Source organism: Lactuca sativa, chromosome 1 (genome assembly GCF_002870075.4).
Source record: "Lactuca sativa cultivar Salinas chromosome 1, Lsat_Salinas_v11, whole genome shotgun sequence".
In the NCBI taxonomy this organism is placed as follows: Eukaryota; Viridiplantae; Streptophyta; class Magnoliopsida; order Asterales; family Asteraceae; genus Lactuca; species Lactuca sativa.
In genome coordinates this window covers 166930603-167002691 of record NC_056623.2, presented here as the reverse complement: position 1 = coordinate 167002691, position 72089 = coordinate 166930603, and the positions used below count along the sequence as shown (strand labels likewise).

At 33.6% G+C, this 72089-nt stretch overlaps 2 protein-coding genes across 2 annotated transcripts; one reads left to right on the top strand and one right to left on the bottom strand.

Moving 5' to 3' along the window:
- Window positions 1-32100: 32100 nt before the first annotated feature.
- LOC128128128 (leucine-rich repeat extensin-like protein 3) lies at window positions 32101-32475 on the bottom strand. Its single transcript, XM_052766957.1, has one exon. It carries the CDS (start codon window positions 32473-32475, stop codon window positions 32101-32103), a length of 375 nt encoding a protein of 124 aa, XP_052622917.1.
- Window positions 32476-34270: 1795 nt separating this feature from the next.
- On the top strand, window positions 34271-43121 carry LOC111890901 (protein DETOXIFICATION 42). Its single transcript, XM_023886969.2, has 14 exons — window positions 34271-34406; window positions 37618-37781; window positions 39417-39538; window positions 40156-40434; window positions 40534-40727; window positions 40818-40953; window positions 41042-41138; window positions 41225-41325; window positions 41414-41577; window positions 41674-41745; window positions 42041-42157; window positions 42393-42488; window positions 42585-42706; window positions 42943-43121. The coding sequence occupies exons 2-14, from the start codon at window positions 37705-37707 to the stop codon at window positions 42983-42985; spliced, it is 1620 nt and encodes a 539-aa protein (XP_023742737.1). The 5' UTR covers window positions 34271-34406; window positions 37618-37704; the 3' UTR covers window positions 42986-43121.
- Window positions 43122-72089: the final 28968 nt, after the last annotated feature.

Here is a 72089-nt window from a genome sequence, read left to right as displayed (position 1 = left end):
CATGAATATTTTAATTCCAAATTAAGCCCTTAAAATTTTAAAAGTTAAAATTCAACCCTTATACTTTATAGTATTATAAGTAAATAATATATATATATATATATATATATATATATATATGTATGTGTGTGTATGTGTGTATAAGAGCAAGTCAGTCTTACCGTTAGTAGGCCTCATTCATGAAGCCGGTCTATATGGGAGGTATAAGGTTAATGTCTATAAAATGGTAGTTTAATGGGTGTCAACTCTTACCCACCGCTTCCTTGACTGGTGGAGGTTCGTTAGCCGAACGGTTAGGAAAAGGACTATAATTCTCCCTTCATTAAAAGTATTAATGATAAATACTAAGTAACTAAACCTTTTATAAATTCCCAATCTTAGTTACTTAGGAAAATATGAATTTGGTGCTAATCCATGAAATTACACTTTGCACTTTGCTTAAGTCGGTTAGTGGAGCGTATGTGGTTAACCGATACATCGATTGAGGGGTAAACATTATGCGTACCAAGTATATTTGCATGGTTATTCACACCTTGTTTTGTGATCCTCGGCATCCCAGTCACAAAACCTGAGAGGGCACAATCGAGATTGTAACATGCCATTGAAAAGTTCAATGAATCTCAAAAGATCTAGGAGTTTCAAATCCAATTAAAACCTACTAAATTATTTCGTTTTCATGGTGGAAATTGGTGAATCGTCATTCGCCTACCTTCAAATATTCTATAGCTTGGATTATGGAATCCCTCTTCCAAGTGTTGGGTCTTAGCCTTAATATTTCAATGTGTTGGGTCTTAGCCTTAATATTTCATATTGGGTGTTATATTAAGGACTTTAAATCAACTATCTTGAATATCTCCCAATAGATGTCCAGTTCAGACAATTATGATCTTCCCAAATCTCTTGGAACAAGTTTTCGTAATGAAGATGATGTTACGTGGTTGGATACTGGAAATCATACTTCTCTTCCTCCACCTCCTCCAATTATTCTCCCTAACCCACAAGTTCTTGAATAGTTCAAAGTCACTCAATCCCTATTGGCAAGCAAGGTCTATGTATGCTCACATCTTGGAGATGAAGTCACATATTGACAACACAGGAGAGTTAGGTGTCAAAGTCTTGAGGAAGTTGGATGTTGACTAATCACTTCCTAAGACACGTAGTGATTTCTTTATGGACTACTATGTAAAATACTATGACATGAACCTTAATGATCTTATCTATTTGCTTAGTGCTGCTGAATCAATAATGATGTGGAGCACTGGTAGAGAAAATTTGATTAGAAGATCAACTTCCCAAACTTCCATGGACTTTGAAAATGGTAACATTGGATATCCAGAAAATATTTCTCTTCCCAATGGAAAGGGATTGGCCATAGTCAACTCGGTTGACCAAATGGTAAAGAGAAAGGCAAGTCTGAGATAGTCCAGTGCACCATTCCTAAAGGGTCCATATGTTTCTGTTGCCAACGGAAGGGGCATTGGTTGTGAAGCTGCCTTAACTACCCGAAAGATCTGAGAGAAGGTCTAGTAAAAAATCTTGACTCTGCTTCAGGTAAGTCCACTATCTAAAACTCTCTTAAGTTCTTATTTGAAAATTCTTAATACATTTTTAATGTATGGTAGTCAGGCAAAGGGAAGGGAACTTAGAAAAAGAGTATATTGAATCTGATCGCGAAGATGTATTTCAATCGCATGGTTCGGAGATCGGATTCTTGAGCTACTACTTAAAGAGTTATGATAGACTCCTAGGAAATATGTAATAGCATGGTTTCCATTTAAAGTTGCATTGTAAGGAAATTTTTTCCGCATTTGATAAATAAATAAAATTTTATTTTATTTTATATGTCCTTGCAATGGGACTTATGGAAAATTGATGTTTGTATATTTCTAGCAATAATGGAAATATGAATTTGATTCTTTCATTTGTGGTAGTGTCTAAATTTACCAAATAAGGAAAGATTCTCATCACCCAAGGTTTCAGTTGGTAGAAACTTGGAAATCATGCAGGTTGTATAGTATGATGAATGAAAATTTTCATCTTTCGAAAATTAAGATTAATTCCTTGTTCACATGTATATGTGAGTCAAGTGAAGGACTAAGGGATCGAGTACACATTTTGGTGCACTGATCAAGTCCACCATAAAAGATCGATAAGACGATTCATCATGATTTACTAAAGCCTAGTAAATATGGTTATACTTACCAGTTTAAGTATAATTTTGAAACACTGGAAAAGTTTCGATATATGGCAGAACGAATGAGAAGAATCAAATTAGACAGAAGGATAAAAGTTTCTCAAATCTGAAAAGATGGGAGAGTACTTTAGTATCATGTTTTGTGATCATCTTAATGATTCAGAAATCATGTCACAATTAGTCTTCTAAGGACATCGTAGTGCACTCTTATGACTAAGAAGAGGAATCTTGAATTGTTGGAATAGTTAAATCAAGAAGATGAGTCATACTTTGTTCCAAAACAACTCTTAGAGTCATACTCCAAGACTGTAAGTTAAGTGACATATCTTAAAGAAAGGTTTATAACACTTGTCAAATGTAAGAGTAAAAGTGAACTACTCTTGTACATTTGAAATTAGTAAGTTGTGATGTTTTGGACAAAACAAAGACCAACTAAGGCCAATTGCCTGAAGTGTTTGTCTTGATAAAGAATCCGCACTATCTCTTGAATATTTGGCAAGAGATTCTTATATGTCAAGGGGAAAGTGGGAGTCTAAAAGATCTTGAAAGAATTTCAAGATCTAATCAAGAATAAAACATATAGTTTCTCACTAGCTCACGACTTGAGGTTTATAACCTATCATGTTGACAGTTTTCCTATTTTTGTGCCTATTCCAGTTAAATTTGGCTTTGCATATGAGTTCTGAGAGTTCTCAATTGGTTTCATAACAACTTGGAAGCAATAGCAGGGCCTTGTGCTGTCAGGTGGCAAGAAGTTAAGACTGCACAAGTTCAATCCATATGAGTTTGGATTTGTCACTAACCTTGTCTTGTGATTATGGTTTTGACAAATTCACATGGATAGGAACACATACACCATAAAATCTATGTGTCATAAGGTTTCTCTCCGATTCATGAAAATGATGGTGAGGACACGATTTCACTAAGTAGATTTTAAGGAGATAGCAATTGTGATATTTGCATTCTCAACAGTCATTAGTGGAGCGTGTGTGGTTAACCGGAACACTAACATGGACCTGTGAGAAATGAAAAAGGTCTAACCAATGGAGACTATGATTACGGCATCCCTTTTCATACTTCTGAAATTGTTTAGACACACATGTGTGCTATCTAAGGAAAGGTGTATGATTTTGATATAGTTTTTTCAAAGTATTTCGTATCAGAAGTTTGAACTTTGGTAAGAAAGTCAATAAAGTATTGATTTCTAAAAGTCCAAATGATTTCTGAGTACATGTCAAAGCTAGTGGGAGCATAAATGTTATGTTAATAATCATCATGTTAGTGGTAGCATGATAATTATGATAAGTGTTGCATGTTAGCAATATTAATTATAGAAAAACAAAAGTTCAATTGGGAAAAGTTGTTTTTACTATAATTAAGGGAGAGGAAATAATACTTCATTTCAATTCTAAAAGCTTAGATTGAGGTTTTAATCATATTTAGTCAAGGATATATATATATATATATATATATATATATATATATATATATATATATATATATGAATTTTATGTTGGGATGGTTCAACATAAGGAAATTCTATATATAAGTCCATTATTTGTGTTCTAAAATTCGATTATGATTACGGCATCCCTTTTCATAATCTGAATTATGAGAACTTGGCAAATAGAAATAGAAATATTATAGCAAAAAGATTGGTCTAGTATCATGTCTTTATGTGAGACATCATGAATCGTGTCCCATATGCTTCGAATATAGGATCGATTGCATGTGCTATAATATTCATCTGTTCTAAATTTTTCCAAATGCCTAGAGCATTAAAATGGAAAGAGTACTAGAACTGGATATGACTAATTTGATTAAGCAATTGTCGAGGACTATCTAAGGTTTACCAAAGATTGGTTACCTGGGGACAGTTGGAAGTATAGTGTTAAATTTTGGAAGGACCATATTGACATATTCTGAAAAGAGGAAACTCTTGTTCAGGAGTGATAGTCAAAATGGGAATATGGAAATGTTCCTATAGGTGGAAGTTATTCATTAAATCTGTGTAAGATTAGGAAACTTAATGCAAGAAGGACGTTCAAAACAATGTACTTTGAATATGAGACTTCGTTTACATGGAGTGGATCTCCATTGGAATACTATGTAATGTCTGTTGACAAGTCTTAGTAACTCTGTGCATAATCGTTACAAGAGGATCAATGCATATAAGTTTAGAATCTAACAGATTTAGAAAAATGGCAGGAATTTAGAATTCTTGCATGCAGTAAGGATTTGGGATTGTGAAATGAGAATCATTGGAATTATGTTCAAATGATCAATTTCACAAAGTAAAGATCATAGACAAACTTAGTATGCATACTTGGTGTATGGCATAACTAATGTTTGGAAAAAAACATAATGTGCATACTTGGTGTATGGCATGACTAGTGTTTAGAAAACATAGTGTACATGCTCGGAGCATGGGACAACTATTGTTTTAATTCAAGTATAAAGTTGATAGTTTGAAACTGTATGCAATAAATGATGGGTAATCAATATGGTGATAAATAAATGGTGTTTTATTTAGGCCTGGAAATCGTGTCGTGTTCGGGTTGGCGTGTCGCGGGTTGGCGGGTCAAAATATACCAACCCAAACACAACCCATTTAAATATACAGGTCACGGGTTGGTGGGTCACGGGTTAGCACGTTTGGAACATAAACCCATATATGACCCGCCAACCCACTTATTTATACGGGTTTACAGGTTGGCAGGTTCGTGGGTCAGATTTGGGCTCGTGGGTCCAAATTTTCTACATTTAAGTCTTAAACATCCAAATGAAAATTAAAAACATTCATACAAACATGTTACAGACTTAGCCTTACAGGTCACAACTTACAACCTTAGACCATCCACCACGAGTCAAAATGTCAAAACAGTCGAATGGTCTATCAATCAATGGTATCTATTATATAATACTTATTAAATATTAATACTTGATACATAAATACATTTTAAAATAAATTAATTTTTTTTATTAAGAATATAAACGGGTTGGCGGGTCAACCCGTTTATTTTTTGAGAAACCCATATATGACCCGTTTAATAAACGGGTTGGCGGGTTAGCGGGTTGAAAAACTCAACCCAAACCCATTTATTTCGTGTCGTGTCGCGGGTCGTGTCGCGTGTCGTGTCGAGAATTGCCAGCCCTAGTTTTATTTATATTCATAAGTTCTGACACCATATTTGATTCGATTATTCTTATGTTTCACTTTGCATGTTTTACCATCCAGAACTAGGTCGTTCTTCCTGAATGACTAAGTTATTCAAACTATCCACATTCGCTCATATGTTGGAAGTAGATATGAATCAAGACTGTCATGAAGCTGGTTTGTAGATGTCCAAGGTAGTGGACATAGCAAGATTTACTGCAACATTTATGAGTGCTCATAAGTTCTAAGTATTGGATTAAACCGACGCTCATTTGAATCACTTCATGGATTTTATCACGAGTGATCATGAGACGATAATATCTTATATTCTTCAAACCTAGAGATATGACTTGTTACCTATGAGTTGGTTATGCATTGATTGTATGAAAACGCATTGGTACCTCGATGTTATAAAACGTGACTTCGTTTATGATTCAAAAAGTAGTAGAACAAGCATATGAGTCGAAGTTTATCCATTCCTTTTACCCTTGAAGGGATAAAAGCGATATATGTGGGCCCCTCGATGATTTAGTGATGATACCCCGAAGTGCTTGGCCAAGCCAGGACTAATGTGATTTGTTTAATTAGTCGGTCGTCATAAATCGGAAACCAGGAAACAACAAATGGATAGAGAGAATGATTATAATCCATGTCTCAGTCCATATGATATCTAGAATGGAGGAATATATGATCCCTTATCTAATGGATGCGTCATTGATTTGTTTAGAGTTCGACAGCAGCTTTTAAGAGCTACGATTGCTAGTCGGGTTTTGGAGTCATACGCAATAATAGTTTTAGACTTATCCAAGTGGGAGACTGTTGGATTACTGTCCAAGTCCATAACTATAATTGGTATGTACTTTACCCGATTGGCATGGTCCAGTTGGGTTGCATGGCATCGGAACAATTTGGATAGACTTTTGTGAGAAAAGGATAATTATGATTTGTTAATATATTATAAGTTCTAATATATTAATATGAAATCATATTATTCAATTAGTATTGCTCAAGAATTAATTTGGAATTAATTATGTGATCGAAAGGATACTAATTAAATATATGTGGATTGATTGTGTAAATCATTCATTCTTATATATATGGGCTTATGATCCATAGTTCTTCATTTTGGGCTAAACCCATGGAGTAACCCATGGAGTAACCCATGGATACTCCATGGAGGTTTTAACCCATGGAGCATGAAGAATATGGAAAGATACGAGTTACATGGTGTAACCCTAATAGCCACCATATATAAGGACCCCATGGCTCAAGAAATTGGCACTAGTATGTGTACACATGAGGGCTAGCCAATTTGAGCATAGGAACCTTTTCTCTCAAGTTATTCCAAGATGTTGGTAATGTTGTGTGAACCATTTGAGGTGTCACACTTGAGGCACTAGGCTCTTAAGCTCCATGTGTCACACCCTGAAACCCAGGGCGGAAACATTCCGGGGCGGTGGTGACTTCATGTTAAGTATCATAACCAATGTATATAGTAAGCAAAGTAAACAACCATTACATTACATATTAGAATTTACATTTGTTTGAAAGTAAAACGTTACAAGTGTTATACATATGTATATATCAACAAAAGTAAAGACGTGTCTTCTATAAACTCCATCTTCGCCAAAAGAGTTGTTGAGGGTACCTGTCTAATGCGGACCTAAGAATACAAGCAATTTGAAAATCAGCATAAAGCTGGTGAGTTCATAAGCAGTTTTGTTTTCTGAAAAATGAACAAGTTTCCTTTCGGTTTCTGAAAAGGTTACGAATCCAAGAAAAACCCATATTTTCTTATATGTAAAGTTTGGTTATCTGTTTTGTTACACAAATCTGGTTATGAACAACTGTTATCCCAGGAAAATCCCATATTTTCCTAAAAGTTAGTTACCGAGAACTGAAATGTAATGTAAAAGATGTATTCTGAAAACCTGGTTATCCATGTGAAGTGTATTAGTTTTAACATGCATATAAAACTAAGGGAAATCTGCAAAAAAGTCCCAATATTTTAGGCCGATTTACGATTTAGTCCCAAATTAAATTTTGTTTACAAAAAAGGACAGATTACCGGCTAAAACTACGGATTAACCCTTCGTGGCCGGTTTCACAGATTTAGCCAGTATCTCGTCTTTTTTCGTTAATTAATCCAAATTTTGGGGCTTTTTCATGAATTAATCAAAATTTTAGGGCTTTTTCATTATTTATTACCAATAAACCAAAATATTTGGACTTTTCTGAAGATTACCTTTAAACTAATATATATTATATGATCTAATTTAATATGTACTATTCCATATCTTCTTTCTTATGCTCTTCTAGGCTCATCGTGTGTTTTTATCGGTGTCGTCAAACCCAACAACAAAAATCTCACTCACAGCCTCGTTAACTCCATCAATTTTCCAAAATTATCCATTCACAACTCTATGATCATCTTTCAATCTCCAAATAAAGAACGGAGAAAATCCTTGTTGATTACGTGGATGTCCCTACTACCTAACCATGACTTAAACCGTGGTTCCAACACTTGGATGTTCCTATTACCTAACCATGACTTGAACCCATACACTAATGGCGTTGTCCATAGTGTTGTTAACAATAGAAGACGAATCTCACATGTTCAACCACTGATACATTGGCTCAAGTCTTACTTGACCCTTGTTTCCTTACAACACTATAGAAGCACCAACATAAGATGAATCCTACATGGTTCATCATTTCTTGGTTTTTTATGTCAAAAAGTAAAGCATTTTGGAAGCCCCAAATAGACTAAAACGTAATAATGACAATTATTGTAATATCACACCAATTGTCATTATGACATAAACGTAACATCACAACAATTGTCATTATTACATTTTAGTCTATTTGGGGCTTCCAGAATGCATTAGTTTTTGGCAAGACAAAAACCAATAAACGATGAAGCTTTTGATAAAGATCAGAACACAATCTTATTGATGGATACAAGAGCTCCTTCTCGTCCCAAGCCTTTTTCTCCTCAATCTTCTTCCAAAAAATGCACTACAATATGCAATATTAGCCCCTCTTTCTCTCCTACAAGCATATAACTCAATTAGGGTTTCTCTCAGAGTGTTAAGATGACAAGGGAGGCGGAAATGAAGGCTTAAGGTCCTTTAAGTAGGACACAAACCCTGAAAATTAGGGTTTTCACACTCAGCTCCTACTCGTCGAGTAGACTCTAGGAATTACGCGACCATTAACACTCTCTACTCGGCGAGTTAGGGCCTCTAACTCGTCAAGTTCATAAGACAAAAAGAATAAAAATTAATTAAATATTATACCTGGGAGTCGGGATGTTACACCTATTGTAAAGAAACAAGGGTCAAGTAAGACTTGAGCCAAGGTATCAGTGGTTAAACCATGTGGGATGCATATTTTGTTGCTATCAAAACTATGGACAATGCCATTAGTGTATGGGTTCGAAATACGGTTCGAGTCATGGTTAGGTAATAGGAACATCCGAGTGTTGAAACGTAGCTCGTAGGTATACCAAATTAATATTTTAATAGTTTATGATGGATAGCTTGTTGACATTTTTTTTACAATTAGAGTTAACATTCTTCATGGTTTCAGTACATAATATCGAGTTGGATTTTTTTACCTATGTTGAGTTTTTTAAGCTTAATGGTTCATTCTTCATGTTTTTTAAGCCATGTTGTAAGGAAACAAGGGTCATGTAAGACTTGAGCCAAGGTATTAGTGGTTAAACCATGTGGGATTCGTATTTTGTTGTGAACAACACTATGAACAATGCGAATAGTGTATGGGTTCGAAATAGGATTCAAGTCATGGTTAGGTAATAGGAACATCCAAGTGTTGGAACCACGGTTTAAGTCATGGTTAGGTAATAGGGACATCCACGTAATCAACAAGGATTTTCTCCGTTCTTTATTTGGAGATTGAAAGATGATCATAGAGTTGTGAATGGATAATTTTGAAAATTTGATGGAGTTAACGAGGCTGTGAGTGAGATTTTTGTTGTTGGGTTTGACGACACCGATAAAAACACACGGTGAGCCTAGAAAAGCATAAGAAAGAAGATATGGAATAGTACATATTAAATTAGATCATATAATATATATTAGTTTAAAGGTAATCTTTAGAAAAATTCCAAATATTTTGGTTTATTGGTAATAAATAATGAAAAAGCCCTAAAATTTTGATTAATTAATGAAAAAGCCCTAAAATTTTGATTAATTAATGAAAAAGCCCCAAAATTTGAATTAATTAACGAAAAAAGACGACATACCGGCTAAATCTATGAAACTGGCCACGAAGGGTTAATCCGAAGTTTTAGCCGGTAATCTGTCCTTTTTTGTAAACAAAATTTAATTTGGGACTAAATCGTAAACTAGCTTAAAATATTGGGACTTTTTCGTAGATTTCCCTAAAACTAATAAGTATAAAGTAAACTAGTTACTAACCCATTATTACTAACAAGTAAATCTCTGTTATCCAAATTGCGATTTCCAGAACCATACGATAGACTAGATATGGCAATAAGTAGTCCACATCACTTTATGACTTTCGTCACCCTTGAACCTTTCGGTTTGGCTGTAGCTAGCAGCCAGGTGTGGGGTAGTCAGCCCTGTATAGATCTATACACTCAAGTTACGCTCCCTATCTAAAAGATTCAGGTTACGGGGGTGGTCCTCCACTCGCGTATCTCTGTGGAGTGTTTCCGAGGACGTGTCTCCAATTTATAGGAATAACAAATTTACTAGTAATAATACAGAAAATCTGTTACAAACAGTGAATCCTCCACTCGCGTATCTCTGTGGAGTGTTACCGAGGACAAATCAAATGTACCAATATGTTGCTTTTAACAATAATGATATGGAACTAATCATTTGTGAAATATAAAACATAACAATTTATAAAGAGTTTCACAAATAGTTTGAAAACTGACTGTACAGGTTTAATGTTTGGTTAATATTGTTTTCCATTGTGAAAAGCATGTGAATATCAATCATTTTAAATGTAATAAATACTTTGAGTAGAATATATTCTTGTACTTTTGCTTGTATTCTCCCCCTGAAAACATTGAAAACCACTGAAAAAGGGTAGGGGTATGAACTCACCAGTCGGGAAACGAGTCGATTTGGATGCTAAGTGTCAGTTAGGGGCTTGATAACGCGCGAGGTTCCTATGTAATATGGAATCATACACAAATGTATCTAATTAGACTTGAAACCACTAATTAGATAAGAGTAAACACTTCTAGACGCGTAAACACTTCGATTCAAGTGTTTGGAGTGACCCGGGTAGCATCTATCGACGAGTATGGCTTGGATATAGAGTTATGGTCTAAATGACCCACTCCCCATGAGTTTACATCCGTAAACTCATGGTGGGGGTGTTCTTGGTTGCTAAATAGCCTTATAACTCATGAGGGGTGATGCTAGGCTTGGTTTCAATGCATTTGAATGAGATTTGAACATCCTAAGGACCATTTGAGGAGTTTATGGTAGTAAACTGTGAGTTTACGGCCGTAAATTCTTATGTACCATGTCTCAAGGTGTTTTGGTGGTCCTAGGTAATTTACAATGCCCATAGGAAGTTTCTAGGGTTGATTCCATGGCTTAGGAAGTGATTGGGACTTGAATTGACCTTGGAAAAGTAGTTTACAGTCTATGAAGATGTTCTTGGGAGTTTACTACCTTAAATACATGAGTTTATAACCGTAAAATCATGTTTGTCCATGATTCATGGGTTTTAGTGGTTGTAGGTTAAGCATACAAAGTTCTAGGTCCAATTCCAAGCCATACAAGGTGTTAAAGGCACTTTAACACCCATTGGAGGCGTTTATGGTCTAAGGACATGTGTTTACGGTCCAAGAATGTTCTTGGGCCATAAACTCAAGTTTGTCCCATTTTATTATGTTTTGGTGCATTTCTTGATGGATTATAAGGTTCTATGCACTCATGGAAGTTCATGGAGGCTCTTAGAAGTGTTTAAGGGCAATTTAACACCTTAAAAAGGTGTTTATGGTCCATGAATGAGGGTTTACGGTCCAAGCATGTTCTTGGGCCGTAAACTCATGTCCATACCTCAAATGGTGCGATTTTGGGGTCCTAAGTTCATGCATGCAAGTTTCTAAGCCATATCTAAGCACCAGAAGTGGTTTGGAGGGGTTTTGGGTCTTCAAAACCCTCTTTAGGGGTGTTCACAGTTTTGGGAGGGTCCCCAAACCGTAAACATGTACATGGGTGTTTTTGGGTGATTCAAACATAGATTTGCATGCCAATCAAGTTAAACAACAAGCTAGGATGGAGTGCTTACCAAATTGAGGCTTGAAATGGGGTTTTTGGATCAATTTCGAGTTCTAGAGAGAGAGTAGTGAGAGAAAGTGATTTTAGAGAGAGAAAAAGCTTCAAAATGATGTCACTCAATCCCTTATATAGGGGTTGAGTTTATGGCCCGGTGGAATTCTACCCGATACTGACGTTAGACGAGGCTTTTGGTCGCACCCGATTAAGTTACCGTAACCCGATATGGTTGAAACTAAAAATTTTCCAATTATTAAATTGGGGTGTTATCATGAGTTTCTAATGTGTTTGGACACCCATTAAGTCATAATAAACAACCCAAATTTAATGACATAATTTAATAACGAAACGGAAACAACTCGAAAACGACGAATTTATTAACGGAACAGGTTACAATAACGGAATGAACTTCGGGTTGTCACACCATGGAATCAAGCTACAACAAAGAGGTATGTAATTCTACTAGAATTTATATTATATGTTCTTCATATTATGCTAGTTAGAACAATACCTTGGAAAAATTGATATTTGCATGTATAATAGAGAAAACGTAGATCCAAGGTATTTAGGGTTGCATGTACACCTTAGGAGTGTTAAAATGCTTAAAATCCTTCAATTATATGTATTTAATCATATATTATTTATTCAGAAAAATGAAACTTGTCCATATAAAACATATGTGATTAGATACATATAATCACGTGTGATTATATACACGAGAAAAACTATCAATTCAAGGAAACGAAAAAAAATCTTGTCCACATAACTCATTGGTGATTAATTACAAATAATCATGCATGATTAAATACACAAGACCAATTATTAAATGTCACACCCCAAAATCAAGAACGGTAGAAACGTTCTGGGGCAGAGGACGTCATGTACAGTATCACAACAATGAAAAGTAGTAAACAAGCAACAACATCATCCATTGCATTAATAATATAATTTTAATACAAGTGTGTTCTGACAAATTATGATAAACACTAAAGTATAATCAAAATGAAAGATGAGTCTTGAACGAGCTCCATCTTCTCTAAACCTTGCATCGGTACCTGTCTATCAATGACCTGAGGATACAAGTATTTTGAAAGCGAGTATCAGCTTTAAAGCTGGTGAGATCATAAGTATTTTAATGTCTTAATTTGTATGTAAGAAATGGTACGAATGAAATGTAAGTATATGTGTGTATTTGAAATGTAAGTGTTTGTATGACATGTAATGAAAGACTTGAAAATGTTTTGAAAGAAAGTTCGTGTGAGTAAGAAAATGGTTGTAAAACAACTGTAAACGTTTGAAAAACCCTAGAAAACCCTAAGTTTCCTACTAAGTGTATCCTTCTATCAAGGCATCTAGTATTTGTGTATGTGTCTCTTGTAAGAGTGTGTATTTTCCCAAATCGGACTATCATTATCAGAATATAGTTTGTACATTAATGTTTAAGTGATATGATCATTAAATGTATGTATGGGTAAATTAATGTAGTACTGTAGTGTTGTATTACAGGAACTATTGTTGTACTAACTACCTTCAACCGGATTTATATCAAGGTATTATGTGATTAATTGTACCGTACTATCGAATATGAAACACGACAATGTAAGGTCGTCAAAAGGTATGACGTTTGGCACCCGCAGACCTGCAGGTCCGGCTGTAGCTAGCAGCAAGGTGTAGGATAGTCAATCCAGTATAGATCTAAACGTAAACTCACACTCTCCCTCCAAGAGACTCTGGCTACAACTCGGGCCATGACATTAAAGGCATGCGCCGATATAGTGGATCACATTTATGTTAATGTATTCATCTATATGTAATGTATTGTTGCTTGTTCTAGTATCATTGTATATGTTCTCTTTATAGTATAGTTGAATATGTTCTCTTTCTAGTATAGTTGTATATGTTCTCCTTCTAGTATAGTTGTATATGTTCTCATAGTAATAAGTACTGAATCATGAATGAACTGACTCGTTGTATGACATCGCGTTCTAGTAATAGTTCTAGTATCTTCCTAAACTACCCATATGGTAGCTTATTAGTAATGTAACAGGTATGTATGAACATGGAAGTATACCCTTGCTACCCAAGGGTATTGAATGAACTAGAAGAACCTTTATGACTATATATGTACACATGATACATATATATATATATATATATATATATACATATATAACTAATATTTAGACGACCTTCGGACGGATACCCGATGTCCCACCAGACCACATCTCAAGCGCGAAAAGGAAATAGGGCAGGCAGGCCTTCCTAAGCCTTTTAAACATTTCTTATATAATTATACATATGTATACATGAAATTGATATTATATAAAATCATAAAATAAGTTTTGTAAAACCTTTGAACATAATTATTATCTAAGAAAAGATCGACTTGATGTCAGTTGATAAAACGGGTTGAAAGCATGGGTTTGATAAAACAGTTTAAGTATAAAGAAACGTTTGGTGGAAACACAATTGTAAATGAGTTTGAAATTAAAGATACAGTGTAAAATAAGGAGTTTTAAACATATAAAACGTTTATGAAAATCATTTGAAAAAATCCGTTTGGTAAAACGGCTAATGAGTAGTAAATCATTTGAATGTTGATTATTAATCACATGTGATTAATATAATAACTAGCATGATTCTACTTGAACCCTTCCCTATAAAACATTTAAAAACAGTTAAAACATTTAAAAGGTTAAGTCAGGGGTATCAACTCACCTGCAGTGAACAGATCGGAAGGAAATATCGGCAAGTGCTTGGTGTCAAGTGAAGACTTTAGACACACACAGTGATCCTAATTACATATGAAGGCATATGTATATAAACAATTAGTGATTAAAACACTAATTAAACATGTATAAACATCCTAATGCGAGGAAAACACTTTGGTCAAGTGCTAGGAGGCTATCGGGTTGCAACAAAGGAGTGCAATACCTTGTGCGGGAGTTTATGGTCCAAAGACCATACGTGTTGGAGTTTACGGCCCAGGGGAGTAAACTCCTGGCGGTAAACTCTCTATTGGGTCACTAAATGATGCTCAAAGTTATTACAACTTAAGTGGTGAAGTGCTTCAAGGCTTAAACAAGTGTTTGTGTGGGTCTAAAGCCTTAAAATGGTCTTGCTTAATGTTCACGGCCCTGGGACCACACCCCCATGAGTTTACGGCCGTAAACTCATGGTAAGGAGTACCATTTGATGTTTTGAGATTCCTAGCTCATTGGCGATTGGTTCTATGTTAAGTTCTAGCCATGTGGAAGAATTAGGGCACAATATCACCCCTTTATAGAGTTTGCGGCCAAAGGACCAATCCTTATGAGCTTACGGCCGTAAAATCTATGGGAACATGGTTTCTTGGATGCTTAAGGTCCTTAACACTTCAAGGATATGATCTAAGCTGGGCTCTAGGCATAAGGAAGGAGTTAGGGTGCAATTTGCCCCATTTATAGGGGTTTACGGCCCAAGAACCTGTCTTGGCCGTAAACTCCTTTGTTCTTGTGTTTCCTTATGATTTCTAGGCTATAAAGACATTAGGGTACAAGTCCAAACTAGTTTCATTGCTCAAGGAAAGGACTAGGGCATCATTTTCCCCTTAAAGAAGGGTTCACGGTCCAAGATGTTCTTGGGCCGTGAACTCCTGAATCTTGTGGGTTTGTTATGATTTCTAGGTTAATAAGCATCTACTAAGCCATAATATACAACTAGAGAGAGGTACTCACGTTTTGGGACGAAAGCCCGAAGATCCTTGAGAGAGAATTCGGCTTTTCTCTAGTTGGAAATGTAACTAATGAAATAATATGGCTCAGAATCCTATATATACTCCTGGGATTTTTGGCAGAAACTATTTTATTCACGCAATGAACTCTAATATCATAGAGTTTTTGAATAATAGAGTTGCAAAATACCCTAGTGCATCCTCTCTCCTGATATCACTCAAAGTGTAAATCCTGAAATACTCAAACTTATACCAAAAGTCTAGAAATTTACTGCTACTGTTCTAACTTCTATTGGCTGGGTATGGTTTGTACATAATGGAAATTTCGGGTTGTCACATCATCCTCCTGTTAGAGGGAATTTCATCCCGAAATTAGAATTTAGGTAAGGAAGTAGGTAGGAATGATCAAGTCATGAGGTGTGAACTTCCTAATCGATTGGTTGTCGTTCTCCTAAGTGAAATCAGCTCCTCGGTTGGTATCCTAACGAACCTTCACTAACAGGCGATGGCGTTGCTTCGTCCGCTTGACCTCTCGGTCGAGGGTCACTACGGTTCTAATACGAAGGCATGGATCTCGTTGAGTGGAATTACAAGAGTCCTAACGGAAAGGTACGGTTTCAAGATCGAGATGCGAAGGGTAGAATGTGCGTTACTGAGTTCGCGGAGTAGATCTAGTCTACGAGATACAGGACCGATTCTAGTAAGAATCTCGGAGGTCTTGGCTATCTTGGATTTAGCTTCCCACGCGAAGCGAAGCATATTAAGCCATTCCCAGAGTGAGTTTTCCTAAAGAACTTGGTCTCTCACTTGGAATTTCCAAGGTTTCTTTTTCTTGCTTAACTTCCCAGTCAAAGGCCACCCTCTGTTGGGTCAAAGTCGTATGGGTTTCTGTAATATGTGAGGAGTTCTGGATGAACTATGACAGTAGGTCTGTAAGAATTTGAATTTGGCGAATTTCTGTCGATGTCTCTGTTGTCGACAAATTCTCAACAGTTTTGACAAATTGAAATAGTACTCAAAAATTCCCACATCACTAATAGTGTGTCTTAGGAATTTGACTCTTCAATTTCAAAACTCGTGCTTAGAGAACTTCGCGAAAGGTTTTTCTGAGGGTAATGTTTCCACGGGTTCCTTCTTACTACAAGGGTAGATAAGTAAGTCCTTACAAGGAGAATGAGAAACTGATCTAAGTAAGAATGGCGGACCCTACTCGTTAAGCTCATGGATGCTACGGGCGTATTGGTCCTATCCGAGGGTTATCACTACGGACTTGAAGTGTCCGCATGGAGTTCGGAAGGTAGTCTTCCGGACATCCTTACCTAACACTCAAACTGGTGATATTCGGATCTCGGTCCATTTCCGAAAGTAATTCTTTCCTTGCGTTTGCTCAACCGATTCATCTATGCGAGGTAGAGGCAACGATTTCTAATGGAAAATCATGACGGAGTCCTCGATAGCCGAGGTACATACGATGTAATCTGTCGACCTCTGAAAGAATAAGGTCGGGGCTCTCCAGGGTGAGAAGCCCAATCTTCCAATTCTATTTCGGTGTAGTTCGCTAAGTTGTCCAGACTGTTTCTTGTATCTCTGTGGGTGTTTAGACGGTAGGGCGATCTATTTACAGAAGTCGTACTGGGTTCCAAGTTTGTTCACATGGTGATGCGATTGCTCGTAGTCTTGGGCAGTCTCCGTCCTGAAGTTCATATTAGGATTCATACATGGTTCAACGATCACAATCTCGTGTATACGAGTCGTATATAATTAATATTGAAAAGGTAGTTGAATATCTGATTCCTCTTTATGTCCACATCCTAATGAGGAAAGGAAGTTAAAGCGAAATCATCAATTCTAAACCTGTAGAATCTTGATTATATATCACCCTTATGTATACATTCTTCAGCGATAGATCAACCGTATGAATCTATGGATTGAACTTGACGTACTGCACGAGTGATACTTCAAGGAGGTCTGCTGAGTTTTCTTCATAAAGGATAAGAGAACTATGAGGTACTCTATGCTTGAGTACTTCGGTGTTCTGAAATCACGACTTTGCTAAAAGACGTTTACTGATAAAGAGATGTACTTATGAAGCTGGTATGGTGCGGATCAAATCGAACCCAGCTGTATGATAATGTCGGAATCATAAGGAAAATTAAAGACATTAGATTTGAACATAAGGCGTTACAGACAAACACAACTGTGCAACCATCAACAGAGTTACAATACTTTAGACTTACTACAAGACCATTGCTGCGAATGAGGTATACTACAAAAGACAAGTATACGCAGCACGAGCATCCCTATACCGGCAGGATCTCGCAAAAGGTAAGACTCTAGTTGCACTAGTTTTGGATGGTTTATAAGTTTGTTACAACGACACGCCTAAATTACATTAATGTGGATCCGGAGTAGGCTCTCCTGCAGCTGTGATCCTTAGAATTCTACAGTTTGCACCGGAGTTCTTTGCTATAGGGCAATTCTTCTTGAAGTGTCCTATCTCACCGCATTGGTGGCATGACTGGCTAGTACTAGCATTGGTGGCGAGAGTGCGATGTTTAGCCAGTGTTATATGGACACGAGTGCCTTCCTCATTACTCCACCTTGGAAATTGCCTCCTAAAGCATTCTGTAGGAGTTGCCACTTGCGGCGGTGGCATGGCAAGTCTTTGGGATCTCTTGTGCTCTTTTTGGGCTTGGGGCTTTCGTTTATTCCTCACAATTTTTTGGTTTTGTAGGTCCGTGACTGTTGTCATTTGTTGGTTTCCCGGTTTGGTACTACCATCGGAACTCTCGACTCCTTTGTCAGTCTTACTTGTGTTGCCTGAGTTGATGTGTGTAAAGAAAGTTGTCACAGTAGCTGCTACTGCAGCTTGTAATGTAGCGGCGTCGACATGGAGGATAGGGGTTTCATTGCTCGGCTGATTGTTTCCGGATGACGACATGATTCTGTTAACACGAAAGATAAGGATTTTATGAGCGATTCCAGTTTACCCTAGATGTACTTCGATTGTTCAAGTAAAGAGTAAGAGTATGTTTTCGACAGCTTCACCTACATCCCTATGATGCGGTCCTAGTACGGATTGGAGGTATGTTCGCGAAGGTTTGACCTACATCCCTATGATGCAGTCCTAGTAATGGGTGGAAGTAAGTTCATAGAATGGTCTCAAGACGTTTGTCGTTCAAGCCGAGGTATCGTTGGTTGGTGAATAACATGATCCAACCACTAAAAGAGAGGGTTTCATGGTTTCTCTCAGATTTCTCACGAACATCTTCTAGACGAATGGTGCGGAGGGTATGCATTCTCGCATCGGCGACAACTTCGGTGATCTGATGTAGGGCTGTCCTGCCTTGAATCTCATTTCGGGCTACTCTGCGGACCAAGATTGGCAAGATTCTGTCTGCTGATCCCCCATTGCTCAGGTCATAAAAGCTTTGGTCGCCATTAAATGGCATGGGCTGATCTTGTCCTTGGCTCCATGTTTCCAAACATTCCACCCACTCAGGCGTCGGGCCATGAAAAGCCGGACGACGGTTAGGAATTGGAAAGGGAGCTGCCTGGGGTAGGTTCTCAACCTCGGGTTCGGAGTTAGCACCGTCCGAAAGGTCTTCATCATGGGGATCATTCAAAGGGATAGGATGATCATCCACTGGCTCTTCTTCAAACCATCCAGCAATGACCTCATTCGGAAGGTACTGGTTGTCGTGGGGATGGAGTCCAGCCATGTTATCTACACGAGAATTGGGGTAAGAAAATGTTGGATAAGGTGTCTAAGTCCATAACTATTTTTGGTATGTACTTGACCCGACCCGGCATGGTCCATTTGGGTTGCATGGCACCATGCAATTGTTGGATTAGTGTCTAAGTCCAAAACTATTTTGGTATATAATTGACCCGATGGTGCATGGTCCTTTTGGGTTGCCTTCACCAAAGCAACTTGATTGGAGAAATAAATAGAGAGAGAGGTTATTATGATTTATTAATATGTTATAAGAATAATATATTAAAGGAGAAATCATATTTGTTTAATTAATATTGGTCAATAATTAATTAAGAATTAATTTTGTGATCAAGTGTAATTAATTAAACTAAAGGGGCTGAATTGTAATTATGTGATAGTTACAAAATAAGGTAAGGATTATCTTAAATATAGGGTGAACGAATTTAAGGTGATAATGCCTTAGAATTCGATTAGGATAAGGGTTTCTAAGACTTATCTTATGGTTGCTTGGTAGGCAAGCAACTAGATAAGGATAAGGACTAAAACCCTAATCTTTACACCTATATAAACCCCCTAAGGCTCATGAATTCGTCTAAGCCTTCCCCAGAAGTCCTAGAGACGAATTCTAACACCTCTCCTCTCTTTTTATACCTTCTCCATTTGCTCTTGGTGTTTGTAAGCCATTAGAGGAGTGACACTTGTGACTCTAAGCCTTCCAAAGTCAATTCAAGGAGGAATTGGGATTGTTATTACTACATAACAATCAAGGTAATATCTTAAACCTAATTATATGTTAATATTGATTTCCATATGCTAGAATTAGGATTTATAGTCTTGGATTTAAAGCATGTACAATAGAGAAACCTAGATCCAAGCATTAGGGTTGTATGAGCACATAGGATGTCTTATGACCAAAATCCATCAGTGGTATCAGAGCCTTGATTGGTTTCTATTGTATTGATGCTTGATAAGTTTGAAAATTTCGAATTTTGTGTTTCTGGAGGCTGGACTCGCCGAGTCCATAGATGAACTCGCCGAGTCCAAGGTGACTCGACGAGTCCATGTCTGACTCGACGAGTCGGCTCATCAGATGGACGGTATTCCTGGATTTCTTGCTGTTTTTGCTTATGGATAGTTACCTTATCATGTTAGATCAATATTAATCCGATTATATGATATATTTGACTATAATTTTGATCTAATTGAAGATATTTATCAATTAATAAGATAATTGTTTCCTTATAAGATAATTGATTAATTATTTTGAGTAAATTGATAAATTGTTTTGCAAGAAATCATTAAATAAATCAAATATGGGTAATTATGTGATTAAATGTTAATTTGAATTATTTGTTATTTGATCCTTGTTGTTATGAAAAGTTTCATATTTTGCCCTTTAGGTTTTATAGTTTAAATTTGAACCCAAAAGTTTTGTTGTTTTGAAATTTAAATAGTTGAAACCCTAATGTTTTGAAAAAAGTTTCAAAACTTGCCCTCAAGTTTTGGAATTTAAATTTTGATTAAATGGTTTAATTTTGATGTATATTTAAATTCTAAACCCTAATGTGTTGAAATGTTTCAAAACTTGCCCTCAAGTTTTGGAATTTAAAAGTTGATTAAAAGTTTAATTAGGAATGTTAAATTCTAAAACTCTAGTATTGTTTTGAAAAAGTTCAAATCACACCCTTATGGTTTTATTAATTAATTAAGGTGTATAATTAAAAGAAGTTTAATAAATCCATAAAAGTTTACGTTTACAATTTAATTGAATTAAAAGTATAATTGTTAAATTAGACCACCTAGTATTTTAAAAGTATAAAATACACCCAAAACTATATATAACATTAAAAGCCTAACATTATATATATGTATGAGTAAAAGTCAGTCTTACCGTTAGTAGGCCTCCTTCACGAAGCTGGTCTATAAGGGGTGTTTAAGGAAATTGCCTATAAAATGGCGATTGAATAGGTATCCACTCTTACCCACCGCACACTTGACTAGTGGAGGGTCGTTAGCCGAACGGGTAGGATGGGACAAAACCTTCCATTATAAGTATAATGAATTATAAAAGTAACTAAATGTTTTTCAAATTCCCAATCTTAGTTACTTAGGCAAAAGTGAATTGATGCAATTCCATGAAATTACACTTTGTGCCCTTGCGAAGACGTTAGTAGAGTGTGTGTGGTTTACCGGCACACTAAATGCTTCTATGCAAAGGTAGCAAAGGGTGACTCAATGTTTGTCATAGTTCGGTGGAGTGTGTGTGGTTTACCGGCACATCGAATAGATGACTGTAACATGTGAGGGCACTATGTAAGTTTGCATGGTTATTCACACCCGCTTTGTGATCCTCGGCATCCCAGTCACAAACTAGAGGGACATATCGAGATTTAAACATGCCATTGAAAGTTCAATGAATCTCAAAGGATCTAGGAGTTTTGATAGATTTAAAACTTAAATTTCTTTTTTGTTTTTCATGGTGGAAATTAGTGAATCGTCATTCACTTACCTTCAAATATTCTGCAATTAGGGTTACGGCATCCCTCTCCCGAGTTGTGGAATATTGTGTTGGGTCCTAGCCTTAGTATTTCATTTGGGTGACTTGCTAAGGACTCAATCTATCAACTAACTTGAATTCGTTTCTCTCCCATTTTGTAGATGTCAAAGTTCGACAACTATGGTTTTCCCAAATCCCGTGGAACAAGCATTCCACATGAAGATGGTATTCCACGATTCGATCGAGGAACAAGAAATCATGCTTCACTTCCTCTACCTCCTCAAATTATTCTCCCTAACCCAAAAGTTCAAAAGCTTGAAAAGTTCAAGATCACTTAAGCCCTTTTGGCAAGTAAACATAAAGAAGGAAAGTCGGTGTGTGCACACGTCCTAGGGATGAAGTCACACATTGATAGGTTAAGAATTTAGGGATCCGTTGTCTGTGAGGAAATGGCTTTTGATTAGGTTCTTCAGTCACTTCCTAACTCGTATAGTGAGTACGTAAGAGAGTACTATACGATGAACCGCGACGTGACCCTTATAGATCTCACCTATATGCTTATCGCTGCTGAATCGACAATGGTTTGGCACAATAGAAAAGCAATGTTGATTGGTGAATCTGCCTCCAAGAGCTCTATGGATGTAGACAATGGCAACGAAAGACATGCAATGATTGAAAAGTTTGATCATAAGAGAAAGTCGATGTCTGAAATAGTTCCATGTCCTGTTCCAATAGAGTCAATTTGCTTTTATTGCCAATAGAAGGGGCATTAGAGACGAAGTTGCCCTATTTACCTAAGAGATCTAAGAGATGGGAGAGTCAAAACGTATGGCTTTGCTTTAGGTAAAATCCATTGACTAACTCTTTTAAGCTTCTATTCTAGATTCTTAATACATAATGTGATAAGATTACAATTGATGTTTTGTAGGATCGAAGAAAAGAAAGGAAGCTTAAGGGAAGAAGTGCGCAAAATCTAACCGTATAGGAATGGATTTTAATCACATTTCTCGAAGATTAGATTCTTGAGCTACTACTTAGAGTTAGAATTAGATTGCTATGAAAGATGTATTAGCATAGTTTTTCAATGAATTGCATTGTAAGGACAAAAATTTTCCGCAATAAAATAAATTTTGATTTTATATTTATCCTTGCAATGGCATATATGAAAAATTGATGTTTGAATGTTTCTAGCAATAATGGATTTGGTTCTTATTATGTTATTTATGGAAAGTCGAGAATTTACCAAATAGGGAGAGTTTCTCATCGCCCAAGTTTCAATTGGACAGAAACTTGGAATCATCCAACTTGGTTTCACGATGAATGAGAAATTTCATATTTGGAAATTAGACTAATTCATTGACAAAGTGTCAAGTGAAGGACTAGGAGATCAAGTACACAAAGTTGATTATTGATCAAGTCCACCATAAGAGTAACCAAGATATTCGTCATGATTTACTAAGGATTAGTAAATATGATTATACTTATAAGATTAAGTGTAATTCGGAATTGATTAAAAAGGGTTTAAATCAATAGCAAAACGAATAAGAAGAATCAAGTAGGCAGACAGATAAAAGTTTCTCCATTCTAAGAAGAAGGGAGAGTACCTTTTATGCTTTATGATAAGTCTTAATGATTAAGAACCATATCTCAATTGATCCTCTAAGTGAGTCTTAGTGCAATTGTATGTTTGAGAAGAGGAATCAAGGATTGAAGAAATGGTCAAATCAATAAGTCAATCATACTTCGTTCCAAAACAAGTCTTAAAGTTAAGATTATGACATTGAGTGAAAAATATTAAGAAGGTTTATAACATTCATCAAATGTGGAAACTTGTGATGTCTTGGATAAGACAAAGACCAACTAGGACCAATTTATGAAGTGTTTTGATAAAAGCTACACTAACTCTTGAATATTTGTTTGTCAAGAAATGGTTATTGACAAAAGAATCTTATATGTCAAGGAGTCAGTGGGAGTCTTAATGGTCTTGAAAGGTTTCAAGAACAAATCAAATAAACCTTATCAATCATCACTAGCACACGAGTTGAGGTTTACAACCTATCGTGTTGACCTTATTTTGTTTCTGTGCTATTCCAATTAAGTTAATTATGCATGTGATTTCTATGAGTTCTCATTTTGAACGCATAAAAGGCAAAGCACCTTAATCAATGAAAGGTACATTGATAGGAAAGGGTGAGCTGCTTAACTAGTTGGAAGACATGGTGGGCAGCTGTGCTACCATAAGGCAAGAAATCAAGATGAAGAAAGTTCGGTCCATATGAGTTTGAATTTGTCATGAACTTTGGTTTTAACAAATTCACATGGATAGGAACACATACACCGTTTAAATCTAAGTGTCATAAGATTTCCTCCTTCATGCAAATGATTGTGAGGAAATGCTTTCACTAAGAAAGATTTTAAAAAGATAGTGATTGTAAAATTGCATTCTCGAATTTGATTATGGTTACGATATCCCTTTCCATAATTTGAATTGTGAGGTTTGGCAATTAGTCTTAATTGTTTAGACACACATATGAACTATCGAAGGCAAATGTGTATAAGTTCAAGAAGCCTTGATAAAAGATTATCAAAGCATTAAGTATTAGAAACATGAACTTAAGAAATTCAATAAGTATTGATTTTTTGAAAGTTAAGATGTTTATGAATACATGTCGAAGCTAGTGGGAGCATAAGTGTTATATCATCATGATAGTGGGAGCATAAATGTTATGATTGTATGATTATTAAGGCACGTGTTGCAAAGTTGGCAATATTAATTATAGAAAACAAGAGTTAAACCTTGCAAAGTAGTAAGGTTATAAAGTTGTTTTGCTATAATTAAGGGAGAGAGTATTATGCTTCATTTCAAATCTAAAGGATTAGGTTGAGAAATGTTAATAAACTTAGTCAAAGGTACATAGTGTGTTCTTAAAATTTCGATTATGAATACGGCATTCCTCTTCACAATTCAAATTTTGAGAACATAGCAAATAAAACATTATACGTCGTGTCCCATACGCTTCGGGTATAGGATCGATTGCAAATGCTTTAATGTTTGACCATTCTAAAATTTTCAAAATGTCTAGCGCATTTAGAGGGAAAAGGGACTAGAAGTGGTTTTGACTAAAATAATTAAACAACTATCAAAGGACAATCCAAAGTTCGACGAGGATTGGTCGCTTGTGAGTAGTTGGAAGCATGGTATTGGATGGACCATATCAACATTATTATGAATAGAAAAGATTCTATTAAGAATGAGTTGTCATATGGAAATTATGGAAATGTTTCCATACCGGATGGACCATATCGACATCATTACGAATAGATAAGATTCTATTAAGAATGAGTTGTCATATGGAAAATATGGAAGCGTGTCCATATTGGGAATTGAATCTTGAAAATCTATGTCTAGATTAGAAACTTTTATGCAAAAGGATGTTCAAAGGAATGTACTTTGAGTGAGAGACATCATATCTAAGGAATTGTCTTGTAACAATCTCCGATAGAGGACTTTGTAATATCATTGGCAATAGTCTTTGTGACTTTGGTGCAGTGACATTACGAAAGGATAGTTGCATAGAATGTTAGAATCTAGCATATTCTATAAGTAACAAGAATTTGATATTCTTTAACTTATGAAAAACGGATTTGGAGTTGTGAAATGAGAAGGATTGGAAATGTGTTCAATGTGATCTGTTTCACAAAGTAAGAACCATAGGTAAACATTGTGTGCATGCTAGGAGCATGGGACAAGTGTTGGAATTCAAGTAAGAAGTTGATTACCCGAAACGACAAGTAATGAGTAATCAATATAGAGATAAATAAAAGGCGTTTTATTTATACTCAAAGGTTTGAGGCCATATGGGATTAGTATTATTCTTGTGTTTCACATTTGCATGTTTTGACTTCCAGAATAATTGAGTTTATTAAGAATAATTGAATTATTCGAACGGGCCACAGTTGTTCATATGTTGGAAGTAGATATGAATGAAGACTGTCGTGAATTGGTGTGTGGATTGTCTAAAGAGCATTAGACATAAGCAAATGTTTGCTGCAACATTCATGAGTGCTTATGAATATGAATTTGAGCATTGGATTAAACCCACGCTCACTTGGATCACTCCATGAATTGTATCACGAGTGATTAGTGAGACGATAACATCTTATATTCTTGAAACCGAGATGTGTGAGTTGTATCTTGTGAATCGGTTGCACATTGATAATATGTAAACGCACTAGTAACTTGGTGTTATAAAACATATTGTTGTGTGTGATTCGGTGCGTGAGTGCAAGCGAGCATTGTATCAAAGTTTATCCATTCCTTTTATTCAAAGTAGGATAAAGGCAATATCTTTGGGCCCCTCGATGGTTTAGTGATGACAAACGTAAATGCTCGGCCGGGCTAGGGCTAATTTGATTTGTTCAATTAGTCGGTCGTCATAAATTAGAAATCGAGAAGTAGTACAAAGAGAATGATTTGAAATCATATCTCATATGATATCTAGAATGGAGGAATATATGATCCCTTATCTAAGGACACGCGTATCTGATAGGATCAGAGTTGACAGCGGCTTTGGAAAGCTACGATTGCAGATCGGGATCTGAAGTCATACGCAGAATAGTTGTTAGACTTATCCAAGTGGGAGACTGTTGGATTAGTGTCTAAGTCCAAAACTATTTTGGTATGTAATTGACCCGATGGTGCATGGTCCTTTTGGGTTGCCTTCACCAAAGCAACTTTATTGGAGAAATAAATAGAGAGAGAGAGAGAGGTTATTATGATTTATTAATATGTTATAAGAATAATATATTAAAAGAGAAATCATATTTGTTTAATTAATATTGGTCAATAATTAATTAAGAATTAATTTTGTGATCAAGTGTAATTAATTAAACTAAAGGGGCTGAATTGTAATTATGTGATAGTTACAAAATAAGGTAAGGATTATCTTAAATATAGGGTGAACGAATTTAAGGTGATAATGCCTTAGAATTCGACTAGGATAAGGGTTTCTAAGACTTATCTTATGGTTGCTTGGTGGGCAAGCAACTAGATAAGGATAAGGACTAAAACCCTAATCTTTACACCTATATAAACCCCCTAAGGCTCATGAATTCATCTAAGCCTTCCCAAGAAGTCCTAGAGACGAATTCTAACACCTCTCCTCTCTCTTTATACCTTCTCCATTTGCTCTTGGTGTTTGTAAGCCATTAGAGGAGTGACACTTGTGACTCTAAGCCTTCCAAAGTCAATTCAAGGAGGAATTGGGATTGTTATTACTACATAACAATCAAGGTAATATCTTAAACCTAATTATATGTTAATATTGATTTCCTTATGCTATAATTAGGGTTTATAGTCTTGGATTTAAAGCATGTACAATAGAGAAACCTAGATCCAAGCATTAGGGTTTGTATGAGCACATAGGATGTCTTATGACCAAAACCCATCAGCAATTGGATAGACTAAATAAGAGAAATAACACTTGTGGTTATTAATATATTATAAGTTCTAATATATTAATAATATTATTTAATTAGTTTGATCAAGAATTAATTTTAGAATTAATTAAGTGATCAAAAGATAACTAATTAAATATATGGGTTGATTATGTAAATCATCCATAACTTATATAGTGGGCTAAGAGGCTCCATGGATAATCAAGTTGGGTTAAACCCATTGGATGCTCCATGGAGGCTCCATGGGAGTTACAAACCGATGGGTCATGGAAATGAAGAGTGATGACACATTAGGGTTTACATGGTGTAACCCTAGATGTGGCAACACTATATAAAGCTCATATGTTCTCCCAAAATTGGCTAGACAAGTGAAACAAGAGGGCTTGGCAGATTTTAGAGTGTTATACTTTCTCTCCAAGTTTATTCCATAGCATTTGGTGTTGTGTGAAGCATTTGAGGCATCACACTTGGGGTGCTAGGCTCACAAGGTTTCAAGGAACATTTACAACAACAAGGTATGTAGTTCTATCTATTATTTAAGTTAAAATTGTTCCCCATGTATGCTAGATAGGATCATAGCCTTGGAAATCAACTTTGCATGATAATTAGACAAACATAGATCCAAGGTTATTAGGGTTGCATGTACACTTAGGAAGTGTTAGAATGCTCAAAACCCATCAGAAAATAATTATTAGACGAACTATCTAGATAATTATTTAGAAAATCTTCATTAGTTACATCGCTATTTGTGAAGTGCATACCAGTTATATGTAATCGAAACTGGATAGGCCTTCGAATAAGTGACCTTAGCTCCAAATTCACATAGAATAGGGGTAAGGCAAAATTTTCACAGATTCTAAGTCTATAACATCCTAATTACATATATCCTTAGTGTATCCACTTAGCAACTATCAACTTAGTAATGAAGATCCCGTTTTAGTTCTCAAGCATAAAGTACTTATAGTAACACCAAATACTCCTATAGTATTTTAATTTAATGTTATGTTCTACTGTTCTCATTGTGGTATTGTTGGTAAGATTTTAGACTTGTTACAACCACACATCTACACTTAGGCACATGCTAGTCAACCCTCGGATAATATAGTTGATCAAGCTATATCTTCCTAGTTTTGACTATATGTCTCTAAGTCTACCTATGTTGCCCAACAATCGTAATTCTTTTGTACTGTCCTAGTGACACTGATTTTAGTATGAATGCAGGCACGCATACTTACTTAAATATTTTATTATTTAAAGTATAAACTCTTGGTCAGAGTATTTTTAATCCCTATGTATTTATAGTTAGTATATCTTTTATGGGTTGATATATTTAATTCACAATAAACAATGCTCTGATACCAATCTGTCACACCCCAAAACCAAGAACGGCGGAAACGTTCTGAGGCGGAGGACGTTATGTAAAGTATCACAACAATGAAAAGTAGTAAACAAGCAACAACATCATCCATTGCATAAATAATATAATTTTAATACAAGTGTATTCTGAAAAGTTATGATAAACACTAAAGTATAATCAAAATGAAAGATGAGTCTTGAATGAGCTCCATCTTCTCTAAACCTTGCATCGGTACCTGTCTATCAATGACCTGAGGATACAAGTATTTTGAAAGTGAGTATCAGCTTTAAAGCTGGTGAGATCATAAGTATTTTAGTGTCTTAATTTGTATGTAAGAAATGGTACGAATGAAATGTAAGTATATGTGTGTATTTGAAATGTAAGTGTTTGTATGACATGTAATGAAAGACTTGAAAATGTTTTAAAAGAAAGTTCATGTGAGTAAGAAAATGTTTGCAAAAGAACTGTAAACGTTTGAAAAACCCTAGAAATCCCTATGTTTCCTACTAAGTGCATCCTTCTATCAAGGCATCTAGTATTTGTGTGTGTGTCTCTTGTAAGAGTGTGTATTTTCCCAAATCGGACTATCATTATCAGAATATAGTTTGTACATTAATGTTGAAGTGATATGATCACTAAATGTATGTAAGGGTAAATTAATGTAGTATTGTAGTGTTGTATTATAGGAACTACTGTTGTACTAACTACCTTAAACCAGTTTTATATCAAGGTATTATGTGATTAATTGTACCATACTATCGACTATGAAACACGACAATGTAAGGTCGTAAAAAGGTATGGCGTTTGGCACCCGCAGACCTACAGGTCCGGCTGTAGCTAGCAGCAAGGTGTAGGATAGTCAATCTAGTATAGATCTATACGCAAACTCACGCTCTCCCTACAAGAGACTCTGGCTACAACTCGGGCCATGACATTGAAGTCATGTTCCGATACAGTGGATCACATTTATGTTAATGTATTCATGTATATGTAATGTATTGTTACTTGTTCTAGTATCGTTGTATACGTTCTCTTTCTAGTATAGTTGAATATGTTCTGCTTCTAGTATAGTTGTATATGTTCTCCTTCTAGTATAGCTGTATATGTTCTCATAGTAATAAGTACTGACTCATGAATGAACTGACTCGTTGTATGACATCGCGTTCTAGTAATAGTTCTAGTATCTTCCTAAACTACCCATATGTTAGCTTACTAGTAATGTAACTGGTACGTATGAACATGGAAGTATACCCTTGCTACCCAAGGGTATTGAATGAACTGGAAGAACCTTTATGACTATATATGTACACATGATATATAACTAATATTTAAACGACCTTCGGACGGATACCCGATGTCCCACCAGACCACATCTCAAGCGTGAAAAGGAAATAGGGCGGGCAGGCCTTCCTAAGCCTTTTAAACATTTCTTATATAACTATACATATTTACACATGAAATTGATAATATATATAAAAGCATAAAATAAGTTTTGTGAAACCTTTGAACATAATTATTATCTAAGAGAAGATCGACTTGATGTCAGTTTATAAAACGGGTTGAAAGCATGGGTTTGATAAAACAGTTTAAGTATAAAGAAACGTTTGGTGGAAATACAATTGTAAATGAGTTTGAAATTCAACATACAGTGTAAAATAAGGAGTTTTAAACATATAAAACGTTTATGAAAATCATTTGAAGAAATCCGTTTGGTAAAACGGCTAATGAGTAGTAAATCATTTGAATGTTGCTTATTAATCACATGTGATTAATATAATAACTAGCATGATTCTACTTGTACCCCCTATAAAACATTTAAAAACAGTTAAAACATTTAAAAGGTTAATTCAGGGGTATCAACTCACCTGCAGTGAACAGATCGGAAGGAAGTATCGGCAAGTGCTTGGTGTCAAGTGAAGACTTTAGACACACACAGTGATCCTAATTACATATGAAGGCATATGTATATAAACAATTAGTGATTAAAACACTAATTAAACATGTATAAACATCCTAATGCGAGGAAAACACTTTGGTCAAGTGCTAGGAGGCTATCGGGTTGCAACAAAGGAGTGCAATACCTCGTACGGGAGTTTATGGTCCAAAGACCATACGTGTTGGAGTTTACGGCCCAGGGGAGTAAACTCATGGCCGTAAACTCTCTATTGGGTCACTAAATGATGCTCAAAGTTATTACAACTTAAGTGGTGAAGTGCTTCAAGGCTTAAACAAGTGTTTGTGTGGGTTTAAAGCCTTAACATGGTCTTGCTTATATGTTCACGGCCCTGGGACCACTCCCCCATGAGTTTACAGCCGTAAACTCATGGTAAGGAGTACCATTTGATGTTTTGAGGTTCCTAGCTCATTGGCGATTGGTTCTATGTTAAGTTCTAGCCATGTGGAAGCATTAGGGCACAATATCATCCCTTTATAGAGTTTACGGCCTAAGGACCAATCCTTATGAGCTTATAGCCGTAAAATCTATGGGAACATGGTTTCTTGGATGCTTGAGGTCCTTAACACTTCAAGGATATGATCTAAGCTGGGTTCTAGGCATAAGGAAGGACTTAGGGTGCAATTTGCCCCATTTATAGGGATTTACGGCCCAAGAACCTGTCTTGGCCGTAAACTCCTTTGTTCTTGTGTTTCCTTATGATTTCTAGGCTATAAACACATTAGGGTACAAGTCCAAACTAGTTTCATTTCTCAAGGAAAGGACTAGGGCATCATTTGCCCCTTAAAGAAGGGTTCACGGTCCAAGATGTTCTTGGGCCATGAACTCCTAAATCTTGTGGTTTTGTTATGATTTCTAGGTTAATAAGTATCTACTAAGCCATAATATACAACTAGAGAGAGGTGCTCATGTTTTGGGACGAAAGCCCGAAGATCCTTGAGAGAGAATTTGATTTTTCTCTAGTTGGAAATGTAACTAATGAAATAATATTGCTCAGAATCCTATATATACTCCTGGGATTTTTGGCAGAAAATATTTTATTCATGCAATGAACTCTAATATCATAGAGTTTTGGAATAATAGAGTTGTACAATATCCTAGTGCATCCTCTCTCCTAATATCACTCAAAGTGTAAATCCTGAAATACTCAAACTTATACCAAAAGTCTGGAAGTTTACTACTGTTGTTCTAACTTCTATTAGCTGGGTATGGTTTATATATAATGGAAATTTCGGGTTGTCACATTAAACTAAAACCGCGAAAATAAATATTATCCACATAAATCATATTTGATTAAATACATATAAACACATGTGATTATATGTATCCAATCACATATGATTTAGGTAGACAAGATTCATTATCATGTTCTCGATTCAATTATTGATTTTTTTAGACTTTAATCATATGTGATTAAAAATATCTAATCACGTATGATTTATACGGACAAAAAGTATCCAATCACATATGATTTATGTAGACAAGATTCATTATCATGTTCTCGATTCAATTATTGATTTTTTCAACTTTAATCATATGTGATTAAAAATATCAAATCACGTATGATTTATACGGACAAAAAATAATATTGTCCATACAAATCATATGTGATTAGATACATATAATCACATGTTTTCATATACACATAATCACGGGTGGTGGTGATGGATGGTGGTGTGAGGTGATGTTTTGTGGTGGTAGGTGGTGGTGGTTCTAAAGGTTTGTGGGGGTGACATGTAGGGTTGTGGGTGGTGGTAAGGGTAGTGATTATAGTGGGTGGTGGGTGGTGGTAGCGAGTGATGATGATGGGTAGTGGAGACGGTGGTGGTGATAGGTGGTCGTGGTGAGTGTTGGTGGGTGGGTGGGTGAGTAGTGGATGGTGGTGTGGATTGTGGCGACGGGTGGTGGTGGTGATGTATGATGGTTTTGATGGGTGTGGAGTAGTGGTGGCAGGTGGTGATGATGGGTAGTAGAGGTGGGTGGTGGTGATGGGTGGAGGTGAATACTGGTGGTGGTGGTCGTGGTGGGTGATGGGTAGGGGTGGGGGTGGTTATGGTAGGTGGTGGTGATGGTTGGTGGAGCGGGGTTATAGTGGGTGGGTGGGGGTGGGGGTGGTGGGTGGTAGTAACAGGTGGTGGTCATAATAGTGGGTGGTAGTGATTAATGGTAGAGGTGGTTGGTGGGGTGGCGGTGGTGGTGGCATGTGGTGGTAGGTTTGTGGTTTTGGTGGGTGGTGGGTAGGGGTGATGGTGGCGGGTGGTGGGTGGTGGTAGTAAATGGTGAAAGGTCATGGCGGCGGGTGGTGGAGGCAGGTGGTAGTGGTGGTGGGTTGTGGTGATAAGTGGTAGAGTCGGTGGTAGGTGGGAGTGGGGGTAGTGGTGGTGGTGATGGGTGGTAGTGGTCGGTGGTAATGAGTAGTGGTGGATGGTGATCGTGGTTAGAAATGGCTGGTGGTGGTGATGTTGGTGGGTGGTGGTTTTCATGGGTGGTTGGTGGGAGTGGTGGTGATGGGTGGTGGAGGTGGGTGGCGGTGACATGTTGTGGTGGTGGTGGTGGTGGTGCTGAGTGGTGTTGTGTGGGTGATGAGTGATGTTGGTTAGTGAGTTTTTTAATTTTTTTACTTATATTTTGATTTATATTAATATTATATGATGATTTTAATTTAAAAAAATTATATAGTATAAATTTGTTCTCAAATGTTCTCGCAATTATAAATATTCTCGATTGAACACTTCATATATATATATATATATATATATATATATATATATATATATATATATATATATATATATATATATATATATATATATATATATATATGTGATTGAATGATATATATTTCTTGGACTTTTTAGATTAACTAAAAGGAATAAGCTATTTATTCAGCATGTTCATAAGTAAATACTACAATTTCTAAATGCTTTTTCAGATTGGCAATGTTTTTCTTTTAAAAACATAAAATATAAAAATAAAAAATAAATTATATGTTGTGTCTCATTCAATTTTGTGTTTTTTTGAAACCCTTTAATCCTTTATATTTGTTGGTTTGTTGTCACCAAACTCTTTTAATAATAACATACTAAAGAATCTTGTGTACCTGAAATGCTGCCATCGATCGCGTTTACTTTAACCGATAAACACTGAATTGGTGTGATTGTTGTAAGGTTATTTTTAGCATAAGCAGCATATCTAATTAAACATTATTTTAGTAATTATGTACTTATATATACTTATAATAATCCTTTCTAATAAATAATTTTTTTTTTTTTTTTTTTTTTTTTTTTTTTTTTTTTTGCCATTTGTCATACTTTCTTTCAATTTGTCAAATGTTATTTTATGGTTATTTTGAATTAATTTTTTATTTTATATGTCTTTTTATGAGTTTTTTCTATTTTATTAAATTCACATAATATTTTAATATAATATACACAATAAATATAGTAATAAATGGATATCAATTTCAATAATTAACTTACCTTTTAATTTCAAAATTTTCAAAATTAAAGTTTATTAGTTTATTTTATTTATTTAAATTAGTATCTGTTTAAATTTAAAAGATAAAAAACATTTATATTATAGTAATTCAATATTTTTGTTATTTTCTTATAAATTCAAAGTTTTTAAATATTTTGATATTTATATTTAATTTTTTTTAAGTTAACTAATTTAATACATGGATCTCACAATTAGTTTATACTAATTATATTTACTTCATACAGTTAAACCCGATTTCACTAATAAAGTTGATGCATTCGGAAATAAAACGAAAATTACAAGAAATAAACTAATCAGGCGTCTAACTCTAATGAAATAAATATTGATCATTTGATCAATGTTATAACTCAGTTACATACTTTTACTCTCACATCTATTTCAATTCCACCAATTTTTGTTGATTTTTTAAATTAAAATATTTTAAAAATAATAAAAAATGTTATAACTTTATGAAAACGATAGAAAGTAGCCAGACTTGCACAGTATATATAGTGGAGGGAGTGGAAGAGTAGTTTGAAGGAAAACACTCATTTTCTAATCAACACCGAGGAGAAGAGAGCTCTCAATTCTGATAGGTAGGTTATCTTTCTTGGATCGTTAAACCTTTTCTATATTTTTCTAATAATTCTTTTGTGACTCTAAACATCCATATTTGGTATCTCTTATGATTTATTACTGTTACACGACATTTCAATTTAATTAGATGCTTGCAATGAATTATAGTATTAAGAAGTATTAAAACTGTTATTATTATTATTATTATTATTATTTAGTGGTTTCATTTCTATCTCCCAATAACGAGGACACTACCAGCCGAAGGTAATCTTTACTAATAAAAGAGTAGTCATTTTGTCAAGTGTCACAATATTAGAACTCCTAATTAATATGATGCCACTTGTCATTCTATTAATTCTCTATTTTAAATTAATTAAACCTCCTAATTAATGTGATGTTATTTTCAATCTATTTATTCTTTATTTTAAATTTTAAATTTTATATTATTGTTTTCATTAGTTCATAAATAAAAAGAGTCTAATATATATGATAAATTAATTACACATATTTATTTGAATCAATAACTATAGTTTTACATAACTAATAAAAAAATCTCTTAATTAATAATGTATTTAAAATTTTATATAAAATAATTGATTAATAATTTTGAATTTTTTACTATGAATATTTAATCAATTTTGTAACCGTGGTTTCCACGGGTTATAAACTAGTTAATAGACTATTTGTAATGGTTAACTTTTTTGAATAACATCCGTTTTTTTATTAAACTTTAAACTTATTTAATAAAAAACATATTGTGATAAATCTACTTCAATTTTAAAAAAGTTAACTAATTTATGCTTATTTATCTTTAAAAAAAAAACTCTCATAGCTAATGGTAAACTGGTTTTTAAACTATGTACCCATAGTAAAAATTTATAAAGATAAAAACACTACCATTGTGCTATCTATCTAGTTATAAATATAAATTTTGATGAGTTGGGATGTTATGATCTAAAACACAAAGCCATATTGGTGAATCTTGATTTTAAGAATATATGATTGATTTTTTTATCAAAAGAGAAGTTGGTGAATTTCCGACAATGTTACAACCTTAATTCGTTTTCCATTGTATACATATAATTTATCCTTCTAAAGTAAACTTTTGCGCCTAAATATTGCTCTTTGTATTTTTGTCATGGTTCGGAGTACGAAGATAGGGTGTTGTTCACATTATATGGTTTTCATAAGAAACCGAAGACACATGTTAAACTTACATCTAAAAAAGACAAAAGCAAGGAAGTCGTGAACGTAAGGTTTGCCTTGTTTCAGTAGGAAAAAATACGTCATATGCCATTACCCATAGCAAAACAAAAAAATATATAAAAAATAATATGTTTTTTGTGGACTTGATCTTGCCAACACACCAACGTAGCCACGTGAAATAGGAAAAGAAAGAAAAAGGTAGAAAAATTATAAAAGGTATATGATTTGTAGTGACATCGGTATAAAATTATAAATATATGCCACAATTTATGTAATTTATTTCTCTTTATCCTTAGAAACAATATATTATGTTAAGATTTCTTGTATGTACTCTTAAAAAAAGTTTTTCCGTCATCTCATTTCGTATTCTTTACTTGTGTAGTTTTGTTTTTGTACATTGTTTAGCTTTCTCTGTTGGTTTTATGTTCTTTAATAAAATCTATTCTTCCGTTAAAAAATATATATAGTCTTCATTGTGATCACTCAACCTGAGTAATTTCAAGAGACAAGCTTATTATTGTTGTTATTATTTTTATTATAATTATCAAATATAATCTAAATTTTAGGACATGAGACACCAATCAAATACCAAATTATTATTAATGCAAATATGATATGTAATGTTATATCATTCTAAATATTATCCTGACAATTATTTTAAAAGCCATTTGAAGAAGATTTAAACACCACACGAAACCGACAAACACAAATTTGAACACCATGATCTCAAGTTTCATTTTAAAGAACTTTTACGAAATGTTTTAAAGCATATCTCCAATTACTCAAATAAGATAGATATTGGATAACAAGTCAAGAAACACTTAAAAGACCTTTACATGGCATCTTTAGCTTTGTAGTCTCGATCGGTATAAGTAGTTGCTTTATGGACCTCCAATACAGAAAAGACTATTAACTAAATCGCATATTACGCATATATACATATGAAAAAAATCCGTCGATATATTTTTTCTGGAGTCTGATATTTTTTTTGCACCAATTTGATTAATATAACTTGCGCAGTTTGCATTAATTTTAAGGGTTGTCTCAGTTTATAATAATACTAGTAAGGTTGTGTTTTGTTAGAGTTAGACTTGAATTTCAGTCTTCTGATGTATTCATCTATTTTAATTCTTATGTTGGCTAAGTTAATTTCATATAAAGAGATGATTTGTTTGCTTCATATGTTATTTTCATTTTATCAAATCAATTAAGAGGCATTTTCAGGATATTTTTTTCGGTTAAAAAAAACTTGAATTTAAGTTTTTAAAAAAATGTAATATTTTCAGGGATCAAAGCAACATGGGGTGACGACACAGAAACTTCTTATAGTAGTAGCACCAAAAAATAATAGTAACACTAATTTTTTTTATAGACGTTGCATTTTAATAGAAAAACAATTTATTATTATTATTATTATTATTATTATTATTATTATTATTATTATCAACACTGAAGTTCCCAAAAAATAATAGTGACACTAATGTTTTTTTTTATAGATGTTGCGCCTTAATAGAAAAACATTTTATTATTATTATTATTATTATTATTAGAGAGCGAAAAGAGAGTAGTGGTTCGAAACCCCAAAAAACCACTTAAATCCGCATTCTACTTTGAGTTGTCCTATAATAATTAGCATTCATCTATAACTAATTAGTATTACGTGAAATGAATATATTTTAAATCATAAATTTGTGAATTCTTAACTTTCCTTAATATAAAAAAACATGTAGACATTTGATTATAATTAAAAATGTTTATAAAAATCTTATGCGGGATGAGATGTATTTTTTTCTAAAGAAAGGAATTTAATTATTAAGCTATGACATTTGTTAGAGGACCTTTCACATGCCTTTCTCAATTCTTTACGTGAAACATTTTAGCCTTTAACTTTTTGGTGGGATTGTCATTGTAGTTCCAAAACCATGTTCAATGATATGATTTATTCATCCAAATTATTATGTTGGTTGTAGATTCATTCTCCATCATATTCCTAACGTGTTACGATCATATATATGCATATTTCAGGTTTGAAATTACCTCTCGAGTTGAGAGTTGAACGTTTTCTAGCTGTCTATCATCTCACCCGTTTTACGCATATTTAATCTTTGTTCTATGGCCGAAGATGGTGTTGCTCTTCCAACACAGAGAAAGTGGAATTTTCCGATCTTTGTTTTCTTCAAAGATCTTAGGTACCTTTCATGTTTGCCTGCTCCTTTATTGAGAATCATTTAGTTTATATATAGTTGGAATAAATGAATGCTCAAGTTCTTATATCTACATTATCTGAAAAATCTATTGGCTACAGGAATAGAAAGCCCCAAAAATATGTAACGTATTATCTTGATGCTAAAAAATCATTATGTTTTTTGGTCATGCTAATTAAAATTTATATATATATATATATATATATATATATATATATATATATATATATATATATATATATAGGTTCAGGTTCGTTTGAGACCATACTATATTTATGCAACCGTGAGACGCAATTTAAAAACAATTTTAAAATACAAAAATAAAAAGAAAAATCTGAAAAATATTTTTTAATTATTATTTTCGTCGCTTTTTTACCTAAAAAAATTACCGTTTTTTTTTAAATACGTGAAATATTCTAATGTGATTTTTTGAATATTAGATTATTCTATTAGATTTTTCAGATACATAAAATATTTTAATATTCTATTAGAATATTTAAAAAACGGAATTTTTTTAATTTCTTTTGGTATTCTTTTTATTTTTTGATATTTTTTTAATTTTTTTTTTGGAAAATATAAATGATGAATATAATATTTGAAAAAAAAATTTAAAAATTTTCAATTATTTTGAATTTTAAAAATGTTTTATTTATCTACAAAATGAGTAACTATGATTGTGTCTCACGGTCTCACAAAATTAGAATGTTTCACATTAATCTGACCCTATATATATATATATATATATATATATATATATATATATATATATATATATATATATATATATATATATATATATATATTTGTGTATGAGTTAATTACAATATTTAATTTTTTATTCTAAATTTGGCTATATTAATGTTACGTAAGGGCATGAAGTTTGAAAGATTACATGAAAATATTTATTGATTTAAATTATAAACCTTAATCAAATAGGAATTAGCCAATTGCATTTTCTATTCTTTTTCAAAAAAATTGTTGCAATTTTCTGGAACAACAATTTAATGTTTATGGAAATTAATATTGTCACGTGAAACCCGTGTATTACACGGGTTGATTTAAAAAGATTAAACATTAAAGTGTAAATAAAAAATATTTTTTATTGTCTAACTTTAAAATAAGAAAAAACATATTAATTGCAATTCAATATCTTATATATAATATTTAATACTTTACGTATATAAGTATATGACTTTAATATTAAAAAATGAAACAAATCAAAATTTGACAAGTGGATAATATTTATTTCAAAAATTCCATAAAGTGATAAGTGTCAAAACTTATGAGAGATTGACATGTGGCAAAAAAAATCTTTATTTATTAATGAGGATTTATATTTTTAGTTCCAGCTACATAGCAGTCGCGACACATTGAGTTAACCAAAATAATAAAATATATTAGTGTTAAATGGAGACAATAACATAATTGTTCGCCAGCAGTTGGGGATAATATGTTTTAGTTTTTTTGGGCTTTTCCTACTTACTAAAATGAAATATTATTTGTCACTGATGAGAAGTTCGACATCATCATCTTATTCAGCTCATATAATTATTTTCCTATTTGCAACAAGTTAATCCACTATTAATGGAGTTCTTATTTTCTTTTGATATGAATCTGTAGGCTTGTCCTCAAGATGGACTCACTTGGAAAAGAAATTATTTTAATTGCTTTACCAGCAGCCATGGCATTAGCAGCCGATCCAATAGCTTCTCTGATTGATACAGCATTTATTGGTCGTATAGGTATCTCTCTTACTTCCTTCAACATCCTAGCATTTGTTTATATCTAATGATAATTAATTAATTATGCATTTTTGGGCTTTAATTGTCGATTGTTATGATATTCTTTTCTTTAGTAGAAGTGACATAAAAGCAATAGTCCAAGGATCAAAGTTGACTTCGTCCCAATCAATAAAAAATCAATTATGTTCATTCTTGATAATTTAGTGTAGTTTCTTCCTGAAAGTTCGTTTTTCTTTGAAAGCGTACATCTTTTTCATTAGGTGAAGACATATACATTCATGATTTAAACAATAATATCAAGAGAAACCAATAAATTGCCCTCTCTATACAGCATAGGAAAATCACTTCACTTACCTCCATCTAACTGCCTAGGAGGACATATATTGCACTCAAACTATTTATCTCAATACAACATTACCAAAATTTTAGCTTTTAAGATTTTAATTTCCATTGTTGTTATAGTTGATGAACTTGTTGATGCACCAATATTGGTTTAACATATATTTATGTTTCAATGTTTACCCATAATGCATGCCACCTAAAATACAACGGACTCATGTAACATCATTTTACTTTAATTACATGATCTCTTTAAAATCATTTACGCTTCTATTTAGGCCCAGTGGAAATTGCTGCTGTTGGGGTATCGATTGCCATTTTCAATCAAGTTTCAAAAGTAGCCATATTCCCACTTGTGAGTATTACAACATCCTTTGTTGCTGAGGAAGAGACTATAGAACGAATGAATAGAGAAGCAATCGAAGTTCAAAACACAGAGAAATGTTGTTCGAATCAAGAGAAAACTAAAGAATTGACGCAAGATGATGCCAAACTTGAAAACATGGAAAATGGTTCAACACTTACGAACGAAAAAAAAGAAATGGCAACAGAAAAAGGTAGATATGACCAAGTAAAATATCATTAATTACAATATTAATTTCTTCTTGTTTTTCATGATCTCATGGGTGTTTATAATTTGTTCTTGATTTATTTAGATTTCCCAAAAAGTCCATGCAAACATATCAATGTTACAAACAACATTAAAGACAAGTCGAAGCTAGAAAAACATAAGCGATGTATACCTTCAGCATCAACAGCGTTGTTGTTTGGGGCAATACTCGGTCTTCTTGAAACACTGTTACTCGTACTTCTAGCAAGACCATTTTTGAGTTTAATGGGTGTGAAATCAGTATGTATCTTTTACAACATTATAGTAATCTTTTTATGCTTTAGCATAACAATTAATTACGAATCTACCCTCTCTCTCTCTCTCTCTCAGGGTTCTCCGATGCTATTACCTGCACATAAATATTTGACACTACGTTCACTTGGAGCTCCAGCTGTTCTTCTTTCTTTGGCAATGCAAGGAGTTTTTCGTGGTTTTAAAGATACCAAAACTCCATTATATGCCACTGGTATTAATACTAAAACCTTTTTTTTATTTCTGATAATCCAACTAATTTCTTATTTTTGTGTTCCAACATATTTTCGTACTCTATGTAGTTGCGGGTGATGTGGCAAACATAATATTGGATCCAATTCTCATCTTCACTTGTAATTTGGGAGTTAGTGGTGCAGCGATTGCGCATGTTCTATCACAGTAACTATTCATCATATTTTTGTATAATTATATTTTTTTTCTTCAACATTCATGTTTAAATTTAATAAATCACATTCATTTTTTAGGTACTTAATATCAACGATTTTGTTGGTTAAACTGATGCAACAAGTTGACTTACTACCTCCAAGTCTTAAGGCTCTACAGTTCAGTCGATTTCTTAAAAATGGTATGCAATATATTTTGCGAAACTTTTTCTATATAATCAAATCGATTGTCTTTCCCTTTTCAACAACTTTCTAGTGTTTTCTCCACAGGATTTTTATTGTTGTTTAAGGTAATAGCAGCGACTATTTGTGTGACTTTAGCTGCATCATTGGCTGCAAGATTAGGTGCAACGTCTATGGCTGCGTTCCAAATATGCTTACAAGTGTGGTTAACATCTTCACTTCTTGCTGATGGTTTAGCGGTTGCTGGACAAGTAAATGCTATTTAATTTCTTTTTAAAATATTGAAAGGATGCACATCGCTTTTAATATGAGGATTGAACAATGTCTTTAACCATGGAATTTTGTAGGCAATAATTGCTTCATCATTTGCTGAAAAGAACTATGAGAAGGCAACAGCTGCAGCAGCTAGAGTATTACAAGTATGTTTGAAGTGAATTTATGCTCTTAATTCAAAGGATATATTAATGAGAAATTAAATATCCTCCTACTTTTCTTCCTAATTATCTTTCTATCCAATGAAAATGATGACAAGTGTCCAAAAATATAATTAACTTTATCAAGATATGACACATGTCATCATTTCATATAGGTAGGAAGATATGTAGAAAGAAAAGGTAGGATGATATTTAATTTCTCTATATTAATTAAGGATGCTAATTCTTTAGTTTACTTATAATATGGAAACACTATTAATAGACGTTTTGCGAATTGTAGATGGGATTTGTGATGGGTTTGGGGCTTTCTCTTCTTGTTGGACTCGGTTTGGAATTTGGTTCTGGAGTGTTTACAAAAGACATAAATGTTAAACATATCATTGCGATAGGTGTCCCGGTATTTATCTATATTTTTAAATCTAATAAGACACCTCTTGGACACCCTATTGACCATTTTTTTAAAAATCAATCAATAATTAACCGCTTATAATCAGCTTTTCCAGAAAACAATGCAATTTCATCCTATAAAAATATTTAAAAAATTAATTAGGGTGTCCATATTTTAATATGGAGTATCTTTTTAGCCAACCCCATTGTTATATCACTGATGTTTAATTGTTTATCACAATTAGTTTGTTGCTGGGACACAACCAATCAACGCAATAGCTTTTGTGTATGATGGAATTAACTTTGGTGCATCAGATTTTGCTTATTCTGCATACTCAATGGTTAGCATTCACTACTCAAGAATTAACTAATGGCAACATTTTTATTCAATAAATGCATATGTCAACTCTTAGTTATTCAAATTGTTTTCTTGTTAGATCCTAGTGGCTATAGGGAGCATCGGATCATTATTTGTTCTGTACAAAGCTGCTGGTTTTGTCGGAATATGGATTGCTCTCTCCATTTTTATGGGCCTACGTGCCATTGTAGGCATATGGAGGTAACCTTCTTTTTATTATCATAGCGAATTTTGTGTTAGTTATCATTCCTGTTATCAACATGTAAGATCATAACATGCAACAAAATAACACTTGATCAACCACATAAAAATTAAATAGCATGACCAATGAACCACGTACTAAAATTATCCTACGAAGGATTTAAACTCTGTTTCACATGGATCTTAGAAAGTGACAATTTAATGGTTTAGTGATAAGTTGTTGCATGTGTTTGCAGGATGGGAACAGGAACAGGCCCATGGTCATTTCTTAAGAGCTAGACTTTTGTTGTTGTGTATGGAAATTGTAATAAAAGAACAAATTATCATCATAGGATGTTGTCGCTCCTTTTTTGTAAATTTGTAGCTCCTTGGTTTCTGGCTTATATGACAAGTTTTACCTTACCTTTGTTTGGAACGTCTCTTGCTTTAAAATCCATTTTTTTTCATCCGTTATGGTGAAACAGTATTAGAAAAAGGTGATGTTTCTTACGAAAATTTCCAAGGACCTAAAATTCATCGGTATATACTATACTGTCTATACATTACCAAAAAAACTTCTAAAGAAATATCATAAATTTATATCCCTCAGAAATCTCTCAAGTTCCTATGTTTACTTAGAAAATTAATAGATATTAAACGTTTCTAGGTAGTTTCTTAGTAGTATTTTTTACCATTTTGTTATTATAAACAAAATATATTGCTTTTCTTTTAGATGCTAAAGAGCCTCTTATTTACCATAAAAGGGTTTCATTTAAGTTGTTTCGTAGAAAGTTCCCCGGAACTTAAGAGGGAATACCATTGAAATAAAGTAAAAAATTAGTACTTATTGGGTTTTATAAAGGGATAAAGGGATTGAATTCATTTTGTCTAATGAACTATTTTTTATTTCATAATGAAGTGATTTAAATTGATAAATAAAGAGAAAATGACAAAAATAGTCATTTATACTAATTGCATTATAAAAATAGCCAAAAAAAAATCGAAATTACAAAATTGGCCACCCATTTCGCAGATGAGAAGGTCCCATCTGCGAAATGGGCTTCTCATCTGCGAAAGTACAAGTACCTAAAGCACAGTTGTGCTTTAGGTACTTGTACTTTCGCAGATGAGAAGCCTCATCTGCGAAATTACCTCCTCATCTGCGAAATGCCCTCGTTTTGACTATAAAAACGTTTTTTTTTTTTTTTTTTTTTTTCATTTTCACCATTCTCTACACAAAAACTCTCTCTAACTTTGGGCTTCTCTCGGAATTTTGGCTAGTTTTTGAAGAAAATGGAGGATTATGTCAACAATCCCGCAAATATGGTTAGATTTTAACTTTTTTAATGTCAACAATCTCTTTATTTTATCATTTGTTGTATTATTTGTTGTGTTATTTTTGTTGTTTTTTTAGTTGTTGTATAACCTGGAATCTTATATATTCTTATCGTATAATTGTTTATATAAAGTGCAAAATAGTCGTTTGTATATATATTTGTCGTATAAATATAACATTTGTATTAGTTGAAAATTTGTCGTATATATATTGTTAGAAATTGTTTGTGTTTGTCGTATAAGTATAACATTTGTATAAGTTGAAAATTTGTCGTATATATATTGTTAGAAATTGTTTGTGTTTGTCGTATAAGTATAACATTTGTATAAGTTGAAAATTTGTCGTATATATATTGTTAGAAATTGTTTGTATTTGTCGTGTAAGTTGAAAATTTGTATAAAGTTGTCATATAACTTGCAAAATTGTTAGTTTGGTTGTCGTTTTATTTTTAAATTTTTTTGTTTATATGGTTATAAAATGTTAGAAAGATAAAAATTGTTTATATATTTGTCATTTAAGTTGAAAATTTGTCGTTGATATATTTGTCGTTTAAGTTGAAAATATGTTTAATAAAATATTTATATAATTATGTATGATATTGTTTTCTATCGTAAATATATTTGTTGTATAACTTGGAAAATTGTTTATATATGTGTATGTTATTGTTTTTTATCGGAAATATATATATTAGTAATTAAGAAATTGTATTTGCAGTTCATAATCATATATTTAAAAAAATATATATTTTTTAGTTATCTAATTTGTTTTTGTGTTTTTTTGCAGCATCATTTTAGTATAATGAATACGAAAGTCTTTGCGAACCTAAAAGGCTCTGGTGGTAACATATGGGAAGTATTTGAAGTTTTAGATGATGTCCGACGTGCTATTTTCAGAGATACCGTCTTTGGCTATTTTATTGATGTCCCTCGTTTACAAGGGGACGCTTTATTGTTTCATAAAATGTTCCTTCATCAGATCCGGTCGGACCCTGTTTTATCTCCAGATGGAATAAAACGTTTATATTTTCGAGTAGGCAATACCAAAATGGTTTATGGGCCGGAAGAGTTTTGTTTGATTATCGGCTTCAATTTTGGGGAGTATCCAAAAAACATTGGGAGAAAAGGGTCGGAAAAATTAATAAGCAGTAAAAAAAGATGTTTACTGCGTGAACGGCTATTTCCGGACCATACTAATAGTTCGGTGAAAATCGGCGACCTGAAAAGTTTAATTTTAAATCAAACATTCCTAGCACTTGACGACTTTGATGCAGTTAGAGTATGTTTGATATACATTTTGTGTAAAGGTTTTTTGGGCAAAGAAGTTAACGATCGGGTGCCACAAGATTGGTTTTATTTGGCTGAGAATTTGGATCTCTGGAATAGGTATATGTTCTTTACGTTAAAAGTTCTATTTTATTAAAGTTATAATTTATATAATAATCAATTTTGTTTTTTTGTTTTGTTAGCTTCGCTTGGGGTAGCTATCTCTAGGATTTTACTTATGTTGACCTTGAGGATACATGGAATAAGATACATAATTATTTATCACTTCCTGAGCGTGGTCAAACTTTAAAGTATTCCGTCTCAGGATTTACTGCTCCAATAAGGGTATAAAAATTTTCTTATATTTAAATTGTTTTATTGTTATGTTTTTTATTTTAATTTTAACTTTTATTACTGTAATTGTAAAAAATTGTAGATATGGATATATGAGATGATTCCGGCTGTTCGTGCATGTGGATTTGCATCGAGAAAAAATAAAGACTTGCCTCGGATGAAAAGATGGAGTGGAACAAAAAAATTGAAATGGGTTGACGTGAACAAGATTTGGTCAAAGATGCAGGTTTAAAAATATTTCGTTTATTATTAATAAAGTTGATTATTATACTTTTATATGCATTTTTAATATGTTTAATTTTTTAGGAGGGGCTACCACCAAGACAAAACATGTTACCGGGTAATGGTGAGATGACATCTTTTTATTATATGTCATTTCAAGAGTATGTATATGGTGAAGGGAAAGCAGTTTCATCCCCAGTACGGGACCATTTTAGGAGATAAGACGAATCTTCGTCTAGTATGTCGTCCAGTGGTCGCTCTCATGGTAGAGGTCGGGGCAGTGGGAAACACAAGCTAGACGAGGTGTTGAAACGGCTACATGCACTGGAGCAGCATGTGTTTATGAACCGACAACCAACAGAGGTTTTTGTTGAAGAAGTAAATAATGATCAATTTTGGAACGACATTTTTTTTTTATGATACGACAGCGTCACAAAGAAATTATGATGAACATGTTAGTTACACGCTACATTATTTATTAAATTTTATTAACATATATGAATACCTGTGTTCATATTTTATATTTGAAAATATAGGTTGTGCAAGATGAAGTGATGAATAAAAACAATACAACTCAAAATGTTTTTGGTGATACTCAAGACGACAAGGTTGTTATAGATGTTACCTTTACGATTTTAATAATTACTTTTTAATAAAGTGTCTTTCGTTATTAAGTAAAAAGTTATATTTTTAATGTAGGTGTTGGAGGAGAGTAATCAGTATGCGGGGAACAAATTTGATGATGATGTGTTTGATGTAAACGATTATAGTGAAGTTAAAGAGGTTATTATAGTTACATTAATATAAATATTTTGTTTATTTAGATATTATTGCTTATTAAATTATGTGTATTTCGTTATTAAGTATAAAGTATTATTTTTAATGTAGGAGTGGGAGGAGAGGAATGACAATGCGGGGAACAAATTTGATGATGATGTGCCGGACGAAGACGAACTAATAATAACGGGAAATGTAGATTATTTTCATGATGATGATGATGACAAAGAAGTTACACCCGATAAACCGAGGAGTCGAAAACCATCACAATATTTGTGCCCTCCTTATACCGAGGTATTCGTTTTATTTATAAACTGATGATTTTATGTTTATGTGAATTATCTAAAAGATATAGATTTAAACATTTGAATATTGTTTTTAGTTGCACACGACACCGAAGCAAAAAAGAAGAACAAAAAAGAAGGTTGATATGAAATCAACAAGTCCCGTTCCTCTTCCAGTTTTTGGTGTTGCTCATGACTTCTCCATGTTGCGCCTGCAACCTTACGTAGCAGGCGGTGAGGATGTCATCCAAAATTATGTATTGCATTCATATGATGTGCAGCATCGTTTGTTTAATTTCGTGTTAGATAGAGATTTTTGGAGCTCATTGTTTGGGCATACACACGACGGATGGTTGGAGTCAGCGGTAAATAAATTGTTAATTAATTCTTTTAAAAGTTAATTGTTTTTTAGTCAATAACAAAAGTATCATGTGTGCAGCATATAACCATTTGGTACCGACTGTTGATGGAGAGACGGTTTGAGAGCGACCGACATACAATAATGCCTCCAAATTTTTTTGTTTCTCATGCTTTGGAAGAAGGACATGACTGGAGGGCGTTTATGGCTGGTATTGCTACGTACCCCAACTTCATGGTTGCTTGGTGGGATGTTGATATGGTAAACTTAATAGTTTATATTGAAAATAATATCATTTTTTTGTTATGATTTTGTATTGTGATGTTTTTGTATTGTGATGTAAATAAACATAATTTTATTTTCTAATCCTTATACAGGTCTTATTGCCGATTCATTCATCCCCTAATCATTGGCTATTTGGGGAACTACGATTAGCGTCAATGGAAGTGCATATTTATGACAGTCTTGGTAGAGGTGCTTATGAAAAATTCCAATCCGAAGGAATCTTTTCCAAATTTGAACGTCGGGTGGCAAATTATTTGGACAAGATTAAGTATTGGGCCCGGAGGAACATCCCAAGGATTCCATTGAATATGCAATTCATTTATGAAGAAAACGTTCCCCAACAAAGTAGTCATTTGGGAGATTGTGGTGTTTTTCTTTGTATGTTTATGGAGCAATTGGTTTCAGGTCAACCAATACGTGTTCTTATTGACCCAAAGAACGCAGCTTTAGAGTTCCGTCTCCGGATGGCAAAAATTATTTGGGGGTCTAGTCTTGCTCCTATGTAGTTGGATTATATAAATGTACATACAAATTAATGTTGGATTTCATTATTAATTTATTTTTAGAGTTTACTCAACGGATGACAAAAAATATAACGTTACGACAATTACAACAATTTAATGACCTACTAATTACTTATCAATACATACAACATAAGAACGACTACAACATTTGTTTTAACGTTACAAATACAACAATTTATTGACCTAGCAACTTCAAAACCATAAAAACAATATTGAAAAGCTTACAACTTGTAAACAAGAACTGCCAAGAACAACACCCAACTACAAACCAACGCTATCTTTAACTTTTTATTTTCTGATTGAAAGAGCTTATTAGAGTTAGCTACTTTAGCTATTACCATAGAAGATTGGTCCTTCTCTTCATCAACCCAACTGATAAACCCGCATTTTGGTCCCTGTTAAATTTAATATTCACAGTAAGAAAATAAATTTGTGTGATGTAAACACGAGGGTTTAAATTTGAATGACGGTAAGAACATGATACCAAATACGGGCAAGCGTAAAACAATCTTCCTGGGTTTTTAGCTGTACCCGAAATCCTAACGATACGTTCTCCTCCGCAATTGCAGTATGCCATTAGCCTTCTTATTATTTTAAATCGGAGTTACTTTCTCAGTTAAATCTTTTCATAATGAGTGACACCCATTTATAGAATAAATCATATTACCGACAATTCTTTTTGACTATGAAATGAACTGGTTTGACTATGAATTCAAAAAGTTCAACTATGAAATGCAGACAAGTACATTCTGTAGTATTGTCATGTCGGTCAGTGAAATTTGACTATGAAATGAACTGGTTTGACTATGAATTCAAAAAGTTCAACTATGAAATACAGACAAATACATTCTATAGTATTGTCATGTCGGTCAGTGAAATTTGACTATGAAATGAACTGGTTTGACTATGAATTCAAAATGTTCAACTATGAATTTAAAAGGTTAAACTATGAATTTTGATCAGTAGAGATACAATATTTTCTATTTATAATTGCATTTGTGTGATCATTGTAGAGCACAATAATCGGTATTGAAAATGAGTAGTTACAGCGAAAGAACCTTTTCTCAACTACCAATTTTCTTGCATAACCTTCAAGAACAAATCCTAATACCTTCACAGCCATTAAGAAAACCGATACCAACCGCTTTCAATTCTGTTTTGTGGCTTTAGGTTGCGTGGTATAACATACTTCTTTTATTGAGTTATACAATATTTCATGGTAATGTATCTCGATTAGTTGTTACTTATCACTAATATGTGTTCGTTTTTATGTAGATTTGTACCTTCCTTAGGTGCATGATACCGCTGATATATGTGGGTTATTTACCCCTTCTTGGGAGCTTTCTGACAACAATGTACTTCGCAGTGGCTTTAGATGGAAATCATGAACCACTACTCTTAGCACTTGGTTTGGGAACCTTACAATGTGAAGAATCATGGAGATGGTTCATGATGAGGTTAAGAGATTGTTTAGGTGAGGACATAGAGGTTGGTTTCATAAGCAACTTGTGTGATAACATAGACTTTGGTGTTGAGAGTGCCTACCCGGATTCCTATCATGGATATTGTCCTAAAGATATAGCTCGAAAGATACGTGAGTCTGTCGGACATAACAATACGGAAGTCGAATCGTTGTTTTGGAAGTCATGCAATGCATATAGCGTTGATGATTTTTACTTGTGTTTGGAAAGGTTGCAAAGTACATGTAGGCAACCACCTTTCTGCACCTTGCTTATGAGTCCAATTTACTGGCTTGACGATATACCGATTTCAAAATGGACAAGAGCATTTTTCCCAAAAATACGTTACAATGTTAAATCGATTGACGTCCCTGAAATTTTGCAAATTATATCCTCACGTGAGTTTCCTATAACAACGATAATTGAGTTAACCACCACGTCAATAAAATCAAAGTATGCTGAACGGGCCGAACTGGCTGGTAAGGGAGATTGTTATATTTTGTTTTTTTATTGTGCTGCTATTTTTATTAAAATATCAAATTTTACAGGGAGGTTGTCTGGTGGGTTGACCCCTTACGTTGAGAGTAAGGTTCAAAAAAGTCTCAACAAGTCTTATGATTGTAATGCAAGACGTTTGTATGGGGATACATTTGAAGTCGATGACACTTTTGCCACCAGCAACGTACAACTTAAACGAAGGGTATGTAGTTGTGGTAAATGGCAAAAAAGCGGTATACCATGTGGCCACGCTATAGCATGTCTAAGAACCCTTACATCTGAGTCCATTCAGAGAATGGTTGATTACAAGTTCACTAATTATGTGTATCGAGTTGCATATGGATCTGAGTTGGTGAATGCTATACCATCATATGAGCATTTGGAAATACCAAATGAAACGGTGGTCCTGTTACCTCCCTCAATGCAATAGTTATTCATGTAGCACCTTTATGTTTTATGTAGTATTATGTATTAGTTTTTTATGTACCCCGTTTTTATTTTAGTGTTGTGTTACGTATTAGTTATCCATGTACCCAATTTATTTTTTATGTCGTATTATGTGTTAGTTATTTATGTACCCCATTTATATTTTATTGTGTTCTAAATATTGGCTATTGAGGAAACAACATACATTAAAAGAAATGGACGTTTATTAAATAGTAACGACTAGACACATACAACAACAAGCAACTTAAATAACGAAAAACAATTAACTTAACCAACATGCATATTAAAAATAAGGGACATTCTTTAAGAGATTACATGCATCTAAGTGGGTAAACTCGCTACCATCATATTGAAAACGGTATAGTTCCAAAGCCACCTGCCGTAGAATGTCTTCATCCGTATTTGCATGTTCGTTATCCAACTCGTTATAAATACGTTGAAATTGTTTCACCTTCATTTTCATATCCAGAAACTTCGCTCTGACATCTCTTCTTCTTCGATATTGAGTGCGGTTCATTAAATGGTGAAACAAATGACAGACACGAGACCAAAATGATCCAGCACGAACTTGTGGGGGACCCGGTGGAAAATCCACCTCTACAGTTGTAATCCAAGCTTGAACCAAAGCGACCTCCTCTGTGTTCCTCCATATACGTGGTGAGTCCATAATTGCAAGGAGGGAAGTAATAGAATACAATTACAACGGATATTGAAATCTATTTATAACGACTCCTTACTTTCCTGGTGCAATGACTTGTGAACTCAAACAGCAATGTATTGTGTTGTCATTCAACCGGGGATGAATTGTCAACTCGAACAGTGATCTGTTGTGTTATAAGTATAGTACACTGCATTCGTCAGTTAATTTTGACTATGAATTGCAGACATATTAGAAGATTGGACTGCGATTTTGTGTAGAAACTACTATAAATTGACCTTAAGTTACATGCAATACTTTATTAAATTAACCAATATAGTTGTTCACATATTGTTTTTTAGATTCTACTCTCTTTGTTTCAATCCAAATGACTTCTATATCATGGAGCAATGAAGAGTTCTTGGTTCTTACACATGCTTATATTCATGTGTACGAGACAAGCAAGTTGAACGATCCAATGTTTTGGAGCCGTTTAACAAATATTTTCAATGCTGAAAACCGAATGGCTACAAGAAACGATCGTGACGAACTAGACATCTTAGAAAGATGGTATGAAATGAAAACCGAAGTTCTATTATTCAACGATCTTTATACCAAAATTGACGACAGACGTTTAAATGCTACTGAGGATATCATCTTGGAAGCTGCTAAGGAGGAATACAAGTCATTAAGTAACGGGTTGGAATTCCAGTTTGAAGCCCCTTGGAATATTTTGAAATATATCCCGTTTGTTTAAAATCTATTTTAGTTTATTATTTGAGTACTAGGTTATTTTCATGTACTAGGTTATTTTCATGTATTTCTGATGTATTTCGTATGTATTTCGTTTGTTTAAAATCTATTTTAGTTTGTTATGTGAGCAACTCGTATGATTAACTTGAGTTAATAAATGACCATTGCATTAGTTATCACAATATATTAGAATACATTAGTAACAAGGATTCCATGAACCATTAAAAACATCACAACAATTACATGAAAAACAACGACATAATACGAACAAAGCATTAACGTAAAACACAAGTCCATGGGTTATTCTTAACACAAATTAGAGCGGTCTACTTGAAATACTGTTTATCTCTAACAACCTTCCAAACTTCCTCATATTCGAAGTCTCTGCCGCCATGCTCACAGATGTAAAACTCTGTAACAACTTCCAAGAACTCTTCTTCGTCACGATAACGAACATTGTTACGTTTCGCATAACTACATGCTCGATTGAACCATGTCACTTCTTCCTTTACATCCGTCCACTTAGTAACAACATCTGATTTTTCTCTTTTTTGTCCTTCTCCCATCTCATGGTTAAACAAAGATGTGAGGCGACTCCATTCATCACCAATTAGGCAATGCGGGGGAGCAAGTAACGGTTCACCGTCCTTAACACTTAGCCAGCATCGTGTTAGAAGTAACACCTCGTTTGTCGTCCATGGCCTTTCAGAATTGGAACCAGGTACTTCATTCGAAGAACTTGCTGCATTTGACGACATTTCTAATGATGGGAATTCGTTTCGTTTAGGTGATTTGGGTGTTTGGTTTATAGATCTTAAACATCTATTTATATAAATAAATAGACTATGAATTAATACTTTGACTACAAAATGGTAATATTTGGACTACCATTTACAGCTTTATGCAGTGTTTTGTCATGTCAAACTGTCATTTATCTCTTGTCACTTAAGGGTCCCACTGGGATGTGCAGGTTACTACAGTGACTTGTCATTACTGTCTAGTCATTTCAAAGTTGGACATCTCATTACTGTCTAGTATGTATAAATACCACTTATTGCTCCAGTTTAATACAATGTCGACTTTATTATGAGTTCCTCACACAAATTCGAAATTTGCTCATGCAACGAAGTAGATTGTTACTACTGTGATTCGGTAGACCCTTTTTTTACACCCTCTTCAGCCGGGCCATATATGTCACATGAAAATTTTGAAGAATTAAAGAAGGCTGAAGCACAACAAGAAGAGGACAAAGAGTCATCCCGACTTCTCACTCAACTTGCTAATGATATAGATTCGGAATGCAAACAAGCTCAAGAATGGATTGACCTCAATAAAAACAAAATCAAAGAGCATAAAGATTGGATAAAAAAGAGTAAGAAGGCAATCAAAACGACTGAAAAACGGCTTGCTGAGAAGGATGAGCAGTTGATACACATTATGGTAAAAAAGGATCGTTTCGAAGACAAAATGAGAATTAGGGATGAGTATATAACAATGGAGAAAGAGAAGTACCCGTTGCAGTTCCCTGAGTTTAAAAATTAGTTATAAAGTTGTTGTAATATTATCATGAAACAGATTAGGTTGCCAAAGGATCGTTTGTTGTTTTTTTTAAATAACATGTTGTAACTGTTAAAATAAATCTGCAAACTATATTTTATAATATAAAGGCTTCATTCATTGTTATAATCAACAAAATTAACTAAAATATGAAAGCATAGCAATGTCTTGTAAGAGTTAATAAAAATATTACAATACATAATAAGCTAACAACTCGTCATTACTCTTAATTTCAAGGTTGTTTTATATCAAAATCAGTGTTACGGGTTTGTGAGCAACCCGCTGAACCACCAATATTATATGCCATTTCTGGAGTAGAAATTATGTGACCTGCTCTGCTACCAGACGCCCTTCCAGTACAATTATTTCTCGTGTGTCCTAGTTGACCACATGTAGAACACTCTTTTATAATTGGACCCTCGCCTTGGGATGGAATGCGGTCTGTGTTTCTTGGCCTGCCTGGCTGATGTTTATCCATTATAGGTGGCTTAACAATCATCAAATCATCGGGGATCTCCCATTCGGATGGCTTCGGCAGAGGGTTTATTGATTCCTCATATGTTTTCCTCAGTGTTTCGGTAAGGTAAGCATTTAATGCAAACCTCGAGCAGTCTTGGTAATTGTTCACTGTTAAACATCTTATGACATGACCACAAGGTATCCCATCAAGTTGCCAATGCCTACATGTACATGTCATATGTTGAAAATCAACAATCACATTTTGTGCCCCCTTTTTGACCTCGCATTTCGTATTTGAGATCATGCGAACATCCCATTTCGTAAAAGTTTTCTTGTTTTCTTTTACAACTTCATCCGCCCAAGGGGTAAGTGTTGTTGTTGCTTCCGCTAAAAAAACAGCCAAAATGAAGAAGTTAAGATCAATAACATCAAAACTAATAAAACATTAATATTACAAATTCACGTAATACCTGCAAAGTTACGTCTTTGAAACCACCATTGTTGCATTGTAGCACGAAAAAAACCAATCAACATAAGTATTGGCACCTTACGTGCGTGTCTAGATAATGCATTTATAGACTCCGCACTGTTGGACGACATAAGATTGTATCGGTTCCCTTTAAAATGTGCCCTTGACCAGGTTTCTGGATTTATACTTTTTAAGTACTCCCATACTGGTTCTTTTGTCTTTTTCATAACATACATGGCAGCATCAAAAGCATCAACTGTGTATGCCCTACACGCCTCCCAAAAAATTTCTTTAACCGTCTTACTCTTGCCGAATCTAGATACTATGTTGAACTACAAATGGACACCACATATTCCATGATGAGCGCGAGGAAAAATGTTGGCAACGAATGTTGCTATAGATGGAGACCTATCAGATATAATTGTAAGCTCCTGCATATTTCCTATGCAATCACGTAGTTTTTGAAAAAACCATGTCCAAGAATCAGTACACTCATTTTTGCATATACCATATGCAACCGGTAATATTTGATTTTGTCCGTCCTTAGTAACTGCAAGTAGCATGGTACCTTTGAACTCGCCCTTTAGGTGAGCTCCATCTACTACTAGGGTCGGCTTACAAAAATTGACAAAAGCTCGTACCTACAATACATTGTATATCTATTCAAATAAACCAAAATAAATATTAAAAAAAAATTAGGACATGATAATACTAACCGAGCAATCGAGTGCGACGTCCAAAAACTCAAAGCGATCATCAGCATCTGTTTTAATATGTGTGACAGTACCCGGATTATGTTTGGCCAAGTTGTGACAATACGCCGGAAGTTTGGTAAAAGAATCCTCTTTCGTACCCCTTAACGACAACAATGCATATTGCTTCGCACGCCATGCCTGATGGTATGAGATATTGATATTCAATTGAGCATTCATATCATTAACAATTTCTTTTCCCCGATAAACTCTACTATAGTCTTCAGCCAAAACATCAACAACATATTCACCCAAAACATATTTGTTTGCTTGTCGATGATTAGGTTGCAACAATGTTGAAGAACATGTGTGTACATCAACAAATTTATTCACTTGGAAAAGTCCATCAGAATTTTTAATTGCTTTTGCTCTTAGTAACCAAGAACAATTTTTCGAAACACACACAGCTTCATACCTTGATTTGGTGGATCTACTTGTCCTCGTCTGGAAACCTTCTCGAAGACATTTTTTACCAATACACCGCTTTAAAAGTTCTTTGTTATTAAATATACTCTCACATTGAATCTTTTGAAGATTAATGTCTACCATCTGTGTTGGGATATCTTCATTAAGATCAACTGGTCATGCTGGTACAGGGGGCATACCGTGAAAAAGGTTATCGGGATACTTAGCTTTAACTTCATCACCCAACTCATCTCTATCGGAATTACTTTGTAGCTCGGTTATATCTAAACATACATCACCAACATCAACATAATGCCCGTAAACATGATTTTTTTCATATTTTTGAGTTGATTTTTTTTCTTTTTAGTTTTATCTACCACACGCCTATTCATAAGTTTAACTTCTTGTTCAACAACATCATCACAACGACCACCCACATGATTAAGATATGTACCAACATCATCATCACCAACAGACTTGTAATTCTCGGGATCTACATAGTGAATACGTGAATAACTAACATTAACATTTTCAGCAACACTATGAAACTGAGGTACACTAGGAGTATTGAAAGTACCTATCGGATCGTTGCTCCCTTTATAACTGCATAAATTACCAACAAGTTGGTTACCAATTTCACCACCCCCATTAACCTCCTCAACTTCATCAACCACCACAAACACTTTCACAGCCATTCCTCCACTACATTTGATTACGTTTATCAACATTCTAACATCCACGTCTTCAACTATAGTTATATAATAATTTAATTCAGGATGGTGGAAACGAAGACTAATTCTATATTTGTCTAACAAACCAATTTTGCTTCTTACCAAAGATACAAAATCACTATAACTAATATACTCAGAAAATATCAAAGCGAGTTCAGAAATACCTCCCTGTGGACATATGTATTCCAGATTAGTTCCATTAACTTGCCATCTCCCACCGGTTACAAGACAAACCAAATATTCAATCATTTTTTGAGCAAATTGTAGAGAGTATTTCCTAAACAAATAACAACCAAAATGATATTTTTCTACAAAAGTTTTTATATAGCAACGTGATTTCGTAGTCAAACCAATTCATTTCATAGTCAAACTTAAAAAAAAAAAAAAAAAAAAAAAATAGAAAAAAATACACCATTTCGCAGATAGGCTCAGAGGATTTCGCAGATGGCCCTATTCCATCTGCGAAATTAACCCTATTTATACAGAAAAAAAATTAACAAAAAAAAAAAAAAAAATCTCATCTGCGAAAGTACAAGTACCTAAAGCACAACTGTGCTTTAGGTACTTGTACTTTTGCAGATGAGAAGCCCATTTCGCAGATGGGACCTTCTTATCTGCGAAATGGGTGGCCAATTTTGTAATTTCGATTTTTTTGACTATTTTTGTAATGCAATTAGTATAAATGGCTATTTTTGTCATTTTCTTATAAATAAAAGGATGCTTGAACCCGTAAAAACTAATGGTAAAAAAAATTGTAAATAATTATAACTAAAATTATTATAATATTAATAATAAAGATAAAGACAAAAAAAATTAATCATAACACTACTCAAGTAATATCAAATACTTTATTCCAAAAATAGTTAAAAATAACTATTATTATAATAATAATAATAATAATAATAATAATAATAATAGTAGGGTAATTCTATATACACGAACAAAAGTCTAAATGCACGATGATTTGATTGATTATGTTTATTTAGTCAAATTTTATTTTTAAATTTAAACAAACTGTTTACATAATACGAATTTTCATTTGTCACCCTTCTATTTAACTATGTATTTCAAAATTCACCTTTTACTTGTTTAAAATATATTCCACACATCTATTATTTAAATATCATTAATATAATATTACAGGGGGAAATGACTTTTTTCTACGCATATTATTTTTGTATGCAATTAACAATGAAGCTCTTATTGGGGATTTCTAAATGTATTTTGCAAGAATGAAATGATTGATTATATTTAATGTAGTCAAATTTATCCAAAATTTCAACAAAATATATTTTTATTTATGGGTAATTATTAATCTAGCCAAATTAAGGAAGTGATTATCAATTTTTAGCCAAAAATTAGTAAATGTCCGAATATAGCCCACAAAACCGTAGGTTTCTAAAATCGTCTACTGTTTCGTCGTATCGTCTACTGTTTTGTATTTTGTATTAAAAAATTTTTTTTTTTTCATTTGTAACATACAAAACCGTAGGTTTAGGGAAACCTACGGTTTCCTCTCGGTTAAGCTACGATATCCCAAACCGTAGGTTACGGTTTTGGGGGGAAAATACGTTTTTTTTTTTTTTTTTTTTTTTTTTTTTTAATTTACTGTTTTTGGGGTTTCGTCTACTGTTTTGTGAAAAAAACCTACGGTTTTAATTTTTTTTTTTAATTTTTAAATTTTGTTTTTTATAAGATGTAGAATTATTTTAACAATTACTTTGTTAAAATTTTTTGAGAATTCAAAACATTAGACTTAAAAAAAAATGTATTTTTTTTGTGATATAGAGTATTAAAAAGATTGTTTATAAGATGTAGAATTATTTTAACAATTATATTGTTTATAAAATATAGAGTTGTTTTTTGACAATTATTTTGTTAAAAAATATTTTTTGTAAAATACAAAAACTAGTTTTGTTAAACTTGACTATTTTTTTGTCAGAGTGGACTACTGTTTTGTAAAACTTGACTATTTTTTTGTCAGTGTGGACAATGTTGACCGTAGTCAACCAAAAGTTGACTACGTTTTTAAGGGCTATTTTTCGCTTAGTATTATTTTTTTTTGCTATTTTTTGATAAGTAATTAACAAAAATTGCTAGATTTGTATTTTCCCCTTTTATTTATAGCTTTCTTCATTATTTATATACATATTAAAAAAAACGAAATGTCGATGGATTTCCCATGTTAGAAAAAACACTAATTTAATAACGGTTTATGATGCTTCAATATTTGTATAATTTTAAACTTATGAAAGTGTTATTTTCTAATTAACACTAATTGAGTTTTTAAACGCCAATTGAGTGCTAATACGTTAATTGAGTTTGTAAATGTTAATTTTAAACACTACTTCAGTTTTTAAACACCAACTCTAAATGCTAATTTTTTAAAACACTAATTAATTTTAAATACTAATTGAGTTTTTAAAAACTAATTTTTAAATGTTGATTGAGTTTACAAATGAATTAGACTAATACTATAGATTAAAAATTATGTATATATATTTTTAAATATTATCATACACATATGAACATATTTCTAATAGAATAGATTAATATAGGGAATTTTTAAAAGTCGAAAAAGTATAGGATGAAATATGAACATTGTGTATTAATAAAGGGATTAATGAGAAATTATATAATAACATTTCATATATAAAGCGGTTGTGACAGATTGTCAGTTTTCAAACTTCAGGCACAAATACCAAAACAATTACACGATTCATTTCGTGCGAATAGGAGGACCCTCTAAATTATTATTATTATTATTATTATTATTATTATTATTATTATTATTATGATATATTATTATTAGAGCCAAGAAAAGTTTTTGGAATGGTTATGCATGATATATTTATTTCAAATTTATTTAATTTTGATTTAATATTTTCTAAGAAATTTATAAGTTTTAATAAGTATGATTCAGAAACAAGACCAGTGATTGGTTGGATTAGCGTAAAACGCGCAGATAAGGACATAAATCGCGGTGCCGGACCACAATCATCGTCGGGACGATTCCCCTCTGTTCATCGTTATTAAAACAAGTAAGTTTTCTTATAGAATTTTAAAGCAAAATTAATTAAATATGAGTACATTTTCAGGCATACTATCCAAAAAATATATTTCTGGTAAAAATATCGACAATGAACAAGATTATGATAATCAAATAAATGCTATTAAGGAAACTGTTAATAACATAGAACAAAGTTTGAATAATTGGACAATACCTAAAAATAATGTTAAACACAATATATAGAATAAGAACTTTTGATTATTTTCAAGGTTATTCTATTAAAATGACATAACAAACTTTGTCTATTGGTCAAAATCAACAAAATTTACATTTATTATCATCACGATATATTCTAGAGCATAGAACGAAATATAAATTTTTACATGTCGGTTTAGTCTAAATTGCTATCAAGCCTCTATTTAGACTTGAAATAGATGTCCATATTCATTCTCCTTATTTTAAGAGACAAGAGACATAAAGATTTTCAAAATTCTATTTTAGCTATGGCTGAAACAAATATTGCTAACGGATCTATTTATTTCAATTGTTATTCAAATTTTTCTGTAAGATTATTTAATAAAAATATTTTAGATACTTTGGTGTTAACTGTAGAAACAAAAAATTTAGAATTTAAAGATGATACAAAGCCTTTAGCAATAATTTACTGTGTTTGTTACAAAACTATGACAACTACACTTGAACCAAAAATACGTTTATCAACTCCTAGAAATGAAACAATTATTTTTGAAGAAAATACTAACCATACCAAAGTTCACACACCAAAAAGATTAAAATGGTCTGATATAACTCAATCATGTAATTAGAACTTACAAAATGTTATCGATCCAAAACCACTAGACTCTTCAAAACAAATATCAAATATTATTGAATATAATGATGGTTTAATAGATATAAATTTTTCTTCCTTAAATATTTTATCATCCAGATTATCGACTTCTTTTATCCCAGATGCAGGTTCTTCAAAATCTTTGTTATCAAAGTCAAGATCTTTAAAACTAAAAAATTGTTGACTATACTAATTCTATTCCCAAACCATTATATCAAGATGATCAAAATAGTGAAAATAGACTTCCTAGTCCTACTAAATCAGATTTTATTGACGAACTTCAAAATTTTAAACAACAAATATGAGTTCTAAAGTACAAATAAATTGTTCAAAAAATAATAAGCTTTGGGTTAATATGTTAAAAAGAAATTGGAAGATAAATTTTAATATATGCAAAAACATTCAACATTTAGAAGAAACTAGAACTCATGAAAATTGTAATTTATACAAAATACTTCCATATACTAATAAATATAATAAACAAATAGAAAAAATTTCTAGACTAACGATAGGAATAAAAAAAAATATGAAAAATCACGAAGTCATAAATTAGATTCAATAAACATATTTCTTCAATCATAACAAGAACAACCTGTTAAAATCTCAAATTTAGAATATCAAGTTGACTTTGATTACTTAAAAATATTGAGTATTATAAAGATTACAATAATAAAAAAAGAGCTTGAAGAAAAATTTTCATACTACTTAAGATTTTTCCATTTAGGCATTTGGGAAGATTATGTTTTATCAAATAAAATTCATTCTCCTTTTTTTCAATGGTTTGAATTAATTTATGCCCCTAAACATAAAATTAATTACCCATTTAAAAATGATTCTATCACTCCCATTTTAGAAAAAAAAATATAAAGATATTATTTATAATAAAGAAATTATTGCTAATTTTCCACCAAAAGGAGAAATTAGTATTAACGATATGTTTATTGCAACTCCTTTAGTTCAAGCCCTAAATCAATTAACTACTAAAAAGGGTCTTCAAAAATTATTTACCAAAATAATTATGCAAATGAAACATTATCTAGTATTACCGAACATTTAGTTAAAATTGAAGAAAAAATTTTCAAAGATAAAAATGTTAATAAGCAAGATATGGCAAGCACTAGTAATGTAAGTTTTGTTCCTTGCCAAATCGATGTTAATTTTAATTTAGGAAATACAGATTTAATTAACGAATTAGAAAAAAGACTTTCAAAACATCATATCTCAAACACTAACAATATTAATACTCTTACAAATGATGAATCTGAAAATAGTGATATTAATAGTGAAACAAATTTTGAAACTCTTGCTCAACAATTTATTAATTCAAATGATGATATTAATCAACTCACTATGACTTTTCAAATCTTAATAAAATTCATCAATCAAAGCAAATCACTTTCGGAAAGAATCCAAAACCAACCATAAGAAATTATTGGAATAGACCTTCTCTTCCAGATGTTCAACTTGAAGAACGAACTTTTCAATTTGATCGCTCTCAATATGATGGTAATTCTGTTTATGAATAGAATATTGATGACCATTCTGAACATCAAATTATGAATATTGTACAGGAAATGACTATGGCTGCTAATGCTTATAAAGCTCATAATAATACTCAACTTCAAATTGTTAATATTATTACTTATGGTTTTACTGGTAATCTTAAAGGCTGGTGGGATTTCTATATTTCACAAGAAGAAAAAGATTATATTTTATCTGCTAAGAAAACTATTATAAAACAAGAAAATAATCAACAAATACAAACCTTTGAAGATGATATGGTTAACACTTTAATTTTTTCTATTATCGAAAACTTTGTAAGAGATCCTACTACTTTTAAAGAAAAAATTTCAGAAATTTTAATGAATTTACATTGCAGAAAACTTACTACTTTTAGATGGTATAAAGAAAATTATCTTGTTAAAGTTTTTTTGAGACCTGATTGTAAAGAGTCTTATTGAAAAGAACGTTTTATTGTTGGCCTTCCAAAACTCTTTGCAGAAAGAGTTAGACAAAAATTAAGAGAAAATTTTAATAATTTCATCCCTTATCAAAATTTAACTTATGGAAATTTAATAAACTACATTAATAAAGAGGGATTAATAGTTTGTGCTGATCTTAGATCCAAAGAAAAGGTCAAAAAAGATATAATTAACAGTAAAAATGATTTGGGAAATTTTTGCCAACAATATGGTTATCAGCACTTGAATGGTCCGTCTACTTCAAAATCTAAAGTATATAAGAAAATATCTTCAAAATATTTCAGGAAAAGGAAATATAATCATCTAGAAAATTATAAAAAAGTCAAAGATTATGCTTCAAAATCTAAAAAGCCAAATTATAAAAAATCTAAAAGAAAATCAAAAGATATTATTGTTTGTCATAAATGTGAGTGTAATGGTCATACAGCTAATAATTGTTATGCTAAGACAAAAATAAATGAGTTAAATGTTTCTAAATATTTGAAAGAACAAATAAGAAAAATTATTTTAAATACTGATTCAGATTCCGATTAAAGTATTTCTGATTTTCAAACAAATGATTTAAATATTCTCGAAAATACTACTTCAAGTTCAGAAGATTCTGATATTTGCGAATGTATTGGTAAATGTCGCTGTAATAATTTAATCAATGTGATTACTAGTAGTTCTATTAATGTTCTTTCACAAGATGATAAAGATCTATTAAACTCTTGATTCTATAAAGGATAAAAATATCCAAGAATTATTAATAAAGCAAATGCTTAATAAAACTACTAGCATAACTCCTGCTAATAATAAAATTTTAATTTAAAAAATATATATGAAAGATTTACTGAAGCAAAGCCAATTTCTATGCAAGAACTTCAAGAAGAATTAAAAATAGTAAAACAAGAAATAAAAGAAATAAAAAATGAAATTTTAATTTTAGAAAAAGAAAAACCTTCTAATTTTAAAAACAAAAATATAGAAATTAATAACGAAGAAGAAAATAAAATTGAAAATGTAACTATTGGTAAAATTATAAATAATCAAGTTTCTTAAAAATAGAACACTCAAATTACTTTAGTCAATGATAATTTTAAAATCAACCTAACTGCTTTAATTAATAGTGGTGCTGATATGAATTGTATTCACGAAGGAATTTTTCCTACACAATTCTATGAAAAAACTGCATCTATACTTACTGGTACCGGAGGTACGAAATTAATTGTAAATTATAAAGTTTCTGATGTTCATATTTGTAATGACCAATATTACTATTATAAAACTCACCTAATTTTAGTAAAAGACCTCTCTTCTTCTTTAATTCTAGGAACACCTTTCATTACAAAACTATATCCTTTTATGGTTCATGATGATGGTATAAGAACCAATATTTTTGGAAAAGAAATTATATTTAAATTTTGTGAACCTCCTCTATATTCAACGATTAATGTCCTTAATTATAAAACACAACAAACCAAATATCTTATTAACGAAATAAATAATGTTCGAATAACTAATCAACTAAATGATAATAATATTCAAAATAAAATAACAAGTTTAAAATTAAAATTTAAAAAAAAAAAATGTTTGTTATAATATTCCTAATGCCTTTTGGAATAGAAAACAATATATTGTAAAATCACCGTATATAAATTTTTTTAATGAAAAGGATATTCCTTCAAAATCTAAAGTCATTCACATGAATAGTAAACTAGAAAGTCATTGTAAAAATTAAATCCAAGATTTAATAAATAAAAAACTCATAAGACCTTCTAAATCACCATGGTCTTGTTCAGCATTTTATGTTATGAATGCCGCAGAATTAGAAAGAGGATCACCAAGATTAGTTATCAATTATAAACCTTTAATCAAAGTTTTAGAATGGATTCGTTATCCTATTCCTAATAAACGAAATTTGCTAAAAAAAAGCTTAATGATTCAAAAATATTTTCAAAGTTTGATATGGAATCAGGATTTTGGCAAATACAACTTCTGGAAGATAAATACAAAACTGGTTTTAATGTTTCCTTCGGGCATTTTGAATGGAATGTAATGCCTTTTTGATTAAAAAATGCCCCTTGTGAATTCCACTATATTATAAATGATATCATAACTCCTATAAGTAGTTTTGTTATTGCTTATATTGACGATGTCCTAGTTTTTTCAAAATCAATTGATCAATATTTCAAACATTTAAATCAATTTCATGATTTAATTTATCAAAATGGTTTAGCTGCCTCTGCAGTAAAAATGCATTTATTTAAAAATGAAATTCGTTTTTTAGGACATGATATTGTCAAAAAATATATTATTAGCCCTATTACTAGAAACTTGCAATTTTCTACTAAATTTCCTGATGAAATTAAAGATAAAAAGCAACTTCAAAGATTTTTAGGATGCTTAAAGTATATCCATGATTTTTCAAAGATTTAGGGATTATATGTAAACCACTTTATAATAGATTAAAAGAACCATAGACTCAAAAACATACAAATATAATTAAATATGTAAAACAAAAGGTTCCTACTTTGTCATGTTTAAATTTACCTCATCCCAATGTCAATACCATAGTTGAAACCGATGCTAGTGATATTGGATTCGGAGGAATTCTAAAACAAAAATTTGTTAATTCAAAAGAGGAACAATTGGTTCGATATTACTTTGGTGCATGGAATGATACACAAAAAAATTATTCAACTGTCAAAAATAAAATCTTAAGCATTGTTTTATGTATTAAAAAATTTGAAGATGTTTTATTTATGAAAAGTTTTTTATTAAGAATAGATTGTCAATCTGCACAAACTATTTTAGAAAAAGATGTGAAAATTATTATTTTCAAGCAAATTTTTGCTCAATGGCAAGCCCTCTTAGGTAAGTTTGATTTCGAAATGGAATTTATAAAAGGAGAAAATAGTTTGCTTCCTGACTTTCTTTCTCGATAATTTTTGCAGGGAAAATGAGTTTGTCGTCCTCTTCCAACCATGATGATGTGACAACCCGAAATTTATCCCGTCATTTTGACCTTTTCTTCCGTTAATTAAACTCGCTTTATTTAAATTGTCCGTTAACCTTTTTGGATTGGTTAATTAATTTGGGGACTTTTATAATGACTTCATAAGGTTTGGAACACATTAGAAGCACCCTCAATAATCCCTTGAAAAGTTTTAGTTTCAACCAAGTCAAAATACGACCATTTAATCGGGTGCGACCAAAAGCCCCGTTTAACGTCAGTATCGGGTAGATTTCCACCGAGCCACAAACTCAAACCCCTATATAAGGGTGAGTGGACTCCATTTGGAAACTTTACACCCTCTCTCTACTCTCTCTCTCTCTCTCTACAACTTGCTTTCGATCCAAAAACGTCCATTTCGAGCTCCAAAATGGTAGGTAATCTATCCTAACTTGTTGTGTAGCTTAGTTATCATGCAAATTCATGTTTAAGACATCAAATAGGGGCCAAATCATGTGTTTACGTCCCAAGAACACTCTTGGACCGTGAACACCCTTAAGTGGGGTTTTGAAGCCCCAAAACCCCTCTAAATTACCCCTAGGGCTTAGATATGACTTGTAGACTTACACCTTCGAGCTTAGAACACTAAAACCTTGCATTTTGGAGAGTAAACTTGAGTTTACGGCCCAAGAACACTCTTGGACCATAAACCCCTCTTCAAGGGTCGTGAACACCTTTTAAGGTGTTAGAATTGCCCTCAAACACCTCCTATGGCTTGGGTAAATGTCTAGAATCAACCACAATTGAAGTATGGGCTTTAAACATTAAAGAAACTATGGGCATAGGAGTTTACGGCCGTAAACCCCCTAGGATTGGTCCATGGGCCGTAAACTCCATAGAATGGCCAAATGATGCCCTAAACTCCCCTATATGGCTTGGAAACATGCATAGAATTTAATACCCATCCATTTAAGACCTTAATACACAAAAGGAAGGGCTAGTAGGAGTTTACGGTCGTAAACTCCATGTTTACTGCCGTAAACTCCCAAGAATGATGTATTTGAGGCCTTAAACCCTTCATAAGCCCAAGATTTGAGCCTAGCTTAATTCCACTAGTGAGATAAGATCTTAAATCATCCAAGAGCACACCACCCATGAGTTTACGGATGTAAAATCATGGGGATATGGTCTTAGTGCCGTAAAATCTATAAAGAGTTTACTCTTAAAGAGTAAACTCCCTAACTAGGCCATACACACCCTTAGATGATACCCGGACACCCCTAGCACTTGACCAAAGTGTTTTCCGCACATTAGGATGCGTATACGTGTTTAATTAGTATTATAATTACTAATTGTATGTAAACATATGTCATCATATGTTATTAGGTCACTAAGTGTGTTCAAGTCTCTACTTGACACCGAGCACCCAACCGGCACCTCCACCCGATCCACTTGCAACAGGTGAGTTCATACCCCTGAATTAACCTTCTAAATGCTTTTACATGATTTTATGGGGGGGGGGAATACAAGTTAAAACATGTTAGTTATCATATCAATCATATGTGATTAATAACCAGCATGCACAAGGATTTATCACACTTTCAGCTGTTTAACCAAGTATAATACTATAGATGGTTTTCCAAAACGTCTTTACTTGTTTATATCTTTTCTCAAATTGTCTCTCGTGCTGTATGTTTTACTTCTAAACCAGTTACAACAGTTTTTTAAACAAAGGTTTTTCTTTACTTATATTGTGTTATCAAATTTTATTCAAAACGTGTTTATGAACGGTTTTCAAAGCTTGTTTTACATAACGATATCAAGTCGTAACTTCTTATTTTTTTAGGTTTTCCAAAGGTTTTACCAAAGTTTTCTTCTTTACTTCTAGGCTTCTACTTCGTTTAATGCATGCCTGTACGTGTATAGTTATATAAATAATGTTTAAAAGACTTAGGAAGGCTAGTTCGCCCTATTTCCTTTTCCTCGTTGAGATGTGGTCTGGTGGGTATCGGATATCTGTCCGAAGGTCATTTAAACATTAGTTATATATCATGTATACACGTATAGACATAATGGTTTACATATACCAATTCATTTCCCTTGGGTAGCAAGGTCATCCTTCCATTCATCATTCGTAGATCAGAGACACTAGTAACTATTATAGGAATAGTTAGGAGGTTCTATTCACTCTTTCTAGCATGAGAATTCCAAAGGAGTCAGTTCATTCGCGAGTCTATATCATTTCTCCAGCGCCTCTAATAGAATTCAGAATACAAGATGTATCTTCAGGACACGGATCTCCCCGTCGTCAAGTTGGTAACCAGAGTCTCCTGGAGGGAGAGCGGGCATTGTGTGTATAGATCTATACAGGACTAACACTCCCGCACCCTGACTGCTAGCTACAGTCCACGGCCTACCAAGCCAAAGGGTGAAAAATGTCATATTTATTCCGACGCTTGCAGGACGTCAACTACTCTAGTGTCAATCAGTATGGTTACGAGTATCTCCATGTTTACCTTATAATTCATGGCCTTAAGGTAACGAGAATTAACATTGTATTCTTAAAACAACACTCTTAGGATTACTCTTTGTTTTAGACCTTGCTAGCTGTATCGTTCATTTGATACTGTCTGGGGTTTGTGTTTCCTTGTTTTAGACCTTGCTAGCTGTATCGTTCATTTGATACTGTCTGGGGTCTGTGTTTCTTTTTTTAGACCTAGCTAGCTGTATCGTTCATTTGATACTGTCTGGGGTCTGTGTTTCCTTGTTTTAGACCTTGCTAGCTGTATCGTTCATTTGATACTGTCTGAGGTCTGTGTTTTTTTGTTTTACACCTTGCTAGTTGTATCGTTCATTTGATACTGTCTGGGGTCTGTGTTTCTTTGTTTTAGACCTTGCTAGCCGTATCGTACATTTGATATCGTCTGGGGTCTGTGTTTCCTTTTGTTAGACTGAGCCAGGCGTATCATTCATTCGATGCTCTCCTGGAGTCTATGATTTCTGTTGCCTTAGTCAGCAATACTTTCTGCTGAGGCATATGTTATTTTCCCTTAGGATTTTTACTAGTAATATTCTCCTACTCTCTTCAAAGTCAGATACCTTATTTTGGTAATGATAGTATTTCAGGGAAAAATTCTCTTTAAAACATAACATTGTCGAGTCTTGGTAGAATACTGCTTTTAATTAGAAAATATAGGATTTTCTGGAAAGGACGCTAATACACCGTAGATTCTAAACTACTACTTTTTATGTAAGGCCTCGTTTATTTATTAAATAAATAAACTAATTAATGAATGGCTTGTAGTCCTAAAAATAAATAATTATATATCAAAGGATGGTTCGAAGGGCTAATTATCATAGTTTTAGAAGTTGGGGGTTAAAAGTGTAAGTTTTGGATGAATTCCGTAAAGAATAATGAGGGCATGGATTACTTGGTAATTATTGGGACCTCATTTGGAAAGAATTTGTAGAGGAGGGGATGTTTTAGTAAAAATCGGACCTGAATTGTAAAGGATTTAATGCTTAGGGTGTATATGGTAAATATAGGATCTATTTCAAGATAAATGGGATCTGGAGGGACCATTTTGGTCATCATGGAAAACGCATATAAGGAGTCGGTATATAAAGGTTATGAAACCTAACCCTATAGACCCATTGCAGCCGTCACTCTCCCTTTTCGCATCCGGCGCCACCATCCACCTCGTTCACTTTTCCGATCATCTAGCACCATCAGCGTAGTTCTCATCACCGGAGGTATTGAAGACCGACAGAAGATGGGAGCAACCACTGCATCAGTCTACGGCGAAGCTGGAAGATAGAACCCACCACTACTTCATTGCCCCCGAACCGCCACCATCGTGCCTTGCTGTCGACGAGAATAAGATCTATCGACGAAGTGGTGAGCGCCGCTGCTATCTCTCCGTCGCCATCCTCTTCTTCTCGTTTCTTGTCGCCATCATCAGTCGCATTTGACTGTTGTCAGTGTCGTGTTGACCACCATCTCTCAAGAACTCGTCCCACAATAGCCAATAGCCAGCCGCCACTGCCAAAACAACCTTCATTCAGTTTCCGGTTGAGATTCACTACCGAGGGGCCAGCAGTGGGGTTTATTCGTGAAGGTCTGTCACGGTGATCTTCGGAGACACATGTGTGTGTGCTCGTGGCCGGAAGGCTTGGAAAGCCACCATGGCTGCCAACCATGGTGGCTGCCGCCGCTAGTTCCTTTTCTGCCACCATTAACCGCCATGTATGGGTGGCTGTGAGTGTGATATAGTGTCTGTGTGCGTGTTATGATGTGTTAGTGAGTATAGCTGCGTGAGATGTGCGTGGGTCTAGCCGGAAATCAAGAATTGCCACCGCCACCACCATAAGGTGGTGGCTTCCGCCATAAACCACCATGTGTGTATGTGTCTTAGTGGTTGTGTGTGTTTAGTCAAGATTAGCATTGTAAAATGTAATTGGAAATCGAAATAATGAAATGAATCTCTAACCACCACCGGCCGCTGTGTCGGGTGGCGGTGTGCTTAGTTGTGTTGGGATTGCTAGTTTGGGGTGTTTGGACAAGGGACTAAAACCCTAATGGGCCCAATGAAGCTTAATGGACTCTAATGGACCCAATAAAACCCTAATGGGCTTAATAATATTTTGAGTGGGCTTAATAGGCCCAATAAAGCCCTAATTGATCTAAAAGCCCAACAAATTAATAAATGGGCTAGTATTGGGTTGGAAACCCTAATTAGGGTTTGGAAAACCCTAATGCCATCAAAACCCTAATTTTGGGGAATTAATCGAGACACACGAGAATTATTTAATAACTTGGAATATTAATTAATAATCATTGGCGGAAATTAATCTAAGTAATATTGGACTTAATGGTTTATCTCCTTAATGGATTAAATCCTTAATGGGTTAAGTAGGAAACTTAACCTTAATCATCATTTTATGTGAAACCCTAATTTCACTTGGGTTTATTGTTGGGCCTTTCTGTTGGGCCTTGATGATTTGGGTTATTAAATGGACTATCCAAGATCAAACAAATGGTCTAGAGTAATTTAATGGGCCTAGGGTAAGGCCCATGTAAGGGGCTTGGGCCCAATTTGGAAATTTGGGCCATAAATGGGCCATAGTTTGGGCCTTAATGAGTATATGATGTTGGGCCTTAGAATGAGACCATGTATAGGCCTAGGCCCAATTTGGAAAATTGGGCCATGTGTTGGGCTTTGATTCCTAGTTGACTTTGGGCCTACGGATTGGGCCTTGGGCTTGAATAAGCCAAGCTTGGGGTAATGTAATTATCCAAAGTAAGTGTTTATGGTTATGTAGTGGGACCCACTTATTAATTGGGTGATGTTTTGATATTGACAGATCGGGAATCTGTCATCCAGCAGCTGGGGTTGAGTCTGGAGGACTTCAGCAGTGTGGGATTGTGTCTACGGGACTTCAGCAGTGTGAGGTGAGTTACCTTCCAGTAGCGGTGGGTCTACGGCCACAATGCCGGCCCACTAGTAGGAATTGTATGATAGATGTTTGTCTCTGTGATATTCAACTAGGGTTGCTACTACCTGTGATATGTTATTGTGCTAGTATGATATGATGCTTTATGCTAGTGACAGTAGGGGGGAGATAGTCCCCCAGATTATCGGTCGATAGGGCCGTAGGGGCGGTCATGCCCAACCATGCTAGATAGATTATGTGATATATGTGTTATGTGGTAGTAGTAGGGGGTGAAATAGTCCCCGGTATCCGGTCGAGAGGACCGAAGGGAAGGCCAGCTCCCAGACATGCTAGTCAGTGTCCGGTCGAGAGGACCGAAGGGGAGACCAACACCCAGATATGCTAGTCAGTATCCGGTCGAGAGGACTGAAGGGGAGGCCAGCTCCCAGATAGACTAGTTTGTATCCGGTCGAGAGGACCGAAGGGGTAGGTCGGGCACCCAGATATGCCTGACAATATATGTATGTTATGTGATTGTATGGTATGCGGTATGATGGGGGAACTCACTAAGCTTCGTGCTTACGGTTTTCAGTTTTGGTTTCAGGTACTTCGTGTTTAAAGGAAAGGAGTCGGCTTGATCGCATCGCATTACACTATGGTTTTCTGCACATGAGATCTTTGGTATTACACTCTGATATTATTTTATGATAACACGTTTGATTATTCCTACTTTGGTTTTGACATGACATGATATTACAGATGTTTTATTACAGTGTTGGTTTTATAATGACGTATTTAAAAATGAAATTTTTGGCCTATATCTTTGGAATGTTACAAGTTGGTATCAGAGCCTTGGTTTGAGGGATATGGGCACACTCTCGGGTGTGTCTGAACTCAAACTAAGGACTTGGTATGAAAATTTTCAAAAAAATAAAATCATTTTATAAAAGAAGTTTGAAAAGAGAAAAGAAGTTTGAAAAGAACAAGGTGTGTGATGCATGCAATCAACCGAGCTCAAGTAAGTTTTCCCCCAAGATATCCAAACATGTTATGAGATGTTATGATATGATATAATTATGAGAACTGCATCCTAGATTAGGGCTAAGGATCTAGGAGGATGCCTTATATGCCTATTGTATGTGCTTGTAGACTTGCATGCTAGTTACGATCAGTCAGTGATAGGATAGCCTGCTTAGGTTATGCCAGATTGTATGAGCCTTTGAATTTCATGTACAGATGCCTGATTAGAAGATAGAATGATTTGATTGGTATATGACGGTTAGATTTTCCATTGTCTGAATGCTGCTTGTTTTGTGCTTTGTGGACTCTTAGTAACGTGAGTTAGCTATTAAGTGAATATGCTAAGTTACATGTGGCACAGGCTGGATAATCTCAGAGTGATAGATTTGAACCTATTGCGCAGCTCTCGTTTGAGTCTAACCATTATAGGGATGAGTCTGTTACTTGAAGGATTATCTGATCTCTATTGCATGTGGCTATATTCATAAGGTAGCTAGTTGACATTACTGGGAATCTTTCAGCAGCTGAGGACTGGGTGAGCTCGGGAACCTAGGGAAGCCTAGGATATGTTTCGGTGAGTTAGTAGTGAGGCTCAGTTAGACTTGGG

What these genes read in the sequence shown, in the direction of transcription:
- LOC111890901 (XM_023886969.2), top strand. Translation starts at nt 37,705, where the DNA reads ATGGCCGAAGATGGTGTTGCTCTTCCAACACAGAGAAAGTGGAATTTT. An exon ending in GTTTTCTTCAAAGATCTTAG is followed by an intron (nt 37,782 to 39,416) that starts GTACCTTTCATG and finishes ATGAATCTGTAG; the next exon opens with GCTTGTCCTCAAGATGGACT. An exon ending in CTTATTCTGCATACTCAATG is followed by an intron (nt 42,489 to 42,584) that starts GTTAGCATTCAC and finishes TTTTCTTGTTAG; the next exon opens with ATCCTAGTGGCTATAGGGAG.
- LOC128128128 (XM_052766957.1), bottom strand. Translation starts at nt 32,475, where the DNA reads ATGACCACCACCTGTTACTACCACCCACCACCCCCACCCCCACCCACC.